At 40.8% G+C, this 69,495-nt stretch overlaps 8 protein-coding genes across 12 annotated transcripts in view; 4 read left to right on the top strand and 4 right to left on the bottom strand.

The window, feature by feature from the left end:
* The window catches only part of nexmifb (neurite extension and migration factor b), a 48,013-nt gene extending 28,395 nt beyond the window's left edge, over window positions 1-19,618 (top strand). Inside the window, exons 2-4 of one of the 2 annotated variants that reach the window (XR_011078092.1) lie at window positions 7,504-7,634; window positions 12,120-17,626; window positions 18,643-19,618. Coding sequence is in view for 1 of the 2 variants with exons in the window: in XM_068587985.1 (XP_068444086.1) it covers window positions 7,553-7,634; window positions 12,120-16,336 (4,299 nt within the window). In the remaining variant the exon portion in view is untranslated. Of the gene's footprint in view, window positions 1-7,503; window positions 7,635-12,119 lie in introns of both variants that reach the window. The other variant, XM_068587985.1, reaches the window with a different exon arrangement.
* A 1,771-nt stretch (window positions 19,619-21,389) lies between these two features.
* Window positions 21,390-31,076, top strand: rlim (ring finger protein, LIM domain interacting). 4 transcript variants are annotated; one of them, XM_068585962.1, is made up of 4 exons: window positions 21,390-21,577; window positions 22,618-22,842; window positions 26,707-26,820; window positions 26,901-31,076. In XM_068585962.1, exons 2-4 carry the CDS (start codon window positions 22,674-22,676, stop codon window positions 29,213-29,215), a joined length of 2,598 nt encoding a protein of 865 aa, XP_068442063.1. In that variant the 5' UTR covers window positions 21,390-21,577; window positions 22,618-22,673; the 3' UTR covers window positions 29,216-31,076. The 4 variants fall into 4 exon arrangements, with proteins under 4 accessions (XP_068442063.1, XP_068442053.1, XP_068442072.1 ...); XM_068585952.1 differs by having other exon boundaries at window positions 22,615-22,842; XM_068585971.1 differs by lacking the exon at window positions 21,390-21,577 and adding an exon at window positions 22,027-22,107 and having other exon boundaries at window positions 22,615-22,842.
* A 1,531-nt stretch (window positions 31,077-32,607) lies between these two features.
* glod5 (glyoxalase domain containing 5) lies at window positions 32,608-34,676 on the top strand. The gene is made up of 4 exons (XM_068593702.1): window positions 32,608-32,979; window positions 33,686-33,835; window positions 34,161-34,316; window positions 34,507-34,676. Exons 1-4 carry the CDS (start codon window positions 32,923-32,925, stop codon window positions 34,645-34,647), a joined length of 504 nt encoding a protein of 167 aa, XP_068449803.1. The 5' UTR covers window positions 32,608-32,922; the 3' UTR covers window positions 34,648-34,676.
* Window positions 34,677-37,671: 2,995 nt separating this feature from the next.
* irg1l (immunoresponsive gene 1, like) lies at window positions 37,672-41,260 on the bottom strand. The gene is made up of 6 exons (XM_068595380.1): window positions 41,243-41,260; window positions 41,050-41,104; window positions 40,741-40,928; window positions 40,272-40,364; window positions 39,301-39,506; window positions 37,672-38,599 (listed from the first exon to the last, which is right to left on the bottom strand). The coding sequence occupies exons 1-6, from the start codon at window positions 41,258-41,260 to the stop codon at window positions 37,672-37,674; spliced, it is 1,488 nt and encodes a 495-aa protein (XP_068451481.1).
* Window positions 41,261-52,066: 10,806 nt separating this feature from the next.
* On the bottom strand, window positions 52,067-55,711 carry si:ch211-153b23.4 (uncharacterized protein LOC335392 homolog). Its single transcript, XM_068590890.1, has 9 exons — window positions 55,660-55,711; window positions 55,048-55,161; window positions 53,259-54,932; window positions 53,081-53,180; window positions 52,857-53,005; window positions 52,632-52,744; window positions 52,447-52,536; window positions 52,233-52,355; window positions 52,067-52,150 (listed from the first exon to the last, which is right to left on the bottom strand). Exons 1-9 carry the CDS (start codon window positions 55,709-55,711, stop codon window positions 52,067-52,069), a joined length of 2,499 nt encoding a protein of 832 aa, XP_068446991.1.
* An 861-nt stretch (window positions 55,712-56,572) lies between these two features.
* si:ch211-153b23.5 (uncharacterized protein LOC321177 homolog) lies at window positions 56,573-58,072 on the top strand. Its single transcript, XM_068592527.1, has 5 exons — window positions 56,573-56,611; window positions 56,984-57,096; window positions 57,291-57,462; window positions 57,579-57,780; window positions 57,869-58,072. Exons 2-5 carry the CDS (start codon window positions 56,989-56,991, stop codon window positions 58,062-58,064), a joined length of 678 nt encoding a protein of 225 aa, XP_068448628.1. The 5' UTR covers window positions 56,573-56,611; window positions 56,984-56,988; the 3' UTR covers window positions 58,065-58,072.
* A 1,152-nt stretch (window positions 58,073-59,224) lies between these two features.
* Window positions 59,225-61,604, bottom strand: zgc:174917 (uncharacterized protein LOC565650 homolog). The gene is made up of 6 exons (XM_068595414.1): window positions 61,475-61,604; window positions 60,753-60,990; window positions 60,580-60,671; window positions 59,797-59,936; window positions 59,597-59,701; window positions 59,225-59,503 (listed from the first exon to the last, which is right to left on the bottom strand). Exons 1-6 carry the CDS (start codon window positions 61,602-61,604, stop codon window positions 59,417-59,419), a joined length of 792 nt encoding a protein of 263 aa, XP_068451515.1. The 3' UTR covers window positions 59,225-59,416.
* A 1,647-nt stretch (window positions 61,605-63,251) lies between these two features.
* Window positions 63,252-64,817, bottom strand: si:ch211-153b23.7 (uncharacterized). Its single transcript, XM_068595412.1, has 4 exons — window positions 64,705-64,817; window positions 64,373-64,621; window positions 64,004-64,129; window positions 63,252-63,764 (listed from the first exon to the last, which is right to left on the bottom strand). The coding sequence occupies exons 1-4, from the start codon at window positions 64,801-64,803 to the stop codon at window positions 63,525-63,527; spliced, it is 714 nt and encodes a 237-aa protein (XP_068451513.1). The 5' UTR covers window positions 64,804-64,817; the 3' UTR covers window positions 63,252-63,524.
* Window positions 64,818-69,495: the final 4,678 nt, after the last annotated feature.

The raw sequence follows: 69,495 nt of genomic DNA, 5'->3' as shown, positions 1-69,495 counted from the left end.
CCCTTCAAGAGCAGTGGGTGGACCAAACATAGATTTGCTCAAATGAACAAATTAATCTGTAATGTAAAAGTTTATGGCGTGTAAACCTGTGTGTGTGTGTGTGTGTGTGTGTTTGTGTGTGCATGTGTGTGTGTATGTTCTTATGCATGTTTAAACCTCACTGCATTCCCAATTCCTGAAATCAAATAATTTAGCGTCACATGCCTTACCAACTCTTCTTCTGCACTGTGTGTTCTTGTGCGGGGCTTGTTACATTAACCCCAGGTTAGTCAAGACGTTTTTCGTTATCTTCATCACATTAACTGGGTACTGGCATGCATGTACCATCAGAACATTGCTGTACATGGGAGCAGGACACATCCATAGGACGACATTGCTTCTGTCTCATTAGCAGCAGTGCTGCAGCCCTGTGCTGCTTCTTGTGCCCCATTGGGACAGCTGATGAGGCTTGACAAAGTGACCTTTAGCAACCTAATCAACTTTTAACACCTTGCCTACTACCTGCCTTATTGCCATTCTTCTCTCTGTCATTCACCAGAGGGGCCCCATCCCCATTTAGACTCCATCACTTTTTGGGGTTTTTAGCAGGAGCCTTGTTTTGACTTCTCATCTGTACGGACGCTGCAGCATTGTAAACACATGCAGCAGCCGTCTCTGGTGGCATGCAGTGATGTCTTGTAATCGGTTGTTTTTCTCCTCACTCTTGACCTTCCCTCTGCTTTTTTCTCTCTTGTCCTAATCTCTCTCTGTCCTCCACTTCTTGCTGCTGAAGAGCTCAGGCTGTGCAAAAGATAAACAGTCCATTAATCGGCTAATATGAAAGGATTTACAAGTTATATAGCATATGTGTTTTTTCCTTTATTCATCAATTATTATGTCTGTATGTATAAGTACAACTTTGAAAATTACTAATTTAACAATACTTGTATCTACCATCACGTTCTGCTGTGTCTACATTTCCAATGACAATAAATACTTACTAACGAAGAGCAATGTACAAACACCTAGGTGTAACATCTTCATTATCTACCTTTTCATTAATTACATATAGAAATATATATATGAAAATATATGTGCTGTTTTAAAAATAACTTCAATCATTTGAAATTAATTTTCTCTTTACAGTGTCTCAATTTGATGAGCCTGTAATTACTTTCCTCCATTAAATTACAATAGCTGGCATGAACATGAACATGTCTGAAATACACTTGAAACATATAATGCAGTTTCAGGAAATAGTTGTAAAGCCACAGTAATTAACAGCTTGCAATGTAATACAATACAATTCAAGAACTAGGTGTTAATGTTACTGTATTTTGTCTACGGTGTTACTGTGTAATCCACCGACTGGGTTAAAAACAAATGAATCAGTATATTTATTGCAAAGGTAAAATGTTCTCTTGATATCAGTTTTGCATGGAATCATATTTTACAGGTGTCCATGATTTTGTGTCCACCTCTTGACAAGAGTTGATCTTTGTGGCTAATGTTGTGAAGAAACAATAAGTACTTAATTACTAGTTGCAGCAAAGCACTATGTCCTTAAAAGGTTATTTCTCGTGGAACCTGACATGCAGTTAGCTACATACAGGCTAACAAGCCAACGTCCAGTTGGGCAGTAGCAGTCACTCCGCTGCTCACAGATAAACATTTGCTTGGGTTTTATTTATATATTTATTCATCTAGTTTTGTCTACAGAGGCCCATCAATTAATAATCAAAATAATGCATTCAATATAGGCTATTACTTACAGGCTAATAGGCATATAGGCTAAAACTGGAGATACCTGAAGCTCAGGTATTGGTATCGAGATTGAAAAAGTCTGATCAGCGCATCCCTACTTAAACCTTTACCAAATGTACGGACATTCAGTCTGCTCGCGGTGGATTGAAGCCTCATAGACCGTGCATGCTGGCACTTGTAGCTCTTAGTTCCACATGGACGAGAGGCTCCTTAAGGCTGAAGGTTGATTGTTGACCTTGGAAATAGCAGTGTGACAAAAAAGAAAATCTCAACACAAGGTCCAACTTTCTTGTTTCCACATCTCACAACCTTCCTCTGTGATGGAGCTGCTCAGTTGTCATGGAGATGGTGTGGTTGTTATCAGTTCTGGTTCATTTGTAATTTTAAAGAATGGAGAAGAATAATACAATGAGATTGTGCTTGGAGTTCAGCAATCAGTTTTGTTGATACAAGATCTTCAGAATTGTATGCATACCATTTTCTTATACAGTATTTCTTTCCGAGAAAATGATCTCTATAGATACCCAGTTTGTAAATACTGTCTATACATATCGCAATACTTTCATTAGTGGGCCGTAGGCTCAATCACCACTGTGTTGTGTTGTATAGTGACTTAACAGACGTTTATCGAAAGAAAAACAGCAACCCACAACTTGACTGAAACATAAGTGAACTATTTTTATTAAATTGAGCAAAATTCAGCAAGTATAAACTAAAAGATAAGTGAATGCAGAAGAAAGAGTTAGAATCCACTCATCTCTAAAGCCACCTACTGGGCTAGGATTAAAGCCTGCCAGAAGTGTCTTATATGTATCCAAGCAGAAGCATGATCTCATTAAGAAGAAAATACTAATTGACTGAACAGTCTCCTGAGAAAAAGCTGAATTCTGACATACAAGTAGAGGCCTGCGCCTTTATTGTGAGGCAGACTGAGCCATCGGGGGAACAGTGGTTACAGTTGTCCAGATCTGTCTCTGCAGGTTTTGCTGTGCTGATAAAGATCCAGCTTTATAAACCTGATTCAGTCAATCTCTACCTATCAGATGCTTCTTGGGCTCTTCAGCGGCGTGTGATTGGCGATGATTATCTCAAGCGGATACCATATCTCTGCCATCACCACGGCCATGTCAGGGATTTTAGGTGAGCATATTTGATCAAATACAGAATCAAACAGCTGACGGAGAAGACACACTGTGGCAGACGCATGTAATGCACCACTGAATCAAGATATACAGATACAATGAGTTATTTCTTTTGGAAAATTGATTGAGATGTGTCTTATGCTGCAGCACATTAGGCATACATTTTCAAAATCCAATACAAAAATATGATTATGACGATTATACATGATGAATTAATAATTATAAATCCTGAAAAAAATGAATCAATATATTTTATTAACATTTAATAGAATGACTGTATGTATTGTGAAAAGTTTCACTTGCAGCTATTAACCAACAGAAAAGCATTAGCCTAATATTATGCTTTACAGTGCCGATAAATAATTGTTTTGGTGGTTCACCACTTTACTTTGCTCTCACAGCAGAAAAGCTCTAATAGACCTGCTCACTTCCAAACAAAGTAAAGGAAAAAAGAAGTGAATAATGGACCAAAATATGTCTCACCATGTCAGCTCACAATTGTTTGCTCACAAGTTCACCATATTAAGTCAGTTCTTTGTGTACAGCTTAAATGGCTAAAACAACAGGTGTACAAGTTGTATTACAAGTTTGAATTGAAGTTAACATCTGTCTAACTATTTTGTGTAATTCCAATGTGTGCCTTAATGGTATATACATTATATTGACACTGAAAAAAACTCTTATTATTCTGCCATTGATTTTGGTCAACCAGTTCTAATTCTAAACACTCAGAACTCATTAGTTATTGCAGGCACAGCACATGTTAATGTGTTGGCTGGCGGTCAGTCGGCTGTGGCCTGTGCGTTGTGTTCAAGTGCAACATTTAACAAACGCGAGGTGATGCAAAGCGTTTCATCCGTCGGCCATTGACAGCGTTGCGTCTTTGAGGTTGCCTCTGCGTGTCAGTGCCCTTAGAAGAGGAGAGCGCTGACATATCGGCTGGGAGGAGGCCTGTTGACCTGTTGTATGTAAGATAGAAGAGAGAAAGGAAGAGAGATGGAGAGCTACTGCTTCTTCTTCAACAAAGAAGGGACATTCATAGAGACAGACAGTGGCGGGACAACAAGTAAACATTAAGAAAATGGCAAGAATTGGCAAAGATGGAGGCGTTTGCATGTTGTCCCTCAATCAGAGCACTTCCCTTGATCTTATGCACAGTATCTGTGTGTTGGATAAGGTTTGCCCTCTTGACAATACAATACAATTTCAATTAATTCCTAATGGGATGAAGGAGGATAATTCATTTTCTTTTGAAGTGAGTATCGTTTGTGTTGTTTTATTTTTATTATTTTTTTATTTGAGTATCCTACATCGTGTGACTATGTGCCGGGAAAAGTTGTGCTCCCCTCTGTTTGGATGTATTTGTTGTGCTGGTTGCGGTCACCTATAATTAACCCTGCTTGTGTATATGATTTATTGCCAGAATAAACCCCAAAGAAGGGCGTCTTGCCCGAAACGTTCATCTGGCAGTATTAAAATGTAAAATTGGAGCGCTGTCCTCGTCTTTCATTTTTTATCAGCTACATTAAAGATCCAGCACCCTAGTCAATAAGGTCTAATCATGAATTGATCCTGTTGTGTCTTAATATGTTTAGTCACACCTAGTAAGGTAAAGCACGTACAGGACATGAAAGGTGCTCAGAACCTCTATGTCGTTCTGAGTGAAGGTTTTCTTTTCAATATTAGAAACTCTGGCCTTCAAATTGAGAGACAAGTTCAAAACAGCTAATTCTATTATTTAGTATTTCTTTGTAGCTGTGCCTGTATTGTATTTGTGTTTCTCTAACTTGCAAGTGGCTCGTGAGGCAGGCTTCTCAGTTTGTCTGCCGCCAGCCGGCGAAGCCTGCTCTGAAACTGTACACCTGTGCTGAAAAGAGGAGTCGCCATTTCAGCACTGTCTGCTTGGATCAGTGTTTCCTGTGGCGCTATGCCCTCTTTGAGAGCTTCTCTGTTGGGGATCTATTCCCTGACCTCTAACTCCTTCCCTCTGTTGACACAATGGGCTTTTTGTACCTATGAATACTACTGCTGTGGGACCTAGCTTCGTATGTTTGGAAATTATACACGATCCCACAGCCATGCCTCTTGATGCCGCTTCAGTGGAGAGAAACGCAATCGAATCAAGAAGAAATGCAGTGAAACGGGGATCCGGGAAGAGGCTTGCAGGAATTAGATTGTGGCACTGATAAGTTCCATATAGAGCGAGTAAACATGTTCTTATCTTGTTATCCAGCTTGCACATTAACACATGATGTGTGGAGGAGGTGGAGGAGAGCTTAAAAGGATGAATCAAATCCTAATCATTCGGTTTGACTTTTCCCACTCTCTGCTCTTTGTCTCTATTTCTGTTTGTCATTGTGCAAAGAACCGGGCGCACATGCAATGAACAATGGAGGGGTCAGACGTGCTAGCCATTTTCCTACACCTGCTGAATGCTCCAGAAATGAGTGCTCAGTGATTACGTGCCCTAATGTGTGATGTTTAAAGAGTGGTTTCCAGCTGCAGAGTTAAATGATGGTGCCCTCTGTGAAGTATTAATGATGTGGATGGATGAATCAGGTCTGCACAAACCTGTTGACGGCAGCCGCGGCGCTCTCTTAAAGCTGCACCCAGACATCAGGCTTAACCGCTTGGCAAATTGGACATGCTTGTTGGCTGTAGCTCCAATTTATGTGCACTCTCTATTGCAGTTAGTCCATCTTCATTATTGAAATGGCCTCTCGTCAGGTCTTGACAGAGTGGTGGAGATGGTAAAGGGAGGGATGGCGGGGAGCACACAGGAGAAAAATGAATAATGTGGAAAATAAACACATTTGAGGCATCGGAGCCGGCTGGCAGGAGGGTGTTGGGAGTGTTGTGAAATGCCCAGCTCCCGTGTTCTCTTTGCTCTCTACTCTCTCACTCACTTCATGTGATTGTATGTGCAGCCTCTTCCAGTGGATGCTGATGCTGTGGATCCTCAGCCTTGGGGCTTTATCTAACACACATGCAATTGGGCATAGACACACACACACACACACACACACATGCAGAGACCCCACTACACATCCACAAGCAGCTGTAGGCGCTGAGCTCTGGCAGGACCTCTGTAGCCTTACCAGCATCCCAGCTGTGTGTTGTGTCACAGTCACTCTGGAGGCACACTGCTCGGTGGCTGCAGCCTATTTCTAATAGGGTGCTGCTGTAACGTCCCCTTTTCTGAGTGTGTGGATTGTTGCATTGATAAATCGGGGCTTAGCTCATCTGGGTCAGCCAGTTCAGGAGGGGATATCCAATTCCAATTTATGCTTTGTTGAAGGGAATGTATCTGTTGCAAGATGTTTAATTTAATAGTTTGCTGAGTTGATACAAGATGACCTCAAAAACATCTCTGTAAATGCCATGTGAGCATAAGCCTTGCTTTAGGCGTAATAGCGGCTCTCTATGAAGAGAAGAACGGGTTCTAGCTGGGTCTACCTGCGGGGTTCTTGTACCTGCTGCACACATGAGCAGCTGTGATGGCTCATGAGGTAATTACCCACTGAGCCGGTGTGTATCTATGCAACTGTAAACTGAAGCAGGGGTTCCCTTCAGGTAGCTCTCCCCACTCAGGTCAGTGAACAACTAATGACATTTAGAAGCAATAGGTTGAAAGAGATGATACTTGTTTGTAGTCAGCTGCACACTACCTTTGTCTTATTGTCTGCCGTCTGTCTTAATCTCCCAGCCACAGTTTTCACACCACAAGGAGATCATGTTATTAGATCCCCTCCCCTGGCTCATTTGTCATCCTGCAGCACCGCTCCTCCAGAGAAGGACAAAAAAAAAGAAAACAATATAAACAGTCAGGAGCCCACAACATCAAATGTTCATCATTTACTAGCCCAGAGTCTGTTGTATTATCATTATTCTTTCAGGAATCACACAAGGTTAATATGCTTTTTCTTCTGCCTCCCACCCAATGTTTAGAAGGCAGAGAAACTTCCCCATCTTCTCTCTCTACCTACCTGACATATTGTTGTGGTTCACATTGTACCCACTGCACTGCGTCCTGCTACACATGCGCTCAATCATCCCCACCCCCACTTTCCCCACCATCACTTGCTACAGTAAAAAGTATAGCCAGTGTTACATCTTTTTAATCTGTCTTCTCTGCGCCGCGGTTTCTTCGTGATGCAGAGGCACACAGAAGGGAGGGAGTCAGCTAATTAGAATAAACAAATATGCTCAGAGCTGCGTATGTACGGTCTGCATAGGTTAACGACTCTGCTATAAATGTTAAGTGATGCTTAAAATAGGATAGTATGGCAAACAGTTGCCATAGTGATCTCATCTGTGAGTCTTTGTGTACTTTCTTGGTTGATAAAGTTTAAATTGATCTTATACGAATCTGTGATATGGAGAAGAAACGAGTGATTGTTTGGTGCCCCGAGGGACTCTTTGATGTCTCGATCATGTTTGAGGCTTTCTCTTCACTACATGTTCGTCTGCCTTTGTGGTAATGAAATCTAATGTAATCCTGTTCATGTTATTCTGAATTAGACACATGGCAGTCACCTGTCATCGATCCCCTCGCACTCACTTCTCTTTCTGTTTCTCTCTTTCTTCTCTGTTTCTCTTTGGCTTTCTCTTTCAACAGGTGGAACAGTCAAAAAGATGCGTAGGAGGTGAAGCGTTGAGCCGTATTGATGGATGTGTTAACAGACAGCAGTCTCACATTGATCGTGAAGACTTCAGAACCAGACAATGCAAATGTAGTGGAGAACACAGGTGAAAACTTTTGTCTTTCGTTTGTAGCTTGTTAACATGATATCTAACTTGTTAACTTAGAGAATGTGCATAGACATGGGAATTTTGCATGTTTGATATTTCTGAAAATAATCAAGCATTTTTTTTAAATAAATGAAAGCTTAATAACAAGAGACAATTAGTGTTTCCAAAAACCATTGAATTAGCTTGTCACACTCAGTTTTAAGCTATTTGACAAGATGGGGGTGCACATCCTGTCTTTCTTTCAATGAAAAGTGGAAAAGAAACATTAAATGAAGCTTTTTAAGCTATTGATAATCCTCTCTCTTGATGCTTCCCCAACTCAGAAAAATGACATCTATCCTTTCTCATAAAAAAGGTGCAAATGTGAAAGTGGGTCCAATTATCCATTCTTCCCATTTATACACTTTCACTAGCATTGCTAAAAGAGTGTGTTAATTCTGATTTAATATTGTATGTAGGTCATACCTTCTCTTATTGTGTGATTTCTCATTTCAACATAAACCATGCATTATATTAATATTTCCATTGATACAAGCTCTTGATCTAAAACCTAATTCAAGTTAACCAGTACTGTAGCTCTTTCTGTGTTCTAAAATGTAAGCGGATGCGATGTGCATTTTCCAAGACTAATTCAGGCACTACCTACAACCCCTAAAGTGTACCTCTACCAAGCAGCACTGATCCTTAGATGAGGTTTATTTCAGTGTTTCAGCTCTGGTCAGGCTTAATGGTGACTGACCGGTCCCCACTGTGAGAATCACACAGATTATCCCCATCACTATGTTCTGTTCCTTCAGAGGGAAAAGAGGATGGAGAATGAGTGTAGAAAAAGAGCGGGAGAAGAAAGAGTGAAAGCGCCCATTGAGCAGGAATAGGGCAACTCTCTGAGGAGGATGGCAGTGAATCATGCTGCAGTTACTCACCACTTATTATGAGCATCCTGTACTGGCTGGATTGATTTCCCCCCACCATTCACAAAGTGTCATATAGTGAAGATGGAGCCATAGGTAGCAAGCGGCTTCTGTGGCTGGTCTACAAGCTCGGATGAGTGAACGCCCCGGGTGGCTGAGCTGCAGAACGGCTAGCTCGGCATTTTACAAATGTAAAAGCCTCCATATAGCAGGGATAAGGAGACGGGAGTTAGACTATAGATAGCGAGCCAAAAAGGGAGAAGGAAGAGGACAGAAAAGGGTGGATGGCAGTGAGGAATGATTTCCAAAAGCCATTAAAAGGAAGAAAAGGCCATGTCAGCTGTTTTAATTTGCATCGCACTTCATATTTTGATATTTTAGCTTTTGTATTCCTTTGGCAACATGAAATGAAGGTCTGACTTTGATTCAAGGTAATATCAGGGATGGGAAGTTGTCATATATTCTTGTATTTCATGTTTTTATCCTGTTTAAAAAGGGGCTGAAGGTGGATTGTAAGTGGAAAGAGAAAATATGTGGCTGTGTGTGCATGTGTGGCATCTGAAACAGTAATAGATGAGGCACAGATGCCAACTTTCCAACCTTGCCCATGACCATGTCCATCGGCATGGGCTTGTCTCCCCGCAGAGCCGCCTGGCACAGAACAGCCTGGGCTTACCTCAGGTGCAGTAAACTCTAAATATCATGGCTAGAAAGAGAGGCGAGACTCTGGGTGCTAACTGGTCCGGTCTGGTCTGGTCTAGTTTGGCGGTGGTCGGGCTGTCTAGCACGGCTGGGCTTGGCAGGGCTGGAGATCAGAAGATCACCACCTCCTGCCAGCAGCCGGGGTCCTTCCATATGCTCAGCGGTGAATGTCCATGCCAGCTTGCATGAGCTGTGTCACATCCAGCCTCAGTTTTTATTCAAGGAGTACTTCTACTGATAACACAATTACAAAACTACAACCGTGTTGGGATTATCTCAGAGGGTATGAAAGCTTGTTTTTATTAGTATATGCGCTGCTCCTTCTGCAGAGCTTTATATTGAATTCTGGCAGCAGTGAGTGTTTTGAATCTTTATCTTATTTACATTTGCCAGCTCAGATGCAGTAACATAGTAACATTAAGTTGTACCGTATCAGTGAATATGAGGCTGCCGATCCCCCTTTGACCTCTAATGTCAAACTTGATTTGTCATCTACAGTCATCGATGTGTGTGTGTGTGTGTGTGCGCGTGTGTGTGTGTGTGTGTGTGTATTTGTGTACCTGTCTGACTGACTGATCTGTGGCACATTCTGAACAGCTGAAGAGCTAATGGTCCAGCTGGAGACAGATGGCCTCTCGATAACACTATACCCCCAAGCCAATACTCACACTCTATCACTCTCCCTCTCTCTATCACACACACACACACACACACACACACACACACACACACACACACACACACACACACACACACACACATGCACAAATATGCATGCATGCATATACAAACGCACAAACCTACACACACATACACACACACATACACACACGCACACAAACACACACACATTAAAACACACACACACACACACACACACACACACACACACACACACACACACACACACACACACACACACACACATGCATCCAAGCATGCACACTCTCTCTCTCACATACACATCAAACAATCACATGCACACACACATTGGATAGGATAGATTGCTAATCCATTATAAACCCTGAGGAAACACATTTTTCAATGTGAGTTTAATGTTTCACAGCAATTTTGAACAATCTTTTGGCAATATCAGGTGGCAGCTGAGGTTTCATGCGAGCATGGAGGGGAGAAGGGAAGTTAATTTCTCCTGTTTTTTGTAATTTCACTATTTCTGTCGCTTTGTATGGCTAATTAAAGAGATAAGACAAATATAAATAAATCATTACTTATCTATGAGCTGGAAAATGAATTGGTAGACTTCAAGCACTGGTGCTGTTTACTTATAATTTAAATAAATCTGAATGAATTGTGTCCACACCTGGACAGAACATTTAATTGTTGTCCTCTTCTGCACCTCTGCTTACAACAAGTGCCATACAATGGAATGTGGTTCACAACGTAATCTGTCGTCGACAGAGAACATGTGCCAGTAACATGCATTTTACTTTGAGGTCATTTTTGCTCACAGATTGAAGGGAACTGATGGCAAACGCCTCACTGTGATACTTCTGCCGCCTTTTTCAAGTTGTTGCTAGAACTGTTTGTTGACTCCGGAAGGAAGAGAGAAGATACATATTTCTCTCAAGGTTTACTTCGGACGACAGTTATATGCTAACAGTTGAATGCTTTTAGTATGCGTTCTGGTTGCTCCAATGTGTCTGCAGGCCGCAGACCCAGAGAGACCTTCGCTCAGAAATTTCATTACCTTGTTAAATCACTCTTGTATTATATCCATGTTCAAAGATTAACTCACTGCTAATACAGCCATGTTGAATACTGTTTATTAAGCAGTCGTTCCCTCAAGCATTCATCAATAATAAGAAGCATCCATTCGAAACTGGGGAACGTTGCTAGTTAACCTCTATGAACACATTAATTGCTTTGGTATGGTTTTCAAATGAAATTCTTTTTGGCAGAATTTTAAAGAATATGTTTGAGGGAGCAGCTTGGGATTGTAGAGGGAGGCAGGTGTAGATGATATTGGTTATACAGTCTCCAACATATGGGCCTGTCGTGTCCCATGTGTACGTACCTGCCTCCGCTGCTGTCATCTAATTATGCAGAGCAAACAAAGCTATCTGCCTGCTGCTACAATCCCACTTCTGTGGGTTTTGATAGTTTCTCATCAGATGGATGTCTTCAACTGATTAGGACATTGTCACAATCCAACTGTAGAAAATCACCAAAACCTACTTTCAATGTATTCATTACTACTATTGTTGCTGCCTGTCTGTGCAATTTTGCAGTAAGTTAAGTTGGATTTGCATCCTTGCGGGTGAAACGCTAAAAGGAGGGGGAGGCAATGATAGATGACTGTACTGATTTTATCTAATTGATTGCTCTTGGGTTGGTAAATGAATACCATTGTATCACTATTGTGTATTATTTCCATAAAGTAAGTGATTTCTGAGCTAACATAATTTTGGGGTAACCTTTTCAACCCTCTGTCTATGAATGAAAGCCTAATTTAACACAAAACAATTACTACTTTTGTTCTGTTGAACTGCATTTTCAGCAGTTCTTTCAAACTTTCCCTTGTGCCACTATGTTGACTTAATATGAGTCTGGTGACTCCATTTGTATGTGACCTGCCTCAAGTTTTATGTATTTTCATATTTTGGTTGGAATTTTTTTACATCTGTTTCCTTTAACATTATATGTTTTATATATGCATTATATAATGCCTTTAACATTATAAAAGCCTGCTATCACAAAATTACTTCTGAGCTCGAGGTGGTTGATTGACACTAATTGCATTTCAGCAGCACGTCAGTATAACTATACTAAAACAATGTAATTTAACCTTAGAATGTTATGCAGTTGAAAAAGTTGAAAGATCTGAAATATATATATTTTTCCCCTGCAGGGGTATGTGAGCAGAGTGGGCATCTGAGTCTTTGCGGCATCGTTGATGCTGCGCTCCCTCCATCCTCACCTCCACCTGCCACAGAGACGTCACAGCCAGCCTGCCCGACACACCAGAGGACCGGGTCTACATCACCAACACTCACCCTGCCCCTTAGCACTGACGCCTCTCTGGGCCTGACAGCGGCCCCTTGCCCTCCCCCTGATGATGCTCCAACTGTAGGCTCTCAACTTCACCACACTCCCACACCACTTCCCACCCCAGCTCTAAGCTCCTGGGGCCCAACAGGAGACACTCAGAAGACTTCCCTTCTGCTGCCTGTTGCCCTCCCTATATCAGCAACAATGATGGAGCCTGCTACTGTGTCCGTCTTGACAGAGGAGTGTCTTCTTCAGCCTACCCGCACCTGCCTTGGCTGCTTCATTGAAACCCGTGATGCCACTGACCCTAATTCCATTCAGAACCCGCCCCATGACCCTAACACCAACCCTGACACAGAGACTGAGCTAAGTGTAAGGATAGGCGATGTGAGCAGAGAGGACTTCTCTGACATCAACAACATCAGCATCCAGTGCCTGAGCCATGCGGGGGAGGCAGTGAGTCACTATGGAGAACAGCTCCTCTCTGACCAGCTACTTAGCTTTCCTCTGCCGAAAGCCCCAGGTGAGGGTAAGAGAGCAGATGGGAACAAAACAACAGAGGACTGTGATGACCCAGAAGACGATGCAACAGCTAAGAACTTGTATGAGGGACTGTTATTGGACAAAGTGACCGGAGAGGAGGTTCTGCTGGCTAATGCCGGCCAGGACTGGGGCTACTTTGAATCCTTCATCAGTGAGAGTAAGATGGAACTGCTGGACCTTTGTTCTAAAAATGAACTGTCAGTCAACCTCTTCTCTGAGGAAGATGTTGACAATCTATTTGATGATGAAGACGATGATTCCACTTTAAGCAGTGATGTCTGTTCGCTAAAGATTCGCTATGAGTCTTTTCAGGACAACATGAGGGAAAAGACAAATGTGCTCCAGGAGGAGACACAGTTTAACTTCTTCCCTAGTGTCTTGTCCAACTGTGCCAAGAAAGAGGAAGGAGCTGGAGTCTTAAGGAGGAGTGCTGAGGAGCTTCAGCTCAAAACTGATGAGCTCATTCTTGAGACAGGACAGGAAGGAAAGGCTGGGGACTGCAGTGGTAAGAGTCCCCTTGATGGTTCCCAAGGCTCACCAATGTCAACTCCCAAAGTCAACTACCTAATGGACTTCAATTCCACAGAGGAGTCAGGCGAGTTTAGTGATGACAGCTCCTGCACTGGCTCCTCCTCAGACACCCTGCAGGAGGGCAAGCTTAAGAAGGGCCACTCAAAGAGATTGCTCAGTCCCTCCAACCCCCTCAACTATGGTTTGCGCTCCAAGAGAAAGGTTCGATACAGTGACGATTACTTATATGACGTTGACTCGCTTGAGAGTGAGAAGAATGCAGAGAAAAAAGAGAAAGCTCCGTCTGGTCAAAAGGAGGAGGAGGATGTAGACTGGTGCCCCAAAAAACGACGAAAATCCTGTCGCAAAGAACCGCCAGTTGTCATTAAATATATCATCATCAACAGGTTTAAAGGAGAGAGACTCATGTCAGTAAAACTGGGCAAGTTGGACCCTGTGGATGCTACTGTGAGCTTAAACACCGACACAGTAAGCAAATATGAGACACTGGCTCCTCTGAAGGATTTCTGGCAGGAGAAGCAAAGAGAGAGACAGGAGCAGCTTAAGCTGGCTGCCAGAGATAAACAACAACGTGGTTTTCATCTAAACGGACGCCATCATCGCCCTTTTAATTCTAGTCATCCCAAAAGGAAATACAAGATTGCAAACAGGCTTAAGGTTCAGAGGATTCATGCTGTGGAGCAATCAGCGACAGTACAGTGCTCCCCTCTCTCTGATCGGGGCCAGGGAGGTGTAACTAAAGAAGAGGCCACCCCCACGGTAGGGGGAATAATAGCAGCCCCAGGCCTCCCAGTCACATTAGACACAAACTCCATCACGCACGCAGTCACAGCCAAAAGTCGCTCCCAGGAAAGGGAAGAAAGGGAGGGGCGGAGATTGGGAGGAAATAAAACAGTCAGGATAAGGAAATTCAAAAGTGAAGCCAGGCTGAGGAGCAAGAAAATGAAAGAGGCAGAAGGAGAGGAGGGGAGGAGCGTGACAAATGAAACGGAAGCCTGTGTCACTGCGGCACAGATTGGGGACCCTGCTGCTGGGTTAGAAGAGGCAGGCATTAGCTCAACTACAGTCAAACCCCATCTCTCTGACAATACTACGACCACTCACACATCTGAGGAGAAATTCCCTTTCGTGTCGTCCAGCTGCTCTCCTGACAAAGTTCCCCCATCAGAAGCGGTGGAGTCAGGCGTCCCTGTTATCCCGGGGGGCTACCTGCAGACCCTGTTAGATGCTACAGACTCATCCGGTGGAGCAACTATTTCTTATTTCGCCCAGCAGCCCCCTAGGCAGCGGTATCCTCTGGGGCTATCCCTAGAGGAGAAACAGTTTTCTTCTTTGCAGCTTGCTCAGAGCTGCGTCCTCTCTCCTCCCTCTGAGTCAGAGCTTCAGCAGTCTCCCCAAAACTGCCCCAACTTCCCCCAGATGTGGCACCCACAGCTCTGTGCAAGTCACAGCCAGAGCTTTGGGCCCGAGACCCCTGAGACTCCCATTTTACCCAACAACTTCTCAGCTGCTGTGCCCCTGAATGACAGCCTGCCAGTGTCTAACTACAGCCAACTGAGCCCTGAGGCTGACAGGCTACTTTATGAGAAGAGCTACCTGACTGAGGCAGGCCTGCAGCCTGGGGCAGATCTGCAAGTGTGTCAGACTGCTTGTGTGGAGGGCCAGGTGCAATACCAGAGAGGGTCCCTGTGCACAGACAATGGCAGGCTGATCAGCTATGACTCAGTGGGCTCTCTGTCAGCCTCCTCCAGCAATTACAGCTCCCTCAGCCTCAAGTCTTGTGAGCGAGAGGGTGAGGAGGAGGGCCGAGACAGCTTCTTAGCTCATTGCAGTCCTAAAGTGGTGATTCAGCAGAGTGTGGACGCCCTCACCCCACTCAGGGAGTCCTCGGACCTGCTGGACATCTCCAACTTCACCCCCGACAAGTTTAGACACTCATCACTGTCAGAGCTCTCCCCTCCCGAGACCCCCAACCTGTCCCCCCAGGTGGTGGGGCGTGATATGAAGATGGCAGGGAATGCTGGTGAATACCAGGATGTGAATGACATGACTATGGACTGCAACAGGGAGGTAAAGTGGAACTGTGAAGTTATGCAGCAACAAGAGCACACAGCAAATGCATACACAGTGGAAGATAGACAGTTTCCGCTGCACAACTTCAGCAGTCAGGATGTGTTACGTTTAGATAAAAAGGAGCTTGGAGTTAATGAATTTGATGAACAGACTGGTGAGATGTTGACTGGTGCAAAAAGCATTAAGTCAAAGAGGAAAGGCAATTGCAAACAGACAGCCGCAGGACAGAGCCCTAAGAAAATTCGGGCTCCTAGAGCTCCGAAGTCAGAAAAGGTAAAGACCCCCAAACAGAACTCACGTTCCACCAAAAAAATAAAGGCCATGTTGGAGGGTAAGGCAGCAAAGAACCAAGCAGGTGGTTGTGGCACAGGCCTAACTGACAGTGGTAGTACTGGGGACTGGTCTGGCACCGGTTGGTCAGAGAGCAATAGCCTGGTTGGGGACGACCAGAGAGAATTCGAGGAGCCCTCCAATATTCTGTCCAACATTGTCTCTGGCATGGCTGAGGTCCAAAGGTTCATGATGGCCTCCATTGAGCCACTGTGGAATCCCATGTCTGAGGCCTGCATGCCCTCTGAGGCCAATAATCTCAACCTAAAGACCCTCAAAATCCTGGCAGGCACAGAGGCTGATCTGAAGAAAAAAGGAGCCGCGCTAACAGGGGCTGGGAGAGGTCGAAAGGCAGGGGGAAAAGGAGGAAAGAACCAGGCCAAATTCAACCCCTCTCACCCTTTATTCCCTCAACTAGCTCTTGGTTGTAACATGTTTGATAAACCCAACTTTATTAACCCTGGGCCTGCACACAAAAAGCTGTACCGCCACAAGACCAGTGCAAAGTTCCCACGGATTGAGACACTGAAGGGGAAGCGAGCGGAGAGAGACCCAAATAAGGACATAGCACTGATGACCTCGTTTGAGAAACTGAGGTAATATTTTGTTATCAGCTGCTGTTGCACCCCCTTCTCACTTCCCCCCACTACCTGCTCAGCCCTCCCCTCCAAGCATACCTACACTGACGCTATGCCAGAGCTGCATGAGTACTACGTTCCCCCTGACTACTCCCACTTCCTTTTAACCCCCACCCGAAGAGGAAATTAATATCTGCATGAAAAACTTCTTGTACTTTGCAAACTACCTATTGAGTGATTGTGTCAAGCTTGATTGAGATTTGAAACGACCATGGCTGCATTTTTCTTGCTTTTGTTGTTTCTGCTTTGTTTGTTCTTCTTATAGTCGTTCTTGTTTTATTTTTGTCTGAAAAAAAGAATAAGCCTTGAAAACAGTTCTGTCGCCTTTTTGAGGAACTTTGTTTTTGTATTTTCTCAGCAGAACTAGCTCCCCTGAATTATGTATTTATTCCCCTTTTCCCTAAAGATGTAGCTATATACACAAATGCATTGAGTGACATCTACGCACCCCTCCTCCTCATCTGTTTTTGTATGCAGAATATGGATGTCCTGTTGTTGCTGTCCTTCATACACTGCCTGGCTCATTTCAAGAAGGAAACCTACGATTAATGAGCCCTATTTATGCCCAAGACATCTTGAAAACACAAGATGGGACCATTTTGTATTGACGACATATCAAACTTTGTCTTTTTTTCACCCCTTCAAAGTTGGAATGACTCCCCATTTTTTTTTATCAAGCTTTTCTTTTTCCTCTGGAGTTTCGAGGAACTGGTTAACTAAATTTACATTTTTACGCCTTGCAAATTCATAAAAGCTCCACCCTCAGAGTATTTTTGTCAATGTTGTTGTACAGGGACATGCAATATTTGCAAAAAAAAGATGATTATAATCTTAAAATCAATGTGCCAAAAGTAACAATGCTGTGTAAATGACCTCTTATATGTGTGAATATTGGCTGTTCCTCTTTTTTATCCATGGGAGTATTGGCTGCTCGGGTTGGAGACTCCTTGCAAAGACTTGCCACCACAGGAATTCTTTATTTGGGACTTTTCTCTCTTCTCTGATGAAAGGCACCAACAGCTGGCAGTGGTACACCTCCACTCACTAAACCAAATCAGAAAGACTCTGAATTCTCCTCGTTTCCCCCACTTTGTTTGCCAAATTCAATTTACCTCAACATCGCCTGGCACTGAGAAGCAACAAAAGAGAGGCTACTGCTCTGAAGGCTACTGTAGAGGAAGACGATAAAAAAAAGAGATGTTCAAACGAGCCTTTCTCTGGACCAAGGAGAGTGTAGTGCAGATGTTTGAGGGTAAGCAAGGAAATTATTTGTCAGTTGGGGCTGTGCCTCACTGGATTGCTGTTTTGTACAAGAAATTCAAGGCAGTTTATAACTCATCGAGATTCTGATGCACGTGTGTCAGTGATGAATGGACATACCATGTTTGCAGTTAGATTTAATGTGAATGTGAAAGCAGTACAAATGGATTCAGTAATCCTGTAAATGAAGGAAAGCATGTCTTTGCATTAGCTCCACGTGAGAATCTTACTTCTATCTTACCTGGAATGGTAATTTAAACAGTAATTTTTCTTAACATTCTCATGCAATTTGTTTCTTAACACTGCCATATTTTATAAGTTTCACCACTGGTGTATTTGATATCTGATTATTGTTGTTTCATTTGTCACATAATGTCTTAATTTAACTTCTTTCTGTTGAAGGTACTTTTTTTATATTCTGTCTTTAACTGTCATTTCAGTTTTGATGGGTCAATATTTTGGCAGAAATAATGTCACCCGAAAATAAAGGCCAAATAAAGGCACAAATTGACAAAGAAAATGTATTTGTACTATCTGATCCAGTGTATTCCTGGGCCATTTATACTAATTACTTTGGGCTCATTCACTGCCTCACTGCACAAAAATAAATCCACCTTAAAATAAAGCATACAATCATGTTTAATCAGTTATAAAATCTTTTGATTTTATATACTAATTGTATTTCAAGGGAATTACAGAGCCCTTTCACTGGTTACAAAATGATCTTTTATAAATATATACTCAAACAATAGGCCTATATTTTCTTTTTCTTTTGAATGTTAAATTACATTTTTTTTAAACATAGCAGTAATTACATGAGACTGCATGGAAATCTGCGGACAAATTACGACTTAATTCAAAAACAGGCCATGTCACACTGGATATGGTAATTTTGAGGTGATAGTAATTGATTGCTTACATATGGCAAGAATCATAATCAATCTTTCTCTGTCTCTTTCCTCTCTCCTCTCTGCCATGATCCTTTGTTTCTTTTCTCCCGTGTATCAGGGTTAGGACCAAGACAAGCTGCTGATGGGAAGCTCCACATGGGCTTCAAGCCCATTTAGTCTGCCTTCTCTCATTTCTGCCTATTGTCAAATTGAATGTACTTCTCTGAGTTCATAATTTCTTTTAATTGTTTTCTTCTTTTTGTTTTTAAAATGTGCCACTGTTGAGCTGCCTCATGTTAATGGTGCTAAGAAAGCTGACAATTTTCTTTTCTTTTCTTTTTTCATTTTCTTTTTCATTTTTTTCCCAGCGTTAACAAAAAATAAATGCAAAATAGATTAGGTACCTAACCCTCTTTATGAATGTATATTATAATGTTATGTTTGATGTATTCACTTCATGATTCTTTAACATTGATTGGAATTACTTTTGCTCTTTTCATTAAAAGATTACCGAGCTTTATATATACTGTCTAGAGTTGTTACCAGAAGGAATCTTAATGAACTCTTGACACTACAAAATCTTGTATATTTTTTGTGTGCCAATTTGTAACATATTTTGTAAGTGTATATTTTTCTTAGAAAGTGCTGTGAAGTATTTGTGTGTGTGAGTAACCTTTTATGCGCCTCTATGGGCAGTGGAAAGGATATACAATGACAAGTTTCTGGTTTTAAAAACCAAAATATGAATATCAACAGAAAACTAGAAATATTTACATTTTGTTGGGAGTTTTGTAATAAGACCATGATCTTGTTGTGAGAGTGTTGTGTTACTGTGCAAAACACAAATAAGCAAAGAAAAAAATGAAAACCTGGAAAAAAATATATATAATTTGTGAACAATTTGCTGTTTTATAGATTTTCATGTAAATTATTTGAGTATTATTTAGTTTTTTTGTTTTGTTGTAACTGTTGCAAAGGTTTTAAATATTTGTGATCAAGCCTGTATGGTGATAATGTAATATTGGTAACTTGCTGAGTTTTGTAATAATGTTTATGGAGTAAATATACAAATTAAAATAAGATTTTGAATGCTGCTTTCTGAAGAGCGTTGGGATGTGTTTTTTACCGCCCACTCAATGTTGTAGCCAGTCACTACAGTATAAACAATCAACATAGTATCTCCATACTAACAAATGTCAGTCCATTCGTAGCAATAATTACAAAAGCTTATGGCATGCAGTTTTGTGAACACACTTAATATTACAAACAGCTTATTAAGATGTCAGCAGTGAAGTGTAAGTGAGATGCTTGTTCAGCAAATATCCTCCCCATCTTTGTGGTATACTACAATAATAGTAATAGGAGAGAATATATAATATTTATTCAATTTTTTTCTGTTTCCACAAACTATGAAAGTCTTGCTATAACTCCAATTAGTCTGTCCTAATTTGTTATATTGGAAGTTTCTTCAACGCAAGGCATTTTAATTTCTGCACAAGCCTGGCTTTGGTTCATGTTATTTTAATGTCGTATCTAATTAGCACTAAGGGTCAGGCATTGCTAGAGTGACTGCTCATCCATAACTCTGAGCTCGGCTGCTGCGGTCCACACTGCAACTCATTCTGGCATGCTTAATTGGAGCTGGAGATACTGTCTCAGACCATAACAGATTCTGTGATGTATGCCTCCAAAATTGTCAGGTGGTATTAACATTGTTTTTGTTCTTTAGTCACCCATAGCCGATAAGTCAGCAAGCAAATTATACGACAGAATGTCTAATGCAATGGATCAGGTACACCTTTGGTTATTAAATGAGACCCTAGTTGTTTTGTCAGTACATGCTCACACTGCATGGGCTCATTAGTACAATTGTTTGTGTGATTGTTTATTTATATCAAAAAGGTTTCCGACCCCTGCTGTAGACATACCTACAGTGCAAGATGGACATAGCAGGACCAGCCTATTTATCAATTGTACTTGAGATGTTCAGTACTCCCCTCTGGCTAAAAAAACCCCTCAAAAACACTTCTTTTAAGAATTGAGTGAGTTAATATTGCAAAAACAATGATGTGGGCTACAAACAACACTTTCTCTGGCAATACGCTGTGTGTTTTTGCGCACAAAACCATGTTGTTCATCTTTACAATACAACTAAGTAAGGCATTAATGATGCAAAAGGATTTTGGTAACTGCACTTTTCCATTGAGATATATATATATATATATATATATATATATATATATATATATATATATATATATATATATATATATATATATATATATATATATATATACACACACACAAAAAAAAAGCATTTTTTGTCCTACACAAAAAAAAAACACTATCAGGCATGATTCCTTCCTTTGCTCAACAAGATAATACAAACCGTATAAACACACTAACCAACACATGTTCAAAATGGGATTCAATAGTACTATAGTGACACTTATTAGCTAAATAGCCTACATGAGTTGCTTTAATTTATTACTGTTATGATGTATGATATGACATAGGCAATTGGATGCTATTGAGGGTAAATTGTATCCATGATTATGAACATTAGACAGATTATTTTATTAAAAGCCTTTTAATAACGTTAGCCTGCAGATATGTGTCTTCTTGCCGGAATTCTGTGGAAGGTAAGAGAATTTTCTTTCACAACCGCATCGTGACGCTACAGCTCAACAGTGCCACACTGTCCAACACAAACATCCTCTTTCTATTGCTGTTCTCAGAGGAAAAGAGGTTTTCCTGCTCTGAGTTCAGTCTCTCAGGCGTAACAACTCACCCCGCCTCAATCGCCACGATTGGCGGTCGTAAACGCCAACTCTTTAGCCTGCGACGTCGAGGCGCCTGCGTCTACCTGAGAGGTTAAACTCAGGGAATAGCGCTCCTGGGCGCTTAGTTTCCGGAAGATCATTGTAGCCTTTCTAAAAGAAAGAAAATGGAATCCTGAAATCGTACTTAGCGAAACAGTCGAGCGTCCCTGATAGAACATTAGAAGAACAATTTGGAAGTACGATTACGTCGGCACGAACATTATCGAACAGGTAATGCAACAGACATTAGGTGGCAGACCATATGCTCAATCTGAATACGTTTCCTTGCATTAGCGAGCTGGTTTGCTCCGTGAGATGCTGGTCGTGAACGTCATTGGTTGACGTTGCTTGCTACGTTAGCTTGTGGCGATGCTAACAGTATCGTCAATGTATTTTTTAAGGATGCCCTCGCGTTTTCCTCAGTAACAATACACAAGACTAATATCACGTTCAAAACGTGTTTCCTTGCAACTGTGATTCGCGCTGAATGAGTATTCACGTCAAAGCAACGTAACTGAGGACACTTATCACGAAGTTACTGGCTGAAGTAAGCTAACGTTAGACACGGAGGCTAGCTAGCTTTAGCGCAGTGAAAGCTCGGGACAGGTTGTTTGGTCATTTAAGAAGCCTGTTTTGAGCCGACAGTACACATGGTAACGAAAGCACACACTCATCCAATCACCAGCCGTGCCTTAGTCTCTTCATGCGTTTCTACAAACACGGGGGTTTCTCCTGTGTAGCTGATTGTTATTGAAGTTGAAGTGAGTGTTGAAACCGTGTAAGTTACAACACTAGCTAACTAGCTGCCTGGCGAACGTAGGCTAAGCTAAAATGATGCCATTTTGTTTTCATCCCGACTTTGACAAACACATCGCTTTCCCGTAGGATTTCGAAATACTCAAACCATCCTCAGAGTATACGCATGTATTTTAGCTCTCGAATAGCCACATTATCGGTTTTGTTCAGGATAAGTACGCTGAGATAAACGTATGGACTTGGCTAGCTAGTGCTGCGTTTATGGTAACTATAGCACTGGATCGATGTTTCCTAATTGTGTGTCGCTTGTCGCATTGTGTTGGTGTATTTCGATCCGAGTTGTCCCTTAATGACTATTTCCCTGGTTAAGTGTATTACGCCGATGACATTAAACTTAGCTTAGCTAATAGAGTGGATATGAGACATTCCAAGAGCCTTTCATTGGTGATGAATTTCCGTTGCCTGTCTGAGTCAATAAACTATACTTATCATATTTTATTTTATTGCTGCAGCAGCTGGATCTCGCTGAAGATTGGAGAGCATTCCCTCAACCTCTTTCCCCTCTGAATCAATGGAAGGGTCTGACAGTTTAGAGCAAAGTGGCAGTGACCAGCCTGAGTCACAACGCAGGAGGCAGCTGGACCGCCTGGACAGGGAGGAGGCCTTCTACCAGTTTGTCAACAATCTAAGTGATGATGACTATCGTCTCATGAGGGACAACAATCTTTTGGGCACCCCAGGTAATACACCTCTAATCTAATTACAATAGTCTTTTGTCTTGTAACTGTAAATCTTTTGACTGTGAAAATGTTGACACATTTATAATAAGTAACTCGAATATAAGAAGAAGAAACTTTATTTGTCATATTAAACATTTTTACAGTTGCTTTCCGACAGATTTAGACAAATTAAAAATAAAACATATGACAGTTTATATTAGAATATTACATTCTCGCTTACTAATAACCACTGTATGTCTGGTGCTTCTTAATAAGAGTAATTGGGTAATTTTCAGTTTTTTCCTATTGCTGCTTTCAAAGAAAATCAAATGGCTTTATAGGCCAACACAGTCAAATTTAACATCAGTTCTTTTTTACATTGGCATAACATTTCTGCAAGAGTTAATTCTTTTTTTTTACAAAAATTGGAACTTTGACTTAATTTCTGCTCCAATTTTAGTCTCGTGTCTTCCACTACATGAGTTCAAAGCATGCCTGAGAGCGCCCAACCCAGGCTGCATCTGTGTATTGCGTGTGGTTTGTTTCAGACACATGTGATCTAAACATTTCCAGTAACTCTAAAGCGTTACAAACTTTTTAAAGTTTGCATTTAGCATAAATAAAACAACATAAAATCTTTTTTTTTTAAAAACATCTTAAAACAACATATTCACTGTAACTGTCGGCTCTCCCACTTGTCACACACAAAGGACCCACCTGTGCGCTATTAATGGGGATGTTAAGTTCATAAAAGGAAGTTGGAAGATCATTTTTTAGGGTCATGAAATCTGACAACAGACATACAAGCCTTCAGTAGAAACTTTGACTGTAAATAAAAAATAATAATTGTTGCCGACAGGCGACAGCCCTAATTAAGAGATGCAGAATTATTTTTTGGTAGCGAGTTTTTTTTAAGGCGAGCAACCCCAAATGGCTTTGAGCTGGGGAGTAAAGGGAACGAACAACTCTGTGTAAAAAGTGGAAATTCACACTCCGCCAAGAATCTAATGGTCGGTGGTCAAAGGTCAAGGTCACTGACCTCACAAAACTCAGTCTTGGACAAAAATCAATAATTATTTTTAAATGGCTAATGAGATGAATTGATGGCATTTAATATCCCTAAAGTACATTAATAGGGACATCATAATGTTCTGTTAAGGTTCTTCTGATCATTATTCATCTCAGGAACAGAATGGGACATTGTAACCATATTTCATAATTGATTGGATACTGAATTTGTGACACTAATCTTCGGTGCCAACTTTGAAACTTTGGTGATTTTTGTCGTGTCAGGTTGAAGGAAGTATAATTTTTAAGTTATAGTTTGTAGCTTCTTTTCCAGCAACGTACACATTTTAATTGTTATCTCCTGTCATGGCTACACCTTTTGTGTTCTATCAGAATACACTTTTTTGGCCGGGCATGTAATGTTTTAATTTACTATGAAATTAATTGATATTCAGCCCTACAATAGGAACGGAGCATAACTAAATTTATTTTATTTTAATATCACTGTATTCATTTTTTTGCTGTTTTGTATCACAATTGAATAATTTTTTTCCTGATCCGATGTGAGGTCCTGGGACAGGGATGTCATGTGTATATATTTGTGATTTTGGGTTATACAAAATAAACTGAATTGAATTGAAACAATTCAGAGAACACATATTGGAACAGTCTTGCGAGTGTGCTGGTGTTGGGAAGGAATGTTTTTTTTTTTTTATTAAACTATTTATTTAATTCACTATATTGCTCTTACTTGTGATTTTTTAGTAGGAATATTCATTGTGCATTCTTTAAAACAGTAGAAAAATATTTAAAATATTTAGGGCTGTTAACCGATTAAATAAAATTATCAGGGATTTGTATAATTATTATGATTTTATTCAGTAACAAAACATACAATTACAATACTTGTAAATGCCAACAGACATTTACTGTGTAAAACACACTTCATTTAAACTAAAACAAATGAGTGAAGATTCAGCAACTGGATTGTCAGTTTCTTGCCTCAGATTTATTGAGGCGAAGATTTTGTCAGACTGCTGAGGTAAATTAATTTGAGGTTTACTGACATACTTCCAAATTGGGGGCAGCATATGCATTGGGCGCTTATGATTGTGATTGATTTTAGGAATGCAGAGGATGCACACACAGACACATACTTCAACATCCCCTGAACAAAGTAATATGTCCTCTGTATAGTTCAAAGGATCCTCAACATTTAAATAGTTCTTCGGCCGAATTTGATGACATAGCTTTCTTTGGCGGCTGTAGTTCATGGGGATGAGTGGTTGCCCTGCAACCACAGGGTAGCCGGTTCAATCCCTAGGCCCCCCATATGTCAGTGTCCTTGAGCAAGACACTTAACAGTAAATTGCTCCCCAGGCGCTTCACAAGGGGCTGCTGACGGCTCCCTAAAATACTAAGGATGGGTCAAATGAAGAGAATATATTTCAATTATGTATGTATGTAAAGTATTTACTATGACAAATAAAGTTTCTTCTTTCTTCTCTTGAAATTCAGCCATTTGAAAGATCCTCTTTTGACTTTGAGAAACACCCACAGGTTTTGATCTTGTCCTTTATCCTTCTCTCTGCAACAAGCTGCCATCTCTACAGCTAACTGTAGAGATGGTGAGAAGAAGAGTTATCCAAGATGGCTTTGATTTTGGCCGTGGTCCTTTCCTCCACCTCTGCCTCCACACTGTTCAGTTCCAACCTCATCACGTAGCTGGCCTTCCTTAACAGCTTGTTGCGACTGCTGACCTTGATGCTGACCTTGATGCCACCATGGATAACCACCATGAAGAATGCAGCAATGGCTACTACAGACTGATTATAGGAGATCTGCAGGAGCATACACTAAAGGATAACTGTCTCCTCAAGAAGTCTGCTCTGTCCCTTCACGAGGTCTTGCGAGTCCAGTTTCTTATTGAGTTGGACCTTAAGGTACTTGTAGGAGTCCACCCTCTTCACTTTCTCTTCTTGGATGACAATCAGAACAAGGGCCTCCTGTTCCTCTTATTGTCCAAAACAAGTTGATTGGTTTTGCTGATCCAAACCTTCAGATTGTTGCACCATGGGACAACAATCTAAGTATCTAAAAGGAAGGTAGTATGTTTCTCACTGAATTTATTCAATGGAATTATACATCCTACAAAGTCTTCACTACATCTATTATGAGTCTGGACAGACATGGATCTAAACTGCAAAACAATCTAAAATGCCCCCCATTTTGTATGTTTAACAGCTATGTCCTTTTAAGTACTGTAGCTTAAATTTCCCTCCCTTTCGAACTACAGTCATGTTGCTCAAGCTATTTTCATTGCTATACACAAGAACAGACTGCTACGCAAAAGTCTGACTGTGAACAAGCAAGCAGTCCTGTGTCGCGTACTGCGGTAAATACCCCAAATAAGATGCGTGTTCCTTATGCCCTGTATACATAAGATAGGATTCCTCAGACCAGAACAAATCAACGTATTCCACATTTTCTAATCTGAAAATGCTACATGTGGTATAAGGCCTAATTTGGAATATCCAAATGGAATACACTGTTTACATCATGACCCATATCAAATTCGAAATATTGTCGTATTTGGAATAATAGTGGAATGTTACTGTGGATTTAAACATACTTACTGTGTCCTCCTGTTGACTTCTCCTCTCTATGCATTCAATCAGAAAATGTTTGTTCTAATTGCAGGGAGCTAATCTTTCAATTCTTCCCAGCACCTGCACATGGCTTTCTACCAGTTTACTTTGGTGGTCAGACTAGAGAAGAGGAAGTGTAATAAACACATAAATACCTTCAAGGATTATGTGGTTTGACATTTTTCTTTTTTCATTAACAGACTGTGTTTTCTTTTTCAATGTCTTTCAGGAGAGGTGACAGAGGATGAGCTGTTTAGTAGACTTCAGCAAATAAAGGATGGTCCAGAACAGCAGAATAACAGTACTAGTATCCCCAGCACTGAAAGTGTAGAAGATCCAGTTGGTAAGTTTTCTTTTTTTAGTCTGTGATATACTGTCAAATTCCGATAAGATTTGTCACTTGTTTCCTCTTTAAAATTTCAGAACCACCAGAAAACTCTGAGGATCCTGCCAATGGGGATAGTCTTTTAGACTGGCTGAACACAGTAAGGCGCACAGGCAACACAACCAGAACTGGTCATCGTGGAAACCAGTCATGGCGGGCCGTAAGCCAGACCAACCCAAACAGTGGTGATTTTCGCTTCAGCCTGGAAATCAGTGTGAATCGCAACCTGGCTGAACAGCAAGCAACTGCTGAAGGGGAGCAGGAGTCTCCAGAGGGTCAAGAAGTGGGGGCGAATGCTGATCCACTGGTTGTGAATACTGATCCACTGGTTGTGAATGCTGATCCACTGGTTGTGAATGCTGATCCACTGGTGGCGAATGCTGATCCACTGGTGGCGAATGCTGATCCACTGGTGGCGAATGCTGATCCACTGGTGGCGAATGCTGATCCACTGGTGGCGAATGCTGATCCTCTGGTGTCCACTGGTGAACCTCTGGTGTCCACTGGTGAACCTCTGGTGTCCATTGGTGAACCTCTGGTGTCCATTGGTGAACCTCTGGTGTCCATTGGTGAACCTCTGGTGTCCATTGGTGAACCTCTGGTTTCCATTGGTGAACCTCTCGTGTCCATCGCTGAGCCAGAGGTGTCCATCGCTGAGCCAGAGGTGTCCATCGCTGAGCCAGAGGTGTCCATCGCTGAGCCAGAGGTGTCCATCGCTGAGCCAGAGGTGTCCATCGCTGAGCCAGAGGTGTCCATCGCTGAGCCAGAGGTGTCCATCGCTGAGCCAGAAGTGTCCATCGCTGAGCCAGAAGTGTCCATCGCTGAGCCAGAAGTGTCCATCGCTGAGCCAGAAGTGTCCATCGCTGAGCCAGAAGTGTCCATGGCTGAGCCAGAAGTGTCCATGGCTGAACCACAGGTGTCCATGGCTGAACCACAGGTGTCCTTGGCTGAACCACAGGTGTCCTTGGCTGAACCACAAGTGCCCATGGAGACGGAAGTGATGGAAGAACCAGTTGTAGAGGAATTGGCTATCATAGTGGAACCACAGCCTGAATTAGAAGAAGTTGTTTCACAAGAGATTTTCGGACAACCCAGGTCACCTTCCGCCCTATCGGTACAACCACCACTTTCTCCTTCTCCACGCAGAGGACAAAGGAGAGCTCGCAGCCGTAGTCCAGAACCACGCAGGACTAGAGCCCGTACTGCCAGGAGCCGCTCACCTCTCAACCTGGATCAGCAGGATGGTTTTCGTAATCCAAATAATGCTCACAGCGCTCAAGGCCTCAACGCTGTCCCAAATACACCCCTTGTGCCTCAAGTGGAGGGCAGTTCTCGGACTCGACAACATGTTCTTTCTAGGCAAAGCACAGCTGACAGTGATGTTCAGCTGTCTAGGGCTGGTGCAGAAACGGTCCCAGAGGCCCAAAATATGGGATCTCAGGAAGGAGAAGCTGCTGGGGGAGAAGGGGGCGCAGCTGGCCGCCGTCCCCCTACTATTATGCTTGATCTTCAGGTGCGCCGTGTGCGTCCAGGCGAATATCGTCAGAGAGACAGCATTGCTAGCCGAACCCGCTCGCGCTCTCAGAACTCAAACAACACATTTCTTTATGAGAGTGAGCGTGGTGGATTTCGTAGGACTTTCTCTCGCTCTGAACGTGCTGGTGTGAGGACCTACGTCAGCACTATTCGCATCCCTATCCGAAGAATCTCTGATGCAGGTTTGGGAGAGGCAACCTCAATGGCTCTCCAATCTATGATTAGGCAGATAATGACTGGTTTTGGTGAACTTGGCTACCTCATGGATTCAGACTCTGATTCTTCAGATTCAAACCGTGGAGCCAGCACACCTGCAGATCTGGCTGAAGCCCTGAACAACCCAGATGCTGCTGCAGTTGCTGCTCCTGTTGCTGATGTTGATGAACCACCTGTGGCTGCAGGAGTCAGGACAAGGACAGCTGAATCTGATATTGATGAGGGCCTTGCCACTGCACCACCTCCCTCTGGGGGTAGGGCTCGACCTAGACCACCTATCAGCCTCGAGGAGCCCAGCTCACTGCCCTTTCTGCGGCTTGCCCACTTTTTCCTTCTAAATGATGATGACGAGGACCAGCCCCAAGGGCTGACCAAGGAGCAGATTGACAACCTCTCAATGCGCAACTTTGGTGAAAGTGATGCCCTGAAGACTTGCAGTGTATGCATAACAGAATATGCAGAAGGTAACAAGCTACGTAAGCTGCCCTGCTCTCACGAGTATCATGTGCACTGCATTGATCGCTGGCTCTCCGAAAACTCAACTTGTCCCATCTGCCGCAGGGCTGTCTTGGTATCGGCCAACCGGGAGAGTGTGGTGTAGCTTAATAAAGACTGCAGGCCTTTTGTCTCAACCTAAGTAATCAAATATCCCAAGTCCAAAAGAGGCTTTGAATGTGTCTCCACTGTTGAAATGTATTTCCTTTATACCATTTGTGAGATTGACCATAATGCATTCACAGATTCGATTCGGGGTGGCCCATACAGTGACACTGGGACATATACAGTCTTTAGTAAGACATTTATTATTGCAGTCCAAAGTTAGGCACAAGCAATGCATGCTGTTTGAATCAACTTGTAGTGACCAAGCAGTCTGTTGCATTGCGTTAAGCCATGCACATAAGCAGACTAGTATCTCTTAAAGAAAACCCCAGCACATCTGCTCTTTTGTATAACTCGTAAATGGCGCCTTATCTACCGGAAGTTGGGTATTGGTACAGTTCTTAGTTCCACAAGTTCAAAGTATTAGCTGTAAATACGCTTGTAAAAATAAGTTTGAATCATACTTTGTATTAGTGAAATGGTTTGAAATTGTAAATTATCTCATAAAGATTAGGGTTGTTAGCCGCAATTACTCTCGATCAGAGCATCTCTAAATTTGCTGTTGAACAAATAGGTGGTATCGGTGTACACAGCAGAATTATTTAGAGTTTGTGATGTCCAAAGGATGTAGGACATAAATTGGTTTGCCATTAACAGTGTGACTTGTGCTCTCCCTTTTTTTGGTTCACTTAAAAGAAACAAACTACTGTTTGGGGTGGCATTTACCATTAATTAGTTTTAAAAAAAAAGATTGATGTACAGGCATAAGGGAAAGATAAAATCAAACTAGGCTAATTTAGCTAAATGTCAGTTTATTTTGTAATCATAGCATCTTTATTTTCTTGATCATTAAAAACAATTGAGTATTCATACCAGAACTTAAGGATGCGTTAATATTGGAAGTCAATATTGGGTTGATATCAAGTTGTTGGCATGTGAATGTACATGCCTAAGAATTTGCATAACAGGCGTGACAAACTATTTGAATATTCTTGCTTTTTTCCCCCCAAATGTAAACTGGTGGTTACTTTTTAATGTTCAACAATCATTTGTCCCATCATCTATTATCTACTGGTCTGATATTTTGTTCTTCCACTAACATAATGGATTGTCTTTAAATATTGATCGATGAATTACGTTATCTAGGATGGTATTGGCATTAATTGAAATTGACTTCAAATGAATGTTAACTCAAACCAGATCTCTTTACCCGGAGGTCCACCTCAATGTACACGTGACAACTTAAGTTATTAATCTAAGGGTTTGAGTGTCACACAATTACCAATTCACACAATTGTCCTCCTGTCATAGTAAAGCTCCAGTAGAAAGTGAAGAGGCTCAGTCACTGTGCCCTCCTCCTGCCCCATCAGAAGATGCTCGGTATCAGTGTGCAATACATGCTAAAGTGAAAGTAGGGAAATGCAAACCATGATATAAATATATGCTATTGTTAAAAACTGTTGTTAATGGCTAAAATCTTAAATGAAGACTTATTACTTTTTTTTTTTTTTAATGTGTTGAAGTTATTTTATTCTATTTTGAAGTTCTGTAGGTTTTAATAGCACTGTTGATCAGGAACACTGGCTAAAGTAAGAAAAAAGGGCATCACTATTAATGCCATCCTGTCATGTTTCTTCTTCCACTGTTTTGATGTCTTTGCCACAATTATTACTTCCCTTTGTGGGACATAAAAGTTTGAATGCAAGACATTGTCATTGTTGAATACCATAAATATGTAAATGAAATGTATGTTCCCTCTTAAGCCATTCTTTAGTTTTGGCCTTGTTCTGTGTCACCCAGTGCAGTATGTTAACTGGGTGTTAAATGAAACTAACCGCTGAATTAAACAAGTTGTTATGCTACAGTGCATTGCAGGTATGCATTCTGTACACTGTGCTGTTGGCTAATTTTATTATGCATCAAGGTGCACACATTATGAGCTATTCTTACAATACCATATTAACACTTATATTAAACAGTCTAAATATCATTTATTTCCATGTTTGCTTTCATCTGACAGTGATATGTGTTATCCCGTACACTTGCAGAACAAGTGTTACTACTAGCACTGGTACTGGTAGGATTTGTGAAAAACCCAAGGGCGTAGGTTTGCATCCATAGGGACTAGTCACGACCAAAGTTTGCACATATATTGTGCAAACTCACTCGTATATCTGTAGTAGTATAGAAACGTGGAAATGGATTTTCCACTGTTGTAGTATAATACAATGCTCGTCGCCCAGAAGAGTGAAAAAAACATGTCCGTGTTTTCCAATGCGCCCTTGAGACTGTGAGACAAGATGCTGTCATATAAGCACGCCAAGAAATAAAGTCTCATATTAGTATTTCGTTTGATCTCAGCATTGATATTAACTCTTTTGTGCTTTGTAGATAGGAAAATGCCACCCAAAATAAAAAGGGATATACAAAGTTGTTTCACCCAGATGGTAAGTAGCTATCAAGAAGTCCAGGTCGTTGCTAGTTAGCTAATAGAAGGCTAACTACTCACACAGTGCAAATTTGCATTATTTTGAAATGCATTCAGGAAACTCAGAAATACAGTAAAGATGCAGTGCAGGATGAGGAAGCAACAGCTGGACCAGCAGGGCTTCAGGTGAGGTCTTACTCATGGCATTTTGTTTACTGACCATGCATTAGCAAGGAAATTGAAGGACGTTTGGGGAGTGTGACCTTATATTAGTGTTGCAACCTTAAAACAAACTGTCCACAAACATATCCTTTGGTTTGCAACTTTCATTAAAACAAGTCCCAGGTTAAACACAAGCACACGTGTTTGTCTTCAGCCTGCATACTCCACGTCTTCCTAACTCTTAAAGAGACAGAGCTCTTTTTTTACAGGTTCAATTCCCTTCACAGTATGTGTACAGGTAATCAATGTTCTCAAACGTTGGAATAACATATGAATCAACTTGAACACATTTAAAGTAAATTATCCGAAATGGACACAGTCGTATTACATCAGTAAAACATGAAATAACATTTCAGGGCGGTACACCAGCACTTTTGGATTGTCAATCATATTCTAAATTGCTTTCAAAATGAATACACTACTCATATACACACACACACACACACACACACACACATAAATACATACATACATACACATATATATATATATATATATATATATATATATATATATATATATATATATATATATATATATATACATATATATGTATACATATATATATATATGTATATATATATATATGTATATATATATATATATACATATATATATATATATATATATATATATATATATATATATATATATTTAGCAGAACGTTTTTTATGTATTTTATTATGTATTTAGTTCAGAATACTGTTTTGTATTTAAAATAAGGTATTATTGTTGTGTCTACATCCATTCCAAGTTGCACAAATGTTCATATGTTTTAATAAAGTTTGCATGTTCAACATAATATCAACGAAGTTTTTACCAATGCTGAGACCAAACCTTCGCCCTAGGAAGAAAAAAACATTGAGTCCCAGCTGTCTGTTGTCTGTGAAGTCTGGTTGAAGGAAGTTCTAGTCTCTAAAACGTGAAATGTATTGTTTGAGCCGCCCCGTTTTTATCGTTGTCACTCGGTGTTATGGCCAAGTGTAGTGCTGCAGCGAGTTCTCAGTCCACAGAGGTGAAGAACAAGGAAGTGCCCTAGTCACAGTACGGGGAGGAGGATGGCGCTTCGCAGAGTTGGGAGTCGATTGTTGCACTTTCAGAGAGACGGGTTTAAGGTAAAGTAATAAATTAACCGATTATTTAGATAACCGCTAACGTCTTATTTATTCTCTCCGACACTTTCTACCCTCGCATTACTTTGTAAGAACAGCTAAAAGGTTAGTGTCGAGGGGTCGTTAAGACGGAAGCGAAATTATTTTTTGATGTACTTGAACGTTACATAAATAACGTCCATTAATGATGACGCGGAGCTGATTAACCTGCATTGCTGATCGGTACGAGAACGCCACCTTTCAGACGCCCACAGGTCGACGACACATTCACCACGGAGCGGCGCTGTTGGTCCTGGATTCAATGGCACTATCCAGTACCCTCAGTTTTTTCAGTGATGTACCCTCTGTTGAAGGACCCCCTTACAAACCCAGAAGCATTTTTGGTTGAAAAAACAGTGTAGCCAGTGATGGCACAGCGCTGTGCCATCAGTGTCGGATTTAATATAGAATGTATTCAATTTAGTTTAATAATGTACACTTATATTATTGAATATTTATTAAATCACTAGTTTTTAAAAGGATGTTTTAATTGATGCTAATTTAAGATATATATATTTAATCTCAAATAGACCTTGGGGTGCCTTCATGTACCCCCAGGGGTACTCATAACCCCATTTGAGAACCACTAGTGTACAATGTTGTTGACATGGTGTTTTCTGTACCTTACATTTTTTGTATCCCTAAAATGTATTTGTCTTATCTCTTGTAGACTGTCTCCATCCAAAAACTTGTCAGATTCAAACAAACTTGTCCTGTTCAAGTGAGCCGTCTCGATCATTTGGTTCTTACAGTGAAAAGTGTGCCAGACACCATCAACTTCTACTCCTCGGTCCTTGGCATGGAGGTCATCACTTTCAAGGTATGCACGGCGCTGTGTACATCAATTCCATTCATAATTATCATTCATTGTTGTCGTCGTAGAAGTAAGACCAGACATTGCCAATAAATACTTTATTCTCGTCAGAAATGTCAGTCCAGGCCCTCTTGCTTTATTTTCAGAGGGATCGTCATAGCTGAAATACTCTTGTTTTTGGTTTGGAGAACATCCACTAGATGGCAGGCTTTGATTGTATGCTAGTTGATGGCATCCCTCCACTCATCCCTCATTTACGAGGGATGCAAGGGGACCTTGAGCTTTCTAATGCTTCTCAACATGCCACACATGCCATCTCTACATTTTCAAGGGAAACCGTAAGGCCCTGGGTTTTGGGCAGCAGAAGTTTAACCTTCACCAGTTGGGTCAGGAGTTCGAGCCCAAAGCCAAGCGTCCAACCGCGGGCTCTGCGGATCTGTGCCTCATCACCAAAACCCCCCTGGCTACAGTGGCTGCACATCTGAAGGTCGTTCACCTGCTTCCGACAGACTGTTTTGAATTGCTAATATCAATCGTTAACTTACAAGATGGCTACTCTTTAAAAAAAAAAAAAAAACTCTAGTCAGCTTTACGTGTCACTTGTCTTTACCATTTTGGGACTAAGATGCCACTGAAATGCACAATGTCAGGTTTTATTGTCTCTTCTTTACGTGCAGGTTTCTGGGGTTGAGATCGAGGAGGGTCCAGTAGAAAGGAGCGGAGCTGTGGGGCCCATCACCTCGCTCTACTTCAGAGATCCAGACCACAATCTCATTGAAGTGTCAAACTACCAGACAACATCAGTGGGAACTTCTTAAGACTTATTTTGCCTTTTTTGTGAATATTGTTTGTGAACATTGCTTTTTCAGCAGAAAATAAAAAGGTTCTTCCATAAATCCAAGGCTGTTTTAATTAAGATTTGTTTTAACACTGTAGACTCTTTGTATTATTCTCTCTTTGTATAATACTCTTTGTATTATTATGTTTATATATGTATATAAGGTTTTTATTGTGGGCTCTGACACCATTTATTGGTGCAATATTTCATTAAGAAAAAAGGGAACTAAGATCACGCTGCTGTCCTTACATGAGAAAGAGAGAAGGAGTGATAAGCAGAGTGAGTCGTAGACTGAGAGACCAACAGGAACTCACTCCTCTGGGCTCTGGGAGCACAGGACCCAGGTATCACCAGGAAGTATCAGCAGAGGTTGTCATCACTACACCCCACACAAACAGACCTATTCTCCACAATGTCTAGTACACAGAGACACATTACTCTTCCATCGTGCATTAGATTATATATTATATGCATATTACATTCCTATGTTTATATAGGCAAACATTAAATTCAGTATATATCAGTCTGGTGCACTCTGTTAAAATGGACTTGCTCATACTGCCTAAAGATTCTTATTAGTATTTATATTTTTTATTCTATTCTAATTTTAATGTAGTGTTTTTATATCTGTATCTTAATTTTGATTTATTTTCTCAATCTGCACTATTGCTGTATTTGTGCTACTGTAACGACCACATTTCCTCTCCAGGGATCAATAGAGGTTTATATTATCTTACCTTGTGAAACAACAGCAAGGCAAGGCTGAGAAAAACATTCTGGCAAATACTAACACTCCTCAGTATTATCACTATATAAACATCCATCCATCCATCCATTATCTGAACCGCTTATCCTCACTAGGGGTCGTGGGGCGCTGGAGCCGATCCCAGCTGTCAAGGGGCGAAGGCAGAGTACACCCTGGACAAGTCGCCAGTTCATCACAGGGCAGACATATAGACAGACAACTATTCACGCTCACATTCATACCTACAGGCAATTTAGAGTCCAATTAACCTATGCAGCATGTCTTTGGACTGTGGGAGGAAGCCGGAGAGAACCCACACTGACACGGGGAGAACATGCAAACTCCACACAGAAGATATATAAACATATATTTTCTCATTGCCTGGCATCTGCAGTATATTTTGGGATTATTTCCTTCTTTCCATTGTTTCCTTATTTGATTATTTCCCCCAAAACGGAGAACATGTTATCGTGCTGTGTTTTATCGTATGAAAAGGTTATCTGAAGTTGTGTTTTACTGTAAATGAATTTAAGGGCAAAGTACTCAAGTACAAAAGGGATAGTGGCTTTGACTGATGTCAGTTTGATTAATAAGGAAATAGGAAAAAGGTGATAAAGACAAGACTTGTTTTGAAAGATAATTATAGGTTGGTGTAATGGTGTGTGGCATGAACATGGCATTGCATGGCAACAAAAGAAGCATTATGTATGTATTCAAAGAAAATAATAGTTTATGTGGAAATAAGGGAAACAAAATGGGCTTATGGTCTCTGGAAAAAACTTCTTCACAAATAAAAAAAAATCAGGGAAGGAAGAAAACTGAAGTTATATGGAAATAATACAGGGAGAGTACAACGCTTTACATGTGTGGGAGTGCATTTTACCCCAGAATTGCATTGTGAGAGCATATCAAATGTTTAGTAAAGAACAGTAAGAAGTCATTATTGTCAAGAAGTGTCTGGCTGCGCTAGATTGGGTAGTGGACCTTCAGTATGTATCGCTGATCAATAATTGATTATAGCTGTGAGGCTAAATCGTGTGGCAAAATCCTCGCAGTCAAACCTGGATGTTATTCAGATTCATAGGATTTGCTTATGGCCAGCGTAAACAACACTAGTGTTTTCTTTTCATGCTGAGGCAGGAGAAATGCCACTGTAGGAAACAGCTGATGGCCAATTACTGGATACATCTAAGGGGTCACAAAGAATGTCATCCAACTAAGAGAGTCTTGAGGCCTGTTGGGAAAGGGGGAGCACATGAAGCTAGTTGTGGATGGGTAAGCAGGGACATAACAGAACAAATGGAAGGTCATAACATTGATTTTTGTCAAACTGTGTTGTGGCCTGTGAGACCAGACTGGTTGCTGCACAATGCTTGTGTGGCTCTTCAACTAAAGCATCAGATTTTTACAGATGCATTTCCTCCTTTGTGGACTTTTTGCCACACATTAACTTCAGGCCAATAGACGGGAATGAGGAAAACATTTTTATTTTACCAGCAGTACTTCACATTTATGTACACACTTAAAAAAGAAAAGTACCTTCATGGGATTTTTGTATGCATAGTAGTCCCTTTTTTAATGTTTGACAAATTCCTGGCTTGTTTGAAGGACACAGGAATGGTGTCGTCAAAAGAGCACCGTAAACATCTACTTGGTTTTCAATGATTTACCGGCAGTGTCTCAACTAATAAAAGGGCATTATGCTTTACTTTGTGTCTTTATTTGTCAGTAATTCTTTCCGTAGAATTTTTTTCTTCTATGTAAATACTGTTTGTTGTATTTTCTCAACTCAATATCTTGCTTTCATTTTCAACATATTTTTTAAGGAAAGTGTGGTTATGTACTTACAGGAAGGGATATTAGTATTTTTCTTCTCGGCCAAAGGGAGCACATTCTAATCTTCTCACATAGTTTTCTTGCATCATTAGTTTAATTTCCAAGACAGTTTTTTGTATTAGCTTTATTAAAACACACAGAATTGGAATGTGGAATGTCAACTGGATACTTCTGTTGTATTTACATGTTTACAAGCATCAAACATTACCACTGTTTGAATTCACATTTAATAAACTAATATTTAGCACGTAAAAAAGTATACTTAATATACACTTAACACTCATTGATTTCATAATAAAATACATTAAAATGGAATAATACAAATGATTCAATACAATAATTCAACAATGTATGTATTTTTCTAATAATTTCTTATTGTGTTTCTGTTGGTTTATTAGTGTCATTGTATATGACTGAGAGCTTTCAGTGCAGTTGTGAGAGAAGGGTCCTGCAGTCCTCAAGTCTGTCCAGCCCGTCCACCACTTCAATTAGCCTCTCAACCTTCTCCGGGGGAAGCACCGCCTCCACGTTGCTTCTGAACTTCTTTCTCAGGCTCTCATTGGTCAGTGGGTTGCGCCAGTGACCGTAGAAGGTGTCACAGCGTCCCTTCAGAATGTCACCGTCAACAAGGGTCACCTGCATTTCACCATACATGCTGTTGAAATTAGCTGGGTTGTCTTGGGGACACTCAATGTGAACGCGGCTGAGCAGAGCGAGCAGGTCAGGCCGTCTCATGGCAGCGGGGGAGAAGGACTGCACAGTCACTTCCCCATCCAGGAGAGCGCTGCAAGCATTGAATTGAAAGGAGTGGCGGGCCTCATGCTCAGAGTCGGGGAAAGGCCTGTCAATGTACTTTGATTTGGGTACTCTGAGCAGGATTTCTTGGACTTTAGCTGGAGAAACAGTGCCAGGGCCAAACCCCACAATAAGTTTATGGACTGAGGCCGCAGCATCTGCCACCCAATGCATCCCCAGATGGGCAGGGAAGCGCTTGAAGCCCATGTCCTGCTCCTCCAGTAGGAACATATGGCCATCATCATTGGGTGATTCTAAAGGCTGCGGCACATAGTCTTCATAAAAAGCACTGAAGCCAGCCACACCGGCAACTTTATCCAGGACCAGAGGACTCGCTTCAAGGCCTCGGGAGGCCAGCAGAGCAGCCTCTAGCCCCAAACGTGAGGCGTTACCGATGTGAAGTGGTTTCGACTGAGTGGCTGCATTAGCCATTGGGGCTCCTGACAGAGAAGCAGCAATAGCCAAGGCATGACTGCACTGGGAGTGATCCAAAGACAAGAGGCGAGCACATGCAGCCGCGCTTCCCATGGTACCCACCACGCTGGGAGGGTGAAATCTGGTGATGAGCACAGAAAAAAAGAGACTTGGACAGGTGTTTTGGAACTATTTACCCCTGTGACTAAAGGAACCTTTTCAATGGGTGCTCTCTTTAGAGAGCCTATATGTGTGTGTGTGTGTGTGTGTGTGTGTGTGTGTGTGTGTGTGTGTGTGTGTGTGTGTGTGTGTGTGTGTGTGTGTGTGAAGGTGCCTCTTTTTACAAACCCCTACTCTTTACTTTGAGGGCTTTAAAGGAGTCATTCGTCATTTTAATGTTTTTTCATTTCAAATAAACAAGCAAATAATCTGGTGAGTCATTTTACTTGGTGTTAAACACTTTCCAGAAGTAATTCTGTGTGATATTCTCCTCAACATTGCTAATTGTGCTAACACTACCCACAGGGCCCTGCAGACCTTGACATGACCATAATAACACAGCTTTCACGGCTCACAGACACCACAAAGAGGCTGCACATTACACTGCACCGGCCTTCTTGTAAACCAGCCTGCAGAGATCAGTAGGGTCAATTATGGATCTCTTCAGACTCATGTGGATACTTGTTCTCCATGTAAAGTACAAATAGAAACTCCTTAACATGGAGCCGACTTTATATCTATTCTCACTGTAATGAGCTAGTAAAATATACCCTACTGCAACATTGCTATCAGACTATATTATAGTATTCATGTCTAATTTGACTCTCTCTCTTAGGCGCTTACCTCTTGGGGATGTTGTGGGCTTCAGAAGAGAACCTCATCAATCTGCCTTGGATCTCAATGCCGATGTTGAATGCCAGCAAGAAATCCAGACCACTAGGTTTGCTGTTTGCAGGCATCATGTCACTGAGAGCTAACACAGCAGGAAGGACCGCCCCTGAGGGGTGAGTGGCAGGGTGCCATGTATCATCAAAGTCCATGGAGTGAGTCTGCAATCAACAACCAAATTGTTATGAATAGTAGTAAATGTATTTACTGTGCTTCATAAAATAATACAGTAGCTCGTTTGAAACAGTTACTATGTTTAAATGGTACCAGTTCATCTCCTTTCCATGTCGACGCTTACTGTGGCCAATAGATTTTGTTCTGGAAAGCCACAAATTCCATAACAGGCTTCAAGGGTAAATTCAGTATTTTCCTCCAGGTACGGACTGGCCGTAGGGAAGTTCGGGAAGTCTCCAAAGCTGCTAATCTTTTAGAAACACTATACCGTTTGTATTTATCAATGTCTAACATCAGTAGGCACTGTATGGCCTCGGCCATGGCAAGGGCCAGGCTGGCGGACCGCCGCAGACAGCAGATCTGGCCAACCTAATACTATAAATATGCAGGGGGAATACGTGCAGCCTTTCCCATTTGGACTGATTCTAGTATGTGTTGGTATCTGATTGGCTGATTCATTTTCATGGTAATTGTGACCTACTGTGACCTGTGTTCCAGCTCACCTAAGCCTGTCTGGCCAGTCTTGTTTTAAATCAGTGCAATGGTGAATTGATTCGACAAACTGAGGAGGCACGTGTCAGTAAGGCATGCTAAAGTATCTAAGGCGTCAGCATAATTAGATTCTCTTTTTACCACACACGCTGGACAAGTGTTAACATTTCTGCACTTTTGGCTCTTGCATGAAAGGCCTGGTTTCCAGTTCCAGTATGCACTGTGGACAACAGTGACGCATTCCACATGTTTATACTTACAGCCACTCCATTGACGAAAGCTGCAAGTGTCGGGGACAGTCTAGTCCCCTTGCGGCCATACACAGAGCTGATGTTATCAGGAGCATACATGTGCTTAAGGTCAAAAAAAACAAACAGAGAAAGGTAAACATAGAGGTTCGCCACAAGGATATGTTGAATACAACATTACAGTACAATACAGTCACAGATTGTGTTATCGCATACACACAATGAACTTTACTTTGTATCACTCTTGAGTTGAAAGCTGAATGAGTTTCTTTCATATGTCAAACAGAAATGTGGAGCAAAAGGTCACAAGACAAAATTTGTTAAGATAATAATCTTTTTTTTGTTTTGACCTCATCTGTCCACACACCTGTTGCACTGACGTATGACTAATGTTGGCTTAAGGTCAAGCAAAGACTTTCATCAGTCTCATTGCCTTGTATGAGATAACACCTTCAAGTTATTTCTTTCCCCTCTGACTCACCTGGCAGTGCTGCAGGGCCAGCTCAAACACGTCTGTTGTGCTGCCAATCAGACCGACTCCAATGCTGTCCAGCACCATCCTTTTGCTGCGGTGAAGCACGACGGAGGACAAGTGCTGGGGCTTTACTTGACTGATGAACTTCCCATAACTGGCTGTGACTGTGTTCTCAGGGTCTGGACGCCTCAAGGCTGCAGGTGCAAAGATCAGAGCATGTAGTGAGATTAATTAAGGCAGGAGACCAGAAGTAAGTAAAGTCGTATTTTCTTTTAATTTAAGTGAAAATGTTCTGTTGTACATGCACATGTGTACCTTCCACTGCAGACATGTGCAGTCCTCTGACAGCCCACACTGGTCTTATGGTTTTCTATAGAAAAAACATGTTTTACATTTTTTATGTTGCTGTTAAAATGTCCACATCTTAGATTCACTACAGGCCTTTTATGCCACAGACTAAGACCTAATCCCAATGTTAAAATAATATCTATCAATAAGTTATTATTACCTGGAATGTGGAGATCATGGCTTCAGTCAGTTGTAGCTCTTTTTTTCTTAGTCTTAGATGCAGGAGGTTATAAGGAGGATGATTTTCAGGATTATGCTTTTCAGATTGAGAGGGTACCTGCTTTTTATAGTCCAGGACTCACAATGGCTTCTGACACTGAGCTGGGAGGACCAGGAAATGGCAGGTGTATCCGTATTACAATTCTTTAAGATGAAGTGGAATTTCCACAGTGGTTGTCATCACTATTGTCATAGACATCATCATCATCGTCATCATCATTGTAACCATCATTGTTATTCCTTAAGTGGAGAAGGGTGGTACTTTCTCAGGTTAAGAGAAATGATGTCACGTTTCAGGTAAGGGGATTTCTTTTAACTCCTCCTACCTCCACGCAAAGAGGCCTTATTTATGACACTCTTTTTTCCCTGGTTAGAACAACTCAAGTTCGTCTGTCAGGGCATCTTCACCAGGTGAGTCTTTAATTTAATTTGCTGCATTTCTATTTTCCTGAGATTATTTCATGTTATATTTAAAATGCTACATAATTAATCAACGGCGTAACCATGCTTTTCACATTGAGGTAAATATCTGCGGTTAGTTCAAATCTCTGTCAGAACACAATTTATTAGATTTATTTATGAAACTGACCTAATCAAAACCAGTATGTGTCTTTTTGTACATTTCTGTCTGTTAATTATGAATGAAAAGCTTACTTATGCTGCTTTCCAGTCGCCGCACATGGAAGTTAAATACAGCCCCACTGTCTCTTCTCACTGTGTTCAGCCCACTTCAGCAGGGCAGGGCCAAAGGTTTCTGTAAATGTTAAAGGAGAGGAGACAGAACAGACAGAAGAGGAGATAACAATGTGTTATCTGCACTTAACACTATATTTATGTCCTTTAAAGTTATTATAATTTTCTTTTAGTCTTTTTTTTAAATTTTATTTTGGTGCAATGTTCTACAAAAATATGGCATTAAATTGCTAAATGAAATATTCAGAGCCTAAATAAAGTAATTATGAGAGAAAACAACTGTTTGCTTTTTTTAAAGTGGCGTGATAAAGAAAATAAAGTCGCTTTACTTTTGGAAAATATACATACATTCATGGTTATGTCTTCTGTGTCATTTGTTAAATATTCAGTGGAACGGCAGCTTTACAAAAAAGACATTATGGCGACATCAGATGGATTTCCAGCCAGTTTCTATGGTGAACCAGGAGTGTTAGGCATGTTATCTAATGGGATCAGTGCATTCCTTGTACTGCTACAGAACTTCAATACAGCAAACACTGGCAGTGCACCTATTGGGGTGGAGAACATACTTGCAGGTACAACTTTTTGAAAATCTGTGGAAATTATACAATAAAAAGTCATAGAAAAGTCTTAATATTCAATTATATGTTTTTTTATAGGTGTTCATCTCATCCTGATTGGTGGTGTATGTCAACTGGTGGCCGGACTGCTTTCCTTTAGAAAATATGATCACCTGAGTGGCACTGCCTTCATTGGGTATGCTGCTCTCTGGGCCAGCTTTGGTGCCACCCGAATCTACTTTGGTGTCATAAATGAAACTTGTATACCCAAAATTATGCCACAACAGATGATGAACAATGTGTCCCTGTCCACTAACATGATAAGGAACAATACCATCACAGAGATCCGAGTTCATCAGTTATGTCAGCTATTAGGCATGTCAGCTATCGCTGGTCTGGTCCCCTATATCCTTCTGTCTTTCGTCCTTGCATTTTGCTCTGCCACGGTCAACTACATCATGCCTTTTGTATTTGGAGCCATTACAGCCACCTTAATTTTTGAAGCAGTGGTTCTGGTAGCAAGCTCCTGGGCGCTCGTGGTTTCTGGGGTTCTAGAATTGCTTATTTTGATTTTTGCCATCTACGGTTCAGCTGCACTGCTTATCAAAGGTCTGACTCAGCGTTTAGTCCTCAAAGGTTTCGGTACCCCCCTGTTTAATGTTCTCCTCTTAGGGACCACCAGCTCAGCAAGTGCTCAAAGCATTGGCCAAGAGAAAAAGAAAAACACGAAATATGCAGAGCCCATGGCCTTGGGTTTTTTCTGTGACACCGTTGCTCCCTTCATCTTTGCTTTCTACAGCTTTGGGTACATGAAGACCTTTGGCTTAGGAGCCACTTGGGTCTCAATCACCACAGTGGCCCAGCTGTTCTCCAGCTATTATGCCCATCTGCGCCAAGACTGCTACCACACGACTAAGTTTGGTCTTCATGCCACATATTGGCTAATCAAGGCGTGGGATGAGTTTGTGGTATCTGTTGTGGTTGTGCACAACAGTGAAGTAGTCTCAGGGAGAGCAATGATGGTGGGGAATTGGTTCTTTGTGATAGCAGGCATGATGCTCTGTGTGGGAAGCCTGAACACAGATGTCTTTGAGCTCATCCACAACATGCTGTTTGTCCTGCTCACACTCTCAACAATCCCTCAGATTCCTCACCAGGGATACTACATCTTCTTTGGTGTAGCTTGCTCCCTGTTCACTGCAGCCTCCTTGTATGGTACTTTTTCGCGTCTTATCAACACTATAGCAGAGAAGTCTCTAATCCCTGTAGGACCACAGCCAATCTCCTCTGACCAGTTGAAGAAGGCTTTGAAATGCTGCAGCACCATGCAGGAAGGCCAGGAGGCACTGCCTCAAACTGACCAGGCTTCAGACGCCCTGTTCTACCTTTCAAATGGAGTTGCAGCCCTCTCAGCGCTTCATGTTAGTTCATTCAGCACAAATCCTGCCTTCCTTCGTCTGACTGTTCCTTGGGTCCTCATCTCTGGAGCCATCATCCAGGCCTATGTCAGCCGACTGCAAATCACAGGGGCTGGCCGCTTTGGATCAGTCATCCCTTCCATCTATGTAGCAGTATGGGCAGCCTGGACCTGGTTTAGGTTTGCAGGTATGTCAGTACAAATATGTTAAATGTAAACTTGTTGCAACTAAATCACACAAAACACTGATCCCACATTTCTCTACTCTAGGTAACCTGCTTCAGTTTTCAACAGAGACAGCTTACGGCTTCACAGCAGGAGCCATTGCTCTTCTAGTCATTAATGCTTTCCTAATGCTGATTGGTAAGATGTAAAACGACATATGTATTTTTTTAATATAATTAAATTAAATATAATGAATTAGTTGTTGAACTTGTTTTCTTTCTTTCATCTACGTCAGCTGCCTATAGAAACCTGGTTTTGCTGTTTGTAACAGCAGTCATGGAGGTTCTTCTGGTCTGTTTCCTGCTTTCCACTCTGCAACAACTGCCACAAGAACTAGAAAGTATGTATGAACAAAGCTTCATTAAAAATAATAATTAAAATAAATATGTATATATATATATATATATATATATATATATATATATATATATATATATATATATATATATATATATATATATGAATAGAATGAAATGAGAACATCATCTTTAAAGTTATTGAAACATTGTGACAACATTTTATTTGCAGTAGCCATGCTTGCCCTACTTTCAACAATGTGTATATATGGAGCTCTGGCATCGCTGGTGAACTGCATCTTCTCACAGAGGCTGCTACCTATGGGCCCTCCCTTAATAAAGGTAACCAAATAAGACGCCTTTTGCATACCTCTGCTAATTCAATAAAGGTCTGTCATATTCTAACCTTTTTTTTATGAAACTGTCCCCCTCTCAGGAGGAATTAAAACAGGAGTCTGCTCCAGAACCGTCCTGCCCCGTGACTTATTCACAACTCACCAGCGGTCTCCTGAAGATCGCTGGCATTCTGCAGGAAGGAGGAGTTTGTGGTATTCCTACAGACACTGTGTATGCGCTAGCTGCCTCCTGCAAGAATCCTCAAGCTATTGAGAAAATCTACAATATTAAAGTAAGAATGAAAAATATCCTAACTTGGGATCATGTAGAAGGGAAATTTTACACAGATCAATGAATCCAGTTCCAACATGTTGACTTTGATGTAAAATTCATCACCCTGTGATCTGTGACCCCATCTAGGACAGACCAGCAGAAAAGCCCGTCTGCATTTGCATCTCTAATGTGGAGCAGCTGGTGGAAGCCAGGCCTCCCTTCAGCCCTCTGCTCTGGGAGTTCATGAGGAATGTGTATCCAGGAGGCATCAGCTGCATCGTCAGCAAAGGAGACTGGCTTTTTAAACTCGGTAAACTCTTCAGCTTCAATGCTGAGTTACTGAATTCACTTGATTCAGCCTATAAATCTAAATGACCAGTATTTACCTGACCTTTTTCAATCATTATTTTGTAGGAGTAGGACCAGCTTATGACCGTGTTGGCACCAGGGACAGCATCATGATCCGGGTTCCTGACCACACTGTGACGGCCCACCTGTGTGACATCACCGGGCCCCTTGCTATCACTTCAGCAAATCCCAGCGGAGAGCCGGACAGTACTCACCACACCATGGTCATCAAGTCAGTGTCTCTTCATAGGACTTAGATTTCCTTTTTACAGCAGAAAAAGATCAGTGTGTCTTGTTTAACAGAATGAAAAATGTGTCATGGTGTAACTGAATGCACATTCACTCACACACCCTCCCCTACTATTTTTTATTTTTTTGCCACAGTCGACTGGGACACAAGATCCAGGGGGTTCTGTGTGATGGAGATTCAAATGAAGTTGTTGCTTCCACTGTGGTCAACTGCCTGAAGATTGATGAAGGTCGGTCGCAAAGATATCCCGAGTACGTCCTTTATTTTTTTGTGTTTTCACAGGGACTTTCTAACTCAAGCCTATCTTATTGTTTCTACAGGGACTATCGCCATTGTGCGAGAAGGCTGTGTCCCTGCAGTAAAGGTCAGACAGATATTCGAGAGAGTGAAAAACACTATGGTGTGATTGTCTTGTACCTCAATCATCTTCCCCAGAGAGCTTCTTCATGACATGTCCCATACAATATCAGCACCATTCAGATAATTTGCATGTGACAATCTCAGAGACACTTTATCAACAATATGTGAAAGAATAAGTGAATGTGTGTGTATTGCTGGTTGTGGATGAGTATAGCTGGATGGATGGATATTGGCCCATACTATAATGAAGTAAACATGTGTTGACAAGTAAAGAACCTCAGCTGATGTACCCACTTATTGAATATACAATGTCTTAGCTATATCATTTTGTCAAAACAAAACTGCAAGAACTTTTATTTTAATAAAACAATTGTTTTTAATATTTTAATGAACTGTCTGCTGTACATGTTGATCTGAAAATATGTATTTATTCATTTGAATTGTACTGTATGTTGACAGCAATGTTGCACTTATTTTAATATTAAGAGTGGAATAAAACATGTCCAGTATTTAAGCACACTGTGCAAACAATGAAGTTGATAAATGTGTAAAGTTTGTGTCTCAAAATAATAATAAAAGTAATAATGTCACTACTAATGTCATTTTAATTGATTCATTTTTTTCAACGCTGATGACTCCATGAATTGTAAATCACTTGCAATCACTTTCTGCCCATCACAAGGTCTAATTTACAAAACATAGTGCACTATTGATATTACAGTGCACACGTTTCACCCACAAATTACACCAGATTCAGGAGGAACATATCTGAATGAAATTGTGAGGATAGTTTAATTCTGATACAAACACAAACATTTATTTGACTGGTCCTCAGTAGCTGTACTCTGGGAGAAACTGCCAACTGATCTGGTTTAGGTTAGATCAGAGTAGATGAGACTTTATTGTCTCCCTTTGAGAAATAGTATTATATGAAGGATGATGATGTCCATAGTGCATTCAAAGCACATTCATAAGAAATAAAGGCTTTATAAAACTATTAAAACTATATTTAGAACAAAACAAAACAACTTACAACAAGGTTAATAGAGGATCATACATGTTGGACACATTGTATTATAAGTTCAACCTTCAACCAAAGTGAAAACAGTGTTTGAAAGAAGAATCTGATTACAGCACATTATAGCTATGATAACTTTTACAGTTATGAAGACACATAGAAAACTTCTTGAAGTGATGATACAAATCAAAAATTCTAAGTTTCGGAAATGGAACAATTCCTTATAAACATCAATAATATGCGTCCAGCACAACCCTCAGCGACTAGCAGGGGATCGCTCTTCTCCACAACCCCAACTGGGTTTGCCAAAAGATGCATTGGTCCGTATGGAACGTAACTCATTCTCTTGGCCATGACAAGTCAACAGAAGATCCTCCTGCCATGGTCATGCGGCGACTGCAGCATGTCCACAAATTAGCTGATGGTGTGGGGCGCCATGTAATAGCTGGACAGCAGCCATATGTACTCGTAAACAATCCCCTGGAAGGCAGTGCGCAATCTTTTCCAATATACTTTTTTTCCGATGGGTCATTGCGGTTGATAATGAAAAAAAGGGGCATCATTCACACTTCACACGCCAATATCCCTCCCTTTGCTTATGTGAGTCCCGCCATGTGCATCAATAATTAATGGGTCATATCAAAGAAAATCTCTTTCTTATTTCATGTAAGACAAGACAAGAGCAACCTAAAGACATTGTGCACTCCATATCAAACAAACACACATTGAAAGGTTACACAAGAAACACTGTCCAAGTGATCGAACAAGACCTACTTAAACGTATCAAGGAAGATTGGTCTAAACGTGCCGAACATACAGTAACATGACCCCACCAGGACCATGCTGTCGTTTGAAAAAAAAAAAAAAGGATCCCTTTGACTCTGTATTCAGGCAAAGTGGGGCTTTGAGCTAAATGCTAAATTAGGCATGCTAATATCCTCACATTGCCATCTGGAAACATGTGTTAGATAGCGTTTGGACAAAAATGTCAGACAGACCATTTCAGCAGTTCAATCAAAGTACTTGTTTCAACAAAAGTAAAGTGATTACAGAACTGGACACTGACAAGATGCAGAGTATAAATATCAGTGCAATTATTAACGTAAAGTGTGCATGAAAGATGAGATAGTGTGAGGGGATTGTAAGGTGCATAAAAGATACAAAGGGACACTTTATGTGATGCTGCAGCCTTCGAACAACTGGTAGAGTGACTATAAGACAAAAGAGGAAAGAGGTGTGAGAAGTAGAGCGAGCATGAGTAACAGGACCTTGCTTTTAAGCTGGAAACACTAGACCCAAAAGAAATCTGAGACATAGATTTTTTTATTTACAGTATATATGTTTCAAATACATCTTCATGTGTGACGTCATTCTCCTCTCCTCGGTTGTTTTTATAAATGGCTACAATCCCGAAAGACAGGTTGGATTCAATGTGTCTCATCTTATTCGGTGTTTTGGATGTATTGGTTGTAAATGGCGTCATTATGCATTGTGGAAATTCCCATATAAATTCAAGATTAACAGGAAGTTTCTGGAACAAAAGAATGTACAAGCACTTCCTGGAACTTGTATGGTTTCAGGGTTCAATTACAGAGTTCTCTTTTGTTTGTTGATGCGTGTACATTTTAATAGCGGGGGTTTGCAAACAATGTTCAGCAACTTGAGCCACTAGAATTGACGCGCATACTGTAATATGAAGCAACGATGAAATGTCAATTGCCATGTTGAAAAAACAAGGAAAAAATCTACTCAAAGGAAGATTTTAGTTTTCACAGTTTAGATTACATCTGAAAATATGTATCTCATGGAGACAGCAAAATGTATTATTTTGATCTCAATGGGAGGACAAAATCTGAAATAATAATCATATCACATAATAGTCATGGGTTTTCAAAATGTAATCAAAAATTACTCTTATAGCAATACATTTTATTTTCCTTATATATCACTTTCCAAAAATATAGAATACATGTTAAACGATAAACTTAATTTTCATTGAAATAAAATTGTCCTGACACATAAAAAAGGCCGCTCAAAGATATCTGTAAAAATCTACCTTTGAGTTTTACAACACCACCTTTGAAGTATCTCAAATCTGCTCTGTACACCCTTTGAATTCCCCCTCTTAAATGACTAAACAAAGGTGTCTACTTAAACTTCTTACTCATTAACTAATAAGATATGGGGAAAAAAGGCCAACTGTTAAAGATAATTGATACAGATACTCATTAACCCCTTTGTCCTCTCTGAGGTTATCACTGTGGTTAACAATTTACTGACTCCTAACAGGAAGTAACGAGTCACCGAAACACTCCATCACGTCACTATGATTCCTAATGATATTTTTTCTTTTCATCTAGCGAGAGACTAAATAAGGGTTTGGAAGTATTTTCAGGAAACCAGATACACTAATAGCATTTACAGACAATAAGGAATCAGGAAACAACAGTGTGTCTTCTGTCAGTGTTACGCATTGATTTCTGCATAAGGAAGTTTTAAGAATAATTTAAGTTTTAGGCTGCAGTTCCTACTGGTAGCACTTAGTCAGATTACTGTTTATTCTTATTTATAATGTGACAAAACCCACATTTGCTTTGGATGTCTGCATATGTTAGTCGATCATCTTGTTGCTGTCTTTATTTTAATATAATTTTAAATATGGCCCTCCACAACCGCCTCTGCCTCTTTTTCATTTATTTTTTTTTTCAGTTTTGTCATCATTCTCAGCCTCATCAGCCACCACCACCAGCATTGCCTGGACAAATTACAAATCTCACTGTAGCGGCCAAGTGCCAAATTATTATTATTAACAGATGATTGATGATAAATTCTTGCTAATTATCCTTTTTTCATGTGGCAACAACAGACAAACCAAAGGCAACACAAGCGAAAGAGGCGACACAAGCAAAAGGAAGGCAACATGGCAAACAAAACCGAGACAACACAAGCAAAACAGAGGCAACACAGCAGAAACAGCAGCTTGTGAACCTACAAATGACAAACAACTCATAAATGGGGTATTAATAGTCGCTCAGATGGTAGGACAATGAAGACATTTCTAAAAACAATTTCCAGCCATCATGTCAGTGCAGAGTAAATGAACGTGGCTGTATTTCATAATGGTTGGCCTGCTAAGTGATCACATTCAATTCATACCTGCTTGGGGGAAGAGAAAACCCTATGCTTCATTCTCTGGGGAGCATTCTCCACTACATTCATCTTTTCTCTCCTAATTGAACTGGTTATTGGACTTCCTCACATACAGACAAAGTTTATGAACTCAAATTTCTTGAGGAGACTTAAAAAGGCAAGATTTGCATGCCAAGTTCTTGTTAACCTTTACCATAGACTAACAGAAGGCATCCTGATAAGAAACATGACAAGCTGTTATGGGATGTGCGCTGCCCAGGACAGAAGGGCTCTACAGCATCTTTGGTACCCATCCACCAAGAATCAGTAATATTGGTGAGAAATTAAGGTTGAGAATAGCTCAGAGGGTATTAAAGAGCAAAACCCTGCCGTCTGGCAAGAGCTACAGAAGTATCAGCAGCTGCACCACTAGAATTGAGAGCATCTCCCTGACTTCACCATAAAATCTGTCTTTTTTAAATCTGTTTCTCTGGTGTAGTTTATGGGATTACAAACTACCACAACCTTGTGTTATACCATGGCGATAAAGAAACCTTGTGACTTGATGTAAGAATATTGAAGTGGGGAAAGATGGTAAGCTTGGCCAAGTTGACCGAAAGCAATGGTTTCATTTTACCCTAAAACACTAATCTTCCAGGAATAGGAAAATTACTGGTTGACAAAAGAAAAACAGATTCATCAAATAATCTTTTCTTCTTGGTAAGCTCTGTTTATCTTGGTCAACCGTCATGTTACCTATAAAAAGATCACACTTTATCAAGGATAGTTATATATCATTTTTTTTGTAACTGAAATTATGGTTGCAAATGATGGATATTATTCAAAGATGTTTATTTTATTTCCATATTGAGACATTTTCCACTTAAGTTAGGCATCGTCAGACAATATTTGATTAATATATGTGATTTATTTCTAAGTCTGTTCTAAAAAAATCCAAAGGACTATGTAAAGAAATGGAAAAGTGTTTCTAATTGTATCACATGTATTTTGTCTTTCGATGTGTCTTTATTATTTGATACATTTCTAACACATGTGCAGACAATATGCAAAAGCTTGATCTTCTTTTTGAAACACATCTCATTACTTCAGAGTTCAGTTAAGGAATATATACTTGTATGCATATGTTGCTTGTTTCAATATTCAAATATTATTGCGCTTAAGGGACACAGTTAAAGTGGAATCAGGTAACTTTCATACCTGGCAGTGATCTGTAATTGTAATGTATTTTTCATAGAGTAAAGTAAAACACAGTCAATAAAATATTAAAATAGTATTTTATGAATATCTGCAGCCGCTTTTGTAAATCATTGAATGTATATTTTATTATGAAAAAGCATATATAGTCCATGTACTGTAAGGAAGATCATTTTCAGAAAAATAGACAATTTACATTTTAAATATACAATATACAGTACACAAATTAGTCAAGTTAACCAGAGAGTCGTTTTACAAGTGACAATGCATTAGAGTCTGTGTGCATATTGAAGATTTTTTTGTACAAATATGCAAGATTCCAATAAGTTAACGTTAATAAAAAAGTTAACGTAGAATAAATATAGTTTGTGCACCTTAAACCAGCACATGAACAGCATGTGTGGTTGTCCCTGTGTGGAGAAAACTGAGACATCCTCAAACCACTGTGTGGCAACCATTACATTTCCAATGTGTGTACTAAAGCTGAATTTAGGTTACATTTGGCATCACAAAGACAGCAGGAGCAGCATACGACCCATTTCTGAGGACTGGGCTTTGTTCCAGTGAAACTGTGAATGACGTTGAGTTTCCACTTCCTGATTCCGCTGTGTCATCTTCTCCTGAGCCCTTGTCCCTTTGTGCATCTTACAGATGCAGATCATATTCAAAAGCAAGATTTGTCTGCCCACTTCTGTGTCGCTTTTGAACCTCCTCAAAGATATGAAGAACCTGCAAAGCACAATAAAGTAGGTATTAGCGTAAGCATACACCAAACTGAAACTGTGTATTATAAAACAAGAAGGAATACTACCTTGGATTTAGGAATGAGACCCACTCTGAAGAAACCAATGTGCCCTGTTTCAATCTTAGTGCAGTCAACCACAGTAGATGCAATATTCTCTGGGGAGGGTCCGTCACATAACACTCCATCCACCTAACCGAGCAAAAAGCATATGTAGTTTGCTGCGAAAAAATAAAATAAAAACACTTGTGTCTATTTATTAACACTGAACAACTGTCCTAACTTTTTTTCCCAGCTTGGCGTAAACCTGGTTGTGGTGCGTTGTGTCTGCCTCGCCTGAAGGGTTGGCTGAGGTTACAGCGACAGGCCCTACCTGCAAAAAAAAGGTTATTATATTTACTAAAGAGACTGCAGACTAATTTCACTAATGTGACTAATTTCACATTTTGAGCAATCAATAGCTCTTACCAGATTAATGAGATGTGTGGCCACAGAACAGTCTGGGTTTCTGATTGCAATGCTTTGGGGCGTCCCTATGTGTTCAGCAGCATCTCCTAAACCAAAGTTATCCATCCATGGGCCTGGAAAAAGCAAAGCAACTAATATGATACTCATAAAACCCCCATTATGCAACATGTGGCACCCGCACAAAATGTCACTCGTACAAATGCGCATCCATAAACCCACACCTACCCCTGGGTATAACCATGCTAATGGAGGAGGGCCATGCAGCCTCCATGAAGTCAAGGAGCAGAGGGCTCAGCAGGTGTCGCACCGGCTCCAGCTGTTTGATGGAGGAGATCCACAGGGACATGGGGCGGTCCTGCGCCTGCTTCTTCACCCTGAAGCCCAGACATTAGAGATGGAATCAGGAGAAGGATGCAGATAATTGCACTTTCACGAAAATGGAAACTCACTTGTAAGCTTTGACAACTGCGTCGGGTCTGTTGCATGCTGCCACCAGCACATAGACGGTGTCAGTAGGCATTCCACATATGCCACCATTTTTCATAATTTCTGCGTATGTAAAAATAAGATGAATATCAAGTATGTAAACAACTATTGAAAAAAGGTTCATTTTTTGAAAATTCTCACCTGCAATCTGCTGGACCGATGTGGCCTTGCGAGCGGGTGCATGCAGACAGATATCTGCACCTCCTCCAACCCCACTCAGCTTAACTAGAGGTTGTCCAAAGGGCATCAGTGGGGACTTGAAGGTGCTGTTAAAAATGTGCGCCAAGAAACAATAAAAACTGACCAGACCAAAAATAATGGTGACTCCTATGTCATAACCAAAAGGCAGTGCACCTACTGCATCCAGCAGGAAGCTGATGAGGATGAGCTGGAAGGTGAGGGCATAAGCAAACCAAGCAACACTTACAAACAGCGCTGCAGCTGTCACTAAGCAGTTAAACACCATGAAGCTAATAATCCCGACAGCCACATTAAAGCTTCGGGTTTCCCCGTACAAGCTGCCGTATCGTGTCAAACCCCACACTGCCCACATCACCCCATAGAAAATAAAAACCGTGCTCTCAAAGGTTTTACCTCGAGCAAAAGCCACTGAACCACAGAGCAGCTGGAGAGCCCCTCCAGCCACCACCACCCAGGGCACAACCAGCACAGACAGAGGATTCATGTGATCAACTGCGGCTGTTACAGCAAAAGCAGCTAGCACATTACAGGCGTGGCCTAACACCTCTGCGTCAGCATACTTGGAGTAGCCCAGGTGAGGTACGTGTAGATCTTTATCATGGGCTCTGAGAGTAAGATGCTGCATCCTGGTCACTAAAGCTTTGAAATAGCCCTTGCCCGTAGGAATCTTTGTAGTGGACACCATATTATATGTGGTAATGAAAAGCATGCCGGCTGAGAACACAAATATAGCTCCCTGAACACCCTGGGTGCCTCCTTGGAAGAAGCCTTGAGGCTGGGCTGCAATGGCAATGCAATACGCAGCAAAGAATAACTGGTAGACTCCCTCCAGCAAGCTCTTCTGACAACTGAACAGAGCCAGGATTAAGAAAAGCAGAGAGAAGACAATGGGGATGGGAATAGGGGAGAAAGACAGAAATGAGGTTGATAGGAGAGCGCTGTAGCCCTCTGCAAATTTCAGCAGAGCAGTGAAGCCATAAAACGTGGCAGCCAGTGTGTCCATGGCCCGGTAGAAGAGGACACACATGCCCAGCTGGAAGATTCCCGCTGTCCACAGCCAGGGGACGTGAATGATTGAAAGCTGGGGCACCACGCCTAACAAAGGACATGCTAACACAGAGGCAGACAGCAAGTTCATCACCAGACCCACCGACACTGCATCACTACACCCCTGGTTCTGCTCTGCTTTCAGGTCAGTTTTTCCCCTCAAGCCCGTTCCTGGAGGCTCCAGTTTACCGCGAGTGATGCTGTACAGCAGATGTCCAAAAGCAAAGTAACCGCCCACCAGACAGACCAGAAGGTAGCTGGCAGCTGTTGCAGACTGACCAAAACCTGAAGCTGACAACCCGGCGATTTGATGGGCACTTGCTGAACTTATGCCGATCGCTATGATACATAAGACTGCTTTCTTTACTACAACTGCTACGCCGCCTATGATGACCAGGGCTAAGGTAAAGGCTGCCAGGCCGGGAACCAGAGAGGAACTCAGCTCTGGAGGCTTCAGCACCGCCTGCCCCACCAGGATGTACACCAGACCTGAACCACACCACAGGGCAGAAACTGTCAGACACAGTGAGGAAAACAGCTGGGCATGGGACAGACTGTGGGAGATACCTAAGATGCAGGTGAAAACAGAGGAGAGGATTGTGAGTTTTACAAACAAATACAAATCAACCAACACTACACATACATGTATTTTTTCTGGTAATAAGCTTTCATCAAATACAACCTGCGTAAGCTAAGAGGACTGCAATGATGAGGAGGAGAATCCCCAGTGCAGTATGGGGGATGAAGTCCTTTGTAGGTGAGCTGGCATAGTTGGTCACGGAAAGCAAGAGAGAACCTACAAGTCAGAAGGTGCAGGTAATTAATTAACAACAAATACATATGATAACTGTGATGTGAACAGCAGCTGTATTCCCAATTATTTTTTTCAGACTATTACATATTCTATGTAGCTTATTATTTTTAGAAATATAGTTGGTACGATTAGTTTTAAAATCAAAGAAGCTTTCTGTCATTAGCAGTAAGCTCTTTTAAAGCTTTCAGTTTAAGTATCGACAGCGTAAAACGTTAACAACATGCTTTTAAAAATGTATTCATTTACTACACAATACCATGACATTTGATGGATAATACGAATCTGATATTTTGGGGGGTTTTAAAACGTAGGCTATATGCTACAGTATTACTTTTAGAATTGTGTATACCAAAATCAAGCAGGGTGTCACTTTCATAACAACAAGTAATGATACTAAAACAGTTCTACGGAGGCTTATGGCTGCTTCGTATATCGCCAATGGCAAACATGAGTCACAAGCGCAGGCAATTAAAAGCTTACCGCCAGAGATGCCCAGTATGCCGATGGACACATGCAGTGAGTGTTGAGCCATAGTCGGAGTTGATGTCTAGAGACCTGAGGCTGAACTATATAGTACATATGCGTGTGACGTCAGCAGCCCGCAGGACAAAGTGAGCCGCACCCATGGACTGCATTTGAGTCGAGCACGCGCATCACTGGGAAAACCCTCACATAGGCAAGTCACAGTGTGCAGGAACAGGCGACTAAAATGACAAAATGATCCCAAGAGTAATGTAGAAGTTATTTGGGAACATCGTCACTATGATACATTATGTAAGAGGAGATTTAGGCTGGCTGCGTTAAAACACACCTGTACTGTAGCCTTATGTCGTTATAGTTTTTATTCTCAACGTGGTGCAGGTAATTCGCATTTGGGAAATACAATTTGTTATTGCGATATTTTTTTTACATCTAGTTTGTGACTAACATGTAAAATAATTCCTGTTTTTCTTGATATATTTTTTTTCCTCCAATTGTGCTTCATAAAATGTCGATAACGGCAATACCACTGACATTCATATTCTACTCAAAGCACCAATATTTTTTTGGTGTATATTTAGCATAATCATAAATGAATGGGGGCTTCATTATCTAACATATTCAATAATTATTTTTTATAATGAAATCATGTTCAAACCCAGAACATGAACACAACTCAGTGAAACAAACAAATCCTGTAATTTAGTTCCATCATAACATCACTTTTATTATTCATTGACAACTAAATTACCGGGAGGCATGATTCAGCATTTCCTCGAAAGCTGGCCATGCAAGTCGCGCCGTGCTCTGGTTACCTGGTTGTTAGGCAGCTGTGGGAGGAGCCGGAGGAGCAGGACTATAAAGAGTCTGCTTCAGAGCTCCGTCAGCACACCTCCGCTGAGCAGCTCCATCACTCACATCCAGACCGCCGACCGCACATCTACAACTTCAGGTAAGATCGAGCTTCATCGTCTTCACTTCGAATCTGAGCTAATCTGTTCTCCTAATATTTTTTAGTAACAAACACGTTGATTTTAGATGACAATGTATTGATGAAATGCGAAAAAAAACAACAACAAAAAAAAAACATTGAGAAATGCACGAGGGAAATGGTCAAATGCTTTAAAAGGTGTCGACTCCAACCTCTTCCTGTATCTGCACCTGTAGGTGTCAGCAGTATACCTGGCAGCAGCTACTCCTCTGTCCCCTGGCTCTGTGCATTATTTATGTAAACAAGTGTAATCGGCGGCTCAGATGCAGCGCTCTTCATGTCTGATAGGGAAACAAATACGGGACATAAACACTATATGTGTTGGTTTTATAGGAACCATGTCAAAGCGTGTTGCAGTTATTCTGGCAGGCTGTGGAGTCTACGACGGCACAGAGATCCACGAGGCCTCCGCTGTCCTCGTCCATCTGAGTCGAGCTGGAGCAAAAGTAAGAAAATATAAACAAATATAAACTTATGACTGTTATTTTATGTCAAATTTCTGGATTCAGTCACTTTAAAAGGGACAATGCAGCATTCATGGACATGTTTTTTATGTATTTATTTAGGAATAAAAGAGGACACACAACTGTCAGTAGATCCCCTAGTCCTTAGCTACTAAGTTTTACGTGTTTCATTCCAGGTGCAGATGTTTGCTCCGAATGCAGAACAGATGCATGTTGTCAATCACTGTGAGGGGAAACCTTCAGAGGAGAAGAGAAACATCCTGCAGGAAAGCGCTCGCATCGCCAGGGGTGACGTGACCGATCTGGCAAAGTTAGAAGTTTCAGCATTTGATGCCGTCATTATCCCAGGTTCGGCTGAACCAACCATGAATTGACTCCATCGAGTCAAATATTCGCAATATTTTTCTTTTTTTCCACTTGCAAAATTGTTATATTCTTAATGAATCCTGTGTACTCTCATTCAGGGGGCTTTGGTGTGGCGAAGAACCTGAGTGACTGGGCAGTGAAGAACAAGGAGTTCACCATCCAGCCACATTTAGAGAAGCTCCTCAAGGCTTTCCACAAAGCCGGGAAGCCGATGGGCATGTGCTGCATCTCCCCTATCCTCGCTGCCAAAATCCTGCCCGGCTGTGAGATCACTGTGGGACAGGACAAAGAGTGTGACAAGTGTGTAACATAGTCTTTCTTTCATACTCAGTATACATAGTATACACAGTTCTACCGTTCTAACGTTCCTTCTCTTTTTCCCTGTTAGGTGGCCGCATGCTCAGACAGCAGCCGCCATGAAGGAGATGGGCTGCAAACACGTCAACACGGATGTGGAGAAAGCACACGTTGATGTCAAAAATAAACTGGTCACCACCTCTGCATTCATGTGCAATGCTCCCGTTCATAACGTTTTTGATGGAATTGGAGTCATGGTTAAAGAGACACTGAAGCTGGCTAAATAAGTCTCATTATATACTAGATGCTTGAAACCCAATTGTGATTTTCTGATTAAGCATAGTCTTTGATATTAAATTATACAGTACATGAGCATTTTTCTGATGGTGTATCATTAATGTGTTGCTTTGAGATTTTCAGTAAAAGTAACTGTACAAAATTACAATATTGCAATTGTCTTCTTTATTGGAATAAAACAATGACAACTAAAACTTAACAAGGAAGTCTTCACTGGTGTATTATGCAGGGCAGATTATTGTTTAGCCCTCCATCTGTCTCTGAAGGCCTGTTTTTAAATTTCATTGCATTGTCCAGGCTGAGATCCACGGGACTGCTACCCGCATGTTAGCCAAGCAGGAGCTCACGGGAAGGAACATTAAACCCTGACAGAAACACTTTACATGGTGATTAAGATATCTGCCTTTCTTACTGGTTTTCCTTTTGCTTGTCAAACAATCTTTGAAATGGTTTAAGTGTCTACAGTAACATGGGTGTTGCTTCTGGTGTTGTTAAAACGTGTATTCTTTGTTTGTAAAATCTTGTATGAAATATAATTCACAAAAATCCATTAATTACTGTTAAACAAGAACACTTATTCTTAATTGTTCTTGCAAAAAGACAAACTGAGTCTTAAATCCTTAAATTACCTTTGATTTTTTTAAATTTGCATTAGTTAAGCATGAGTACACTTAACTCATCATTTATAAAAACATTTGTTCCAACATGAACACTCATTAGTCATTAATTAGTATGCAATTAATAAACACAGTTATACATGTTTTATTCTTGATTAAAAAGTTTGACGATTATATGTTTCATAATTGGCTTTCATACTTTTTCTAAATGTCGGATTCCCCATTTGTAAATTATTGTCATTTGTGGTTAAAAAAATATGTAATACACAGCCTTGTGCCATTGAAGTATGATTTAATATAGAATATATTAAATTCAGTTCATGAACTTATATTTTTTTTGAATATTTATCAATACTTTTTATTATTTTTTAAAGGATTTTTGATTGAATGCTAATTTATGCTAATGCTTCAATGCTTTAATGCTAAATTTAATTATTTTTTGGAGTATCGTTAGAAGTTTAAAACAATCCAGTTTAATGTTTATATGACACAATATAATGTTGACACATTCTTAACATTAAAACCATATTTTATTAAATAATAATCCAATAACAGTTGCAACATTTCATTACTATACAATTAAGTTCAAACCAGTATAGAAATATGCACTAATTTTTGATAAACAACATCATTCATACACATACCATATACTAGACATTTGGTCTCAGTATGAAATATTCCAGGAAGGCGTACAAGTATCTACTTTTGTAGAACCAAAGACATATTCATGTGGTTTTGTCGGAGAAATGATTGAACTGATCCGTGCCACAGACCAACACTGTTGCTGCAAATTTCCTGGGACGATCAGGATCCTACCGCAAAAAAAAGAAAGAAAACAGGATCAACATAACATTTTAAAATTATAATCTGTATGGGATATACCAATACATGAATCTTAGTCTGACCTGTATTGGATATGCACATGTGGAAACATAACGGATGACAAATCCACATCGCCTCCTCTGAGACGTGTTGGCATCACTGGCATGGACAAGAAGTCCATCATGAATCTATCAAAAACAAATCCTAATTAATCCAACTGGTCTTTAACTCAAACTATTCATAACTCTGTCATCCTTAATTAACAAACAGGGAATCCACTCACAGACATCTGCCCAGCTAACAGAGGGCATAACACAGCTTCATCCGCCAGCACCAGCTCCTCTGAGATCTCCTGATTGACCGACAGCATGTTTCCAGGGCGGGTCGCTGGGTGATGGGGCAACATGCCCGCGCAGTGGCTACCTACAAGGCGCAAAGGTGAGAGGTTCCACATTATAGAGCAGGTTGTTTATTTTTTTTTAAAAAAGCTATTCATGCTGGTCTCATCAGGGTAAGTTGAATGTATTTAAAAACCATATTTTAAACCTGAAAACAACCCAAAGTGCTTTAAAGATGATACAGGAAAAAGATAATGAAGATAAAAAAATAATAAAAGCAATCAAACACAAACACATAGTAAAACAATACAAACAATTTAAAAAAAATCAAAAGCACAGAGAGTAAAAACAATAAAACAAACTCATTATACACACTAATAATGTATGTTCTAGAATTAGAAGGTTGTAAGCATTATGCAAAGTCTTAGCTATTCTACTGAGATGTGTGATTCCAGGGTAACAGCAGGTTTTAGAGCTCGGTTCTGACTCTTTACGGTGAGACTATTGAGGTAAGAACTGTCTTTCTTTATTGGCCCCAAAAACAATGACTTCAGCTGTATCCTCATTTAACTGGAAAACAGTCAACACAGTTACACAGCTACATGTATTGCGGGAAGTAAATTAATATCTTTTATTATAATATTGAAGCAATTTGAATAATTACAGCAATCAGAAGCATGAAAAGAATTAACCAGGGCAAGAGAATGAGAAATGAGTAGCCGAGGTACCTGGGATGACCTGAAGGGCACCGTTCTCTTGCAGTGAGTCATCCAAAGCGAGCCACACCGAGAGAACAGGACCACCGGCAATACCCCAATACCTGTGAACCAAACGATCACAATTAAAGAAAACTAAACACAACTAAATAAGACCTCCCAGTGTTTTCAGTGTGTGACTTTACCTCATGTCCTGGTGCCAGGCCACGTATGGAAGAGCAGTTTTGATTTCTCCCTCTTCATTCTCCTGGATGTCGGGTTTGAGTGTTGGGTATTTACAAATGAAGCGGGAGTCCAGCAGGATGATGTCAGGACCCAGGATGGCTTTGACCACTTGTATGATTTGAGGGTGTTTGGTTAGGTTCCTCACCCAGGGATACTGAAGGTGAACGTTGTGGAGGCTGTACTGGGTGTACTCCTCTCCTGGAAACACACACAGAAAACCAATTCACTGACAAATAGTGCAACACTATAAATTACCATATTTAATTTTGTTTTATGTTAAAAAGAGAACAAAAATGGATACACTCTGAACAAGAAACAGCACACAAACATACATTTTGAGGATTACAAATTAGACTTGTAATCTATATAGTACACCAAACAACAATCCTGATTTCTACGTATGGTCGTACAATTAATATGATCTTTTTTCACTTAATTATACATCCTCTTTCTTCAACAAGCAATGAATCAACTTATTAGTGCCGATACTTGGGTTTTGGGTATGGTAAGATATCCAGTGATGATCCGATACCAGTGTTTTAGGAATAAACTCTGCTTCACATAGTGGAAGACACTTGGGTCCCTCTTTTATGTGCGAGGCTACATCAGGCTGGACTTAAACATTGCTTTCCTAACTTTGTACAACAAAATGTAGCAGATAAATTCGTCCAGTGCTACTTACCGAATTCCTTCTCCAGCTCAGAAAAGGCCCGCTTGGCCTCAATCAGCTCAGTCTCCTTCAACACAGGCAGCGCAGACAAGAAGCCCTGCTGGCTGTAGATCTCCTGCAGTTTAGTTGTGGAAGCAGTCATCTTTTTTTGACAGTTTTACAGCTGATACCTTGGAGACACACACACACACACACACACACACACACACACACACACACACACACACACACAAAGTTACTACACTTATCGGTGTTAACTATAACTTTTTCAGTGTCTTTCTACTGTCTCCATACCTTCCTGGTGTTCAGTCTTCTCTCTTGAGACGTTTCTGACAAGCTCCTCTGTGCCAACGATTTAATACTGTTGCACCTGCTGGAAACTCCCCTTCATTTGTCAGCATCTTACAATTAATATACAATACATGGTGTCTTGTGTTCCTGAAGGGTAAAACCCATGGCCTGAAGGGACATTAAAAACATGACACATTTTCTTTCTGGGAATTACGTATCAATCTTGTGTTATCTCTGTCTGTTACTCGGTCATTTAAAAACAAAAATTCTTAGAAAAACATTTTTACTTCCTGGTCAGGAAGTGAATGAATGATGACGGATCATGATACAAAGAGACCTTTAATGTTGGTGGGTGTGTTTTTGCGAGTGTTTACAATGGAATAGAAAATGTAATGTCAGATGGGAAAATCCAAACAAGCACCAGTAAAATTAATGAAAGATTTTATAGCCAGATCCCTTTTTGTTTAGTTTTTATTCATTTATTATTGTTCCAGATATTATACCAACATTGTTATTAATGTTTTCTGTTTGTCTTTAAGAATATCAGTAGACAAACAATGTGTCATCCTGCATGAATGTTGAAAAAAACATAAATATATATATTTTTTATCAAGATATTACCATTTTTTTCTTTGGACCCACTGCAATATAAATAGAAACTAGAAAAATGCAGTACCCTCAACCTAATATCTCAGAGTTATATAACAAGTGTACCAAAATAGTGAAAAAGTGAGTGATTTATACATGATAATTATTAGGCGCTTACATTTGGATGAATAAATAGGGAAGAAGGTAAATACTTAGCAACATATACAAACAAGTTATCAACTTCTAGTTCTGAAAACTGTGTGAGAATCATGTTTGTGGACGCAGATCGTTGTCTGTGTGTGTGGTGAAGAAACAGCAGCGTCCACAATATAACTTCCATCACAGTGACCAGAAACATATAATGCAACCTCTTGGTGTCCTCATGGATTTATTTAGTCGTCTAGTTTCTGACGCATGATACACATTTACAACTAATTATATGAAATTGATAGATTTCTTTTTATAGACCGCTTCATGAAATGCGCTTCATATTGTGTCCTTTAATACTTTTGTATTAAAGGACACAATATGAAGGAACTTTCTGTCAATGTTGAGAGACTTATTTAAAGGCAAACCCCTGATTACATGCTGGCCATCTCTATTGTGTGATGATATGTGTCAATAGTTTTAGTTATGACATGGACCAGTGAACAGGAAACAGCAGCATTATTTTCAGACTTCTAAGTAATGAATAACATAAGGAAGACATGATAAACCTGCTTTTTGTAATAGGCTGGATAACCTCCTCTGACAGAGAGACCTTGAAGCAATAACAAACCACCAGTTTATAACGGTTATTATGATTTATTTTCTATTATTTTGAATGTATTAATATTGTTTTGTATATCTTTGATAGTAATCAAAGTCAGAGTAAACAAAAATGAAGAAAAATATACTGTATATTGGAAAGAGATATATTAAAAAACATATATAAAATATATTAATGATATATACAAATGGGTAACTTGGCAACTGTTATGGTAAAGATTGTACAGTAAAACACTATATTTATTATGACGGGCAGAAAGCAGAACCCTAAAAGAACAATTTATTTGAACTCAGATTTGCTCCTGTTGGGTTATTACCATTAACATAAACAGAATTTGTTATTAATCAGATACAAGTTCTGTCAGTGAGTATTAAGGACAACTAAAAATTGAAGGCTACATTTTGACCGTTGAATTCATCTCCGACCTTCAGTCTGGTCTTTGTCCCTGTGTGTGTGCTTTGGGCAGAGTGGGTGGTGCTGCTTTCTTTTCTCTCCACTTTGTGTCCTCTTGTCTCCCCCTGGTGGCTGCTGCTCGTTATTGCAGCGGTGGACGAGCACAGGGTCCTTGTTTGGAGGCGCTTTCTTCATCAACAGCCGCTGCAGCATCTGTTTGTCCGACCGCTCCCGGCGGAAGTCATCCTCATAAACCTTGAGCTGTCGCAATGTCATAACCAGAGACAGGAAACAAAAATCATCGAAAATCATGAGATTCTATCGTAAAAACACGCCTAAAGAAATTCAGGAATCAGCAATAACGTGGTGCATCATCATGTATTGTATTCACGATCATACCACAGTCATGTTTACAAGATGTTTCATTGAGTATGAATGTGCATGTGTATGTGCTTTTGGCAGAAGGTGCATTTGTGTAAATGTGAACTGGACAACACTACCTGCTCTTGCAGTAGTGCCACCTGTTGGTGCATCTCCTCCCTTTTCTTCCTCAGCCTCCGGTTCTCCTGGAGTGTGTGTTTGTGGTCTGTATGCTTAGTCTGATATTCTGCCTCATGTATCTGGGTCTGCTGACACAAAACATCAATATGGCAGTGAGCCAATATCAAAGCCGGATCTTCTGCAGATACTTCTTGTTTTCCTGTGAGAAACAGCGCCAAGCCACCACTTGATGGTGCACTTTACCGTGTAATTCAAGCTTAAGCGTTAAGCAAATATTTCCCTGGCAACAGTGAGCTGACTTCAGTTTTGCTCTCATCACATCACAAATGAGAACGTCTTTTGATGCCGAGCCGGAGAGAGCAGCCTACCTGACAATGCAGTGCCTCAAGCTGCTCTTTTAGATCCTGCACTTCTCGCTGGGAGTCTCCCAGTGCTCCCACTGGGGTACCTCCACTTTGGCTTGTTCCCTGCTGCCCAGCCTCTGGGTTGGAAGACGCTGTGAAAAAGGAGGATGAGGGGTTGCATCCAGAGACGTGACTGGATGACAAATCGAGACCTACTGGAGGATTAGTGGTGGGCTCCGTCACAGTGCCGCGTATCACAACATTAAAGCCGCCCTACAGTAAAGATAGAAGAACAAATCATTCACAATGTACAAGTCTCAACTCATGAGAACATTTTCCACTGACAAGTATGATACCTGTTTGTCAGGTGTGCAGTGTCTCTCTGGGTGGTGCATCCTGCTTTCCATCAACCTGATGTATTCATACAGCTCCTGGTTCTTCTTCAGCTCCAGCATCAACGCCTGCTCATAGTACTCCTTTGCCCTCTGCACACACATACACCACATCTATTATCTTCCATCATCAATACCTCCTAAGCCATGACTCACCATTTAGGTATCACACCCATGTCTTCTATATCTACAACTGAAGTGCTGTTGTGTGTTTACCTGCAGGTGCTCGACTTTGAGCAGCAGTCTGCTGTTGAGCTGTTTGACAGCGGTGTTCTCCAGCTCCAATGCCTCCGATCTGTGCTGGAGACCGAGCGTAGCGCTGCGATACACCTGGTCCCAGTCCTCATTCAGCTTCATCAGCTGTAACACAACATCACCATCATCACATTATCATCAGTGCCACCGCAGCCATTGATGGCAGGAGTCTGTGTTCATTGTCCCGTCAGTCCTGATAACAAAGTGGGCATCGGGCAGTAGATTTAGATCAGTGAGGCGAGACACTACATAAAACACTCTAGATACATCACAGTTGAGAGAATCATGTGTTCTTTCCCTTTTTTTCTTTGTATTAAGCCCCATCCAATCAAGAAGCAAAGGTTGTGCAAGTTTAATGATGATTCTTCAGAGCTTAGCGGCGTTTTTCACACAACGCCCACAGTCCTCCTCTGGTTTTCAGGGAAGTGATGTAATTGCCAACATCAGCAATACAAATGTGGTTTTGTAGAGAATCGGCACTGGTTTGATGTTGTACCTCTTTGTTGACTCGGCGGAGCTCAGTGTTCTTGTTGAGCAGCAGCAGTTTCTCCTGGTCAGCAGAGGTGACAGTCATGCTCTCAGTGATCAGAGTGACCTGCTCCTCAGTGGACAGCAGCCTGCTGCCACCCACGGTACTCACATCCTCTGTCCTGCATCACACACCAACACACAGACACAGTTACAGAGAAAATGTTCCATAAATAAAGTCATGATGAAGAACATTAGCAGAGGATTTCCATTAATAAACAAACGCGTGTGCGCACAAAAGAACGTCAGAGTACTTTTGAACACCCACTCGCACAGAGTGCACTTACGGAGAATTGAATGGGAGCTATTATGCACACCCACACACACACACAGTCATGCAGTCACATTATGCACTTTAAGAAACTCCGACACACACACACACACACATACACAGGTGGGTGCATTCATCTGTATACTAGCCAATCAGAATCTCTGTTTACTATTAGATGTCTTTGCATATCGATGCTGGGAAAAAAATGGCCGAGGACCCCTGCAAAATGGTGATTTCTATTAAACCACTATTTGCAAAGATTAATCGTGAAACTAGTTTCCCTATCACCAGCCCTGCTGTGAGGTCTTGTCTCTAAGGCATAGCTGACAGAGATGTAGAGGAGATCTTAAGCCCGGGGGGATCTGCCAGCTATGGAAGAACACACGAATCTGAATGTAGCCCCTCGGGCTCCTTCACACTGCTGTAGCCTCAGAGAGCGAAGTACGACAAAGAACCACAATCTGTGATCACCTCCCATTCCAGTTGTTACTGACAAAGATGGAAATTGATTGGACTTGGTTTGTTGCAACAAATGTGTAAAAATATTGATCTACAATGGGTTCAAATCTGGCAACTCTGGATTGAGGCGACAATGGCCTCGCCGCTGCGTTCTGTCCGCTCAAAGTAAGCTCTGTTTTAAAAATAAAGCACTTTCTCCTGCACATGTGAAAAAAGATGCTTGCAAGGAATGAGTGGTAATTCGCTGTAGACACATTCGATTGTATACTTTGTTGCTGGGAAAGGCGTTGTTGACATAATTCTACGTGTTGTTAATGTAGCTACTAAATATGTAAAAGATCTTCTGCCTCTGCCAACTATATCTTTATTTTCACACAGTAAAACAACATTTTTCCTGGGAGAAGACACAACATCCTTCATCAATCTGCTGTCCTTTCTTTGGTTGTGTGTGCATGGTCACAATGTTGGAGCGTGTAGGCCAGAACAGACACACACTGCGGGACTGGGTTGGAGAGCTCTAATCTGGGATAATTGAAATAAAAGATTAGACATTCATTGTTCTCTGATGCTGAAAGAATGAAACAAATAAGTGTGCGTGTTGTGCAAAGAGTCAATTGAGAAGATTGACACTAGTTTCTTACAAAGACATGAAACAGCTGGAAAGAGCTAAACTTGCTCTTTCTATCAGCAAATTTTAGATTTTAAACTAACAACCTGCTGGCTGTAGGTTCATATTTTGTATGAAAAGGTTTGCCAGTTGTACCAATCTTCTTATCTAATTATATGGGAATTGGCATATTTAGGGGCTTTTAGCGTATAAGCCTGTTCAGGATAATGCTAAAAAATGTGTTATCATGTTCAGAACAAAGGGATTTTCCTTATTTCCTGAAGAAAAAAGACTTTTCAGAAAAGATAATATCCTAAAACAAGGTTACATTACAATGAAGTGCTATATTAAGATACATTGCCTCTGTGTGATTTGTGTGAAAGCTACATCCCATTAGACAATTAAAAAGTACATAATAGAAAAGTTAACCAAGAGTGAAACGATTTGTCCAAATCAGCACTCTGTACCACCTGTCATCCAGTTCAACAAGGCAGGAACAATGGACACTAACGAGAAAATTAGCCACACGGAACCTACAGGTCTGCAGTTTGGGAAGTGTGTGAAGCGAGAAGCTGAAATGAAGCACACAAAATGGAGCCTTTTTTTTTTTTTTGATGTGGCCAGTTTGACTACAAAATGCTCACATATGCATGCCCACCAGCCTGCCTTGGAAATCCAGTCTGTGTATTCAGCCATCCTATTGGGACCACACAATGCTCCATGTCGCTCTGATCCACAGCCTTTTCTTTTTCAGCTTCTCTGACAGCCGATGCACATTGTCTGACCCAGTTTCGCAAAGTTTTCAATTGTATGTCGATTTGGAATGACACCAAAATGCGACTGCTTCCAGCAGCGATGTGATAATTCTCTGTCCCGGCATATGATAAAGAGAGAGAGCCTGCTTGTTGGTGGCAAACCTGAGAAATATCACAATAGATCAGCCTGCGTTACTGGTCGATGACCACAGTCAGATGGATCCTCTTACAGAGGAGAGAAGTGTGCAGTTTCACTATTTCAACGTGGTTATTTTAAGGCAGACTAATCATTTCTGTATTTTTTACAATGTGATGAGTATCAGTGTTGTAAAATGATGAAATGATCTCATGACGTCATAGGAAACTCCGCATTCACTCTTTATTCCTCCTCTCATTGAATTTATGAAACATATTTAATCCATAATGTGTTTCTGTTTCTAGAATTGAATACATATGTAACAGATGATGGCATTACATAATCTTTATTAGTGCTGAAAACCCTGTAAAACACAATATCCCTACAATAAATGCTACTTCATACTTGCTCTACGATGTTTAACATTGGTTCACGCTCAGTCAGAGAGGTGTTGATGGCGGCAGTTGGTGGAGTTGTTAGATTAAATTGTTATCAATTGTTCTATGATATGTTCCTGTTTTTGTGTTCACCTCGTAATGTAGAAATGGGAAACATACATACCATACTTCTTCACTTGATTTGTGATCCTGTTGAATCTGAATGAGGCTGCTGTCGTTCTTTGGTGATGTATCGTCCTGTCTTCCTGTTGCTCCTGAGGATGATAACGATGAGAAAGACGACAAAGACAACACGTCTCCATCCATGATCGTTGAAATGTCCAAATCTTGATCAAGTGTCGCATGAAGTGTTAACGCTGCTCCACACACGGGGCAACGCTTGTCTGCTGAGGGTGTGATGGAAAGTAAATAGTGTCGTCAGTATTGAAACGTAGCAAAAGAGGAAGTAGCTGAGATCTTTAGCCACGTGATGCAAAGTTATGAGAGGAGGAAGTGACTCTGACAACTGGGTCTGTCCCACTGTGGTGAAGTGAATACACGCAGTGTACATTAGTTATATTGTTTGAACAGTTAAAGTCTTGTTTTGACATCATCTTGAAAACTCCACTCTGTGTAGGAAGTGTTCTTGTTTGTGAATGTGGTGCGCGTTAGTGAGGAGACTGTTGCCTGCTAGCCGAGCTGTCGTTTTTTTAAATGAGCAATTCAGGAAAGAGCTAATAGCAGGGGAGCTGCATGGATATGCATAATTGCAGAACATGTAATTGATAATAATTGTGACACATACATTTATTCATGACAAATAATAATAGGGTCAGGGTGATTGCATTCACTCGTCTGCTCATTATTGGTATTGAGGGAAGTGGGCTGCAGCAGGTTAATTAGGAAATCCCATGTTCATCCAAGGGGCAATCAAGTAAATTAAAGGAATTTTGTAATTATGTTCCTCTTAGTCAGGCTAAGCTGTCTTTTATTAACACACCAAAAATTAATTTGCCAACGTCGTCTGCTCCACATTCGCCTCCGATAGTTGAGTCCAAGAGACTCGGCGCAGCGTGGAAGAGGAGATGGAGTTCAGAGGCCCAGATGTAAATATCCTCTAGTTGTGTGCACAGTATGTGGAGAGTTCAAGGGTTATTAGAAACAACTCTTCTCATGAGTAAAATCTGTCAGCATCTTTTCACAAGGAACCGGATATATTCTGTGTAGTAAGATAAAAACAAAGATGTTTTTTTTATGGATGATTGATGCACAAAAACTGAGTTGGACATTTACATAGGTGACCTTTAAATTATGCTTCAAGAATGTATAAGAGATGACAATGCTATCATCCTTATGTTTGTATTATT

The sequence above is a fragment of the Clinocottus analis genome, unplaced genomic scaffold, assembly GCF_023055335.1.
Source record: "Clinocottus analis isolate CAN_PGR_092001 unplaced genomic scaffold, fCliAna1.0.p SCAF_10, whole genome shotgun sequence".
Lineage (NCBI taxonomy): Eukaryota > Metazoa > Chordata > Actinopteri > Perciformes > Cottidae > Clinocottus > Clinocottus analis.
This window is presented reverse-complemented; position numbering and strand designations above follow the sequence as displayed.

Excerpts from the sequence above, each read along its gene's own strand:
- rlim (XM_068585962.1), top strand. The coding sequence starts at position 22,674 with ATGGAAGGGTCTGACAGTTTAGAGCAAAGTGGCAGTGACCAGCCTGAG. Across the intron at positions 22,843-26,706 it reads CAATCTTTTGGGCACCCCAG|GAGAGGTGACAGAGGATGAG; the intron begins GTAATACACCTC and ends AATGTCTTTCAG. Across the intron at positions 26,821-26,900 it reads AAGTGTAGAAGATCCAGTTG|AACCACCAGAAAACTCTGAG; the intron begins GTAAGTTTTCTT and ends TTAAAATTTCAG.
- glod5 (XM_068593702.1), top strand. The coding sequence starts at position 32,923 with ATGGCGCTTCGCAGAGTTGGGAGTCGATTGTTGCACTTTCAGAGAGAC. Across the intron at positions 33,836-34,160 it reads TGGAGGTCATCACTTTCAAG|GGAAACCGTAAGGCCCTGGG; the intron begins GTATGCACGGCG and ends TACATTTTCAAG. Across the intron at positions 34,317-34,506 it reads CAGTGGCTGCACATCTGAAG|GTTTCTGGGGTTGAGATCGA; the intron begins GTCGTTCACCTG and ends CTTTACGTGCAG.
- irg1l (XM_068595380.1), bottom strand. Across the intron at positions 40,365-40,740 it reads TGGCCCTGCAGCACTGCCAG|CACATGTATGCTCCTGATAA; the intron begins GTGAGTCAGAGG and ends TTTGACCTTAAG. Across the intron at positions 38,600-39,300 it reads GCCCACAACATCCCCAAGAG|ATTTCACCCTCCCAGCGTGG; the intron begins GTAAGCGCCTAA and ends GCTCATCACCAG.
- si:ch211-153b23.4 (XM_068590890.1), bottom strand. The coding sequence starts at position 55,711 with ATGGCTCAACACTCACTGCATGTGTCCATCGGCATACTGGGCATCTCT. Across the intron at positions 54,933-55,047 it reads AGTCCTCTTAGCTTACGCAG|GTATCTCCCACAGTCTGTCC; the intron begins GTTGTATTTGAT and ends CCTGCATCTTAG. Across the intron at positions 52,356-52,446 it reads ACGCCAAGCTGGGAAAAAAA|GTGGATGGAGTGTTATGTGA; the intron begins GTTAGGACAGTT and ends TTGCTCGGTTAG.
- si:ch211-153b23.5 (XM_068592527.1), top strand. The coding sequence starts at position 56,989 with ATGTCAAAGCGTGTTGCAGTTATTCTGGCAGGCTGTGGAGTCTACGAC. Across the intron at positions 57,463-57,578 it reads TGATGCCGTCATTATCCCAG|GGGGCTTTGGTGTGGCGAAG; the intron begins GTTCGGCTGAAC and ends ACTCTCATTCAG. Across the intron at positions 57,781-57,868 it reads CAGGACAAAGAGTGTGACAA|GTGGCCGCATGCTCAGACAG; the intron begins GTGTGTAACATA and ends TTTCCCTGTTAG.
- zgc:174917 (XM_068595414.1), bottom strand. The coding sequence starts at position 61,604 with ATGACTGCTTCCACAACTAAACTGCAGGAGATCTACAGCCAGCAGGGC. Across the intron at positions 59,937-60,579 it reads TGCCCTTCAGGTCATCCCAG|GTAGCCACTGCGCGGGCATG; the intron begins GTACCTCGGCTA and ends TGCGCCTTGTAG. Across the intron at positions 59,504-59,596 it reads CATGTGCATATCCAATACAG|GATCCTGATCGTCCCAGGAA; the intron begins GTCAGACTAAGA and ends TTTTTGCGGTAG.
- si:ch211-153b23.7 (XM_068595412.1), bottom strand. The coding sequence starts at position 64,803 with ATGCTGGAGCTGAAGAAGAACCAGGAGCTGTATGAATACATCAGGTTG. Across the intron at positions 64,130-64,372 it reads TTGAGGCACTGCATTGTCAG|ACCCAGATACATGAGGCAGA; the intron begins GTAGGCTGCTCT and ends TTGTGTCAGCAG. Across the intron at positions 63,765-64,003 it reads TGGCACTACTGCAAGAGCAG|CTCAAGGTTTATGAGGATGA; the intron begins GTAGTGTTGTCC and ends ACATTGCGACAG.